Source organism: Tetrao urogallus (assembly GCF_951394365.1).
Source record: "Tetrao urogallus genome assembly, chromosome: Z".
In the NCBI taxonomy this organism is placed as follows: domain Eukaryota; kingdom Metazoa; phylum Chordata; class Aves; order Galliformes; family Phasianidae; genus Tetrao; species Tetrao urogallus.
Window position 1 is genome coordinate 47,660,267 of NC_136816.1, and position 72,089 is coordinate 47,732,355.

At 41.6% G+C, this 72,089-nt stretch overlaps 2 protein-coding genes across 2 annotated transcripts; one reads left to right on the forward strand and one right to left on the reverse strand.

The window, feature by feature from the left end:
* Positions 1-9,781: 9,781 nt before the first annotated feature.
* Positions 9,782-25,116, forward strand: AK3 (adenylate kinase 3; the record flags this gene model as incomplete). The annotated part of the gene is made up of 6 exons (XM_079548826.1): positions 9,782-9,929; positions 13,334-13,453; positions 16,130-16,302; positions 19,005-19,123; positions 20,405-20,524; positions 25,092-25,116. The coding sequence occupies 6 exons, from the start codon at positions 9,782-9,784 to the stop codon at positions 25,114-25,116; spliced, it is 705 nt and encodes a 234-aa protein (XP_079404952.1).
* CDC37L1 (cell division cycle 37 like 1, HSP90 cochaperone) lies at positions 24,607-33,642 on the reverse strand (the record flags this gene model as incomplete). The annotated part of the gene is made up of 7 exons (XM_079548825.1): positions 24,607-24,708; positions 25,772-25,927; positions 26,507-26,629; positions 26,933-27,048; positions 31,162-31,252; positions 31,965-32,246; positions 33,547-33,642. The coding sequence occupies 7 exons, from the start codon at positions 33,640-33,642 to the stop codon at positions 24,607-24,609; spliced, it is 966 nt and encodes a 321-aa protein (XP_079404951.1).
* Positions 33,643-72,089: the final 38,447 nt, after the last annotated feature.

Sequence of the window (72,089 nt, forward strand, 5' to 3'; positions counted from 1 at the left end):
TTACAGCATGGGTAACGGTTAATTGCTGGGATACATTTATTTCTTCCTTATGTAGGAAGAAGTTCCTTGTGTTACGCAAAAAACTGAAAGCACAGAAAAGTGATCTCATATCCTGTGCTGGAGGGAGCCCACAATACTGTAGTGTTTTCCACAGATATATTCTGCTTTGTGTTTCCTCATGTGCAGAAACTCATGTTAGCTCTTATCCCTGGTTAATACAGTTTGTGCTTTGCTATGGACAAAGTCAGACTGTTAGCAGGGAGCAGCTGACAGCTTCCAGGAGCAGTGGGTGAGTGCTGCACAGGCAGGCAGTGCCTTCACTGACCAAAGCACAGAACAGGTGCTGGGTCCATTGACAGCAGTTTGTCAGACCCGGGATCCAACTAGCAGATCCAGTTATGAAGAGTAGTGGATGGGGATAAAGATAAACCTGTATCCTAGGTCTGAGGGGCCCATCCAGGAGGTGGGACAGGCCTGGTATCCCGTCAGGAAGTGCATCTGGAGGTATCTAAACCTACAGTGTAGCTGAGGCAAGGAACAAAAGCCCTCAGGACCTGTGCTTAACAGGAGCTGAGTGAGTGGGAGGCTGCTGGTGGAGATGCTGAGGACCATTAGTGACTGTTGATGTATGTATGATCCCAGCAGTGATCTCTCTATCTTCAGTGAGAAACGTTGGCTGTAGGAAGCAATGCTGTTTCTGATTTTCTTGTGTGTTCTCAATGTAGACCTTCCCCTAGAGCAAAATATTGACATATTTGTGTACTCAATAGATGTGTTCCAGTTTTGTCTGTGCCTTAAGCACCTTCTGGGAGTACACAGCAGCTCAAAAAATATACTTAGAAAGATAGCAAAAGTGGAGTTTAAATTTAGTATTACTACCTGGATATTCGGATGAATTAAAGATGAAATAGCCCCTGATCTAAACTGAAGCAGCATTGTGGGTGCAGAATCCTTGTTATCTAGAGAAAAATGAAATCTTGTTTTTTTCTGGATGTCCTTTCAATGATGGACCACATGCCATGAATACATATGGCTCCAAACAGAAAAGATCTGAATGTTTTTCATGCAAACCAATAACACTTCAATTTCTTTTGAATAAGTTGTTTTCCAGAGACAGAGCATTTATTTAGATATATTTTTTGCCACGATAGGAACGCTTTGCAAGAACTACGACGTCCTCTTATTAGCTGCTTGGTAGCTCAGCTTTTTTTATCGGTGCAACTAAGGTTCATTTGTTATTTAGATAAACTGATCTACAAGCTACTTGTAATGATCTATCACAATTTGACTACTTACAGTCCTCAGAAAAAGAAATTTGGTTTTACTGGTAGCTATTCTGTTTTTGGCTGGGATAGAATAGCTCATGTGTTGCTGTATTTTGGATTTGTGACCAAAACATTGTTGATGATGCAGCGATGTTCTGGATATTACTGAGCAGCACTTGCACAAAGAGTATTTTCTGTTATTTATACTCCCTCAAACACTGTCGAGGCTGGGGATACATGACAGGTTAGGAGGCGACACAGCCAGGGCAGCTGATCCCAGTTGACTGAAGGGGTGTTTCATACTGTGTAACATACTCAGCAATAAAAACTGTGGAGGAGAAAGGAGGGACTTTCAGAGTTGTGGCTTTTGTCTTTCCGAATAACTGTTAGTTGTGATGAAGTCCTGCATTCCAGGAATGTGTCTGAATATCTACCTGCCAGTGGGAATTGGTGAATTAATTCCTTGTTTTGCTTTGCTTAATGTGTGGCTTTAACTTTATCAATTTGTCTTTATCTCAAGCCACATATTTTCTCACTTTTGCCTTTCTGATTCTCTTTTTCATCTCACCAAGCAGAGGGAGTAAGCAAGTGAATTGTGTCGTGTTTAGCTGCCTACCTGGATTAACATGGAACAAAATGGAAATTGCATTGCAGTTATCGACCTGCAGTTTCATGTTGTGAAATGGACAATTTTATATGGCTAGACTTGGATTTCTACTGAATCATAGCTCCCAAATCATAGACTTGTTCCTGAATGAACACACTGTGATCATTTTAAAGGGAAGTCTTCTATATTTTAACATTCAGCTCTGTGTCGTATTCTACTTTTAAGCCTACAAATTTTTCTTTCTTTCTTTCTTTATTGTTTGTTTAATACATTTGCATTTATTTTTCATATTTTCATATTTACGGATGAAGTTGGAAAGGACCTCTAGGTCTATCTGGTCCAATCCCTGCTAAAGCAGGGACTGTACAGAGGGATGCCCAGGTCCATGCCCAGGTGGCTTCTGAAGATCTTCTGGAGGAGAACTCAGTCACCTGCACAGTAACGAAGTGCTTCTTGATGTTCCAATGGAGCCTCCTGTGTTTCAGTTTTTGCCCATTGGCTCTTGTACTGAGGCTGAGCACACTGAAAAGAGCCTGGCTACATACTTTTTGCAGGTATTTATGTACATTAATGAGATCCCCACTGAGCCTTCTCGAAGCTGAACAGTCAAGACTCACTCAACCTCTCCTTGGAGGAGGGATGTGTCAGTCCTCCTGTGGTGAAAATGCAGTCATTCTGACAGCTTTAAAGTCTCTAGTTAAAGCAAATTGGTCAAAGCTGGAGTGCTAGTTAAAAACAATAAACAGAAACCTGAAATGCATTTGTCATTTTGAAGAGGCTCATGGAAACAGTCAATTGCTTGTAGTGATAAAACTTCTCAGCTTTCCGAAGGTTCAAAATTGAACCATTCTGATATCATTAGGAAACTGCAATACTTGAGCATCATTTTGAAATTCTTTCTTTTTTCTTTTTAGTTCTCTTCAAATATTGCTGTCCAGGTCAAGAGATTTTAGAATCAACTTTCAATTATTTATGAAGATTAAATCTGTTTCAAATAAATCTGTACAATCTGAATGATAGCCTATTTTTTAATAATTATCATGTTTTTCAGATATTTTTTTCCTTAATGTGCCTTGAGGTGCTGGTGGTTTTACTATCTGGGGTGTATTTTCCCATACTTCATTCATCTGTATAAGCAGTGAAGAACCATCAATTCTATACAGAAACTGTTTGTTTTTTGTGGTAGTTATCACTTTGCATAAATAAGTCATAGCTTCTTTGAAAGGAAAAGGCTATCTCATACAAACCCTGCTGAAGGATTAACCTGCTGAAGGAGGTTAATAGTGATAAGGTTGATGGTTTGGAACAAAAAAGCTTCTAACACTACTTCAATCTTGAATAGATTTGAAAGACAAGAAAATAAGATAAAATAATAATAATAAATAGTAATAAATAATAGTAATAAAATAGTATATTTTATATACAGGTTTGTTGCAGGTACTCTCCTTTAAGTTCAGTCCTTTACAGTTTGATTGGTGTGACATATAAAGTTTAAGTCAGCTGTTCAACTGACTGGATAGTTGACTTTTGAAATTACTAGTAAATTGTGCTAGTTTTAAAGCATATTAAATGAATTTTTGAAAATTTTGAGAAATTTATGTAGGAATTTTTGTCAAATGTTTAAAATTACTATAATTTAAGGGAGGAATCCTGTAACTAACAGTTTTAGAGAGTTTTACAAAAAGAAAAAAAAAAGTATCTCAGTCCAAATTGCCTAAAGTAGTGTCATGTGTAGTGACCATTGCTGTGTCATCTGTGGAGGAATGCCTTAGTAATATAACCTCATGTACTAACAGAATAAACTCTTGGGAAGGAAAGAAATCCTGGTCAGTGGGAAATTCAGTATGATTTGCGAGAAACTTTTTTGTGCAAAGGAGGATGTACCAGTTTGTTTTCAGCTAGGATATGCTCAAGTTAAGTTATTTACCCAATATTTAATTTTAAAGTATAAGTCAAATTCACCAAAATGTAAGTTGATGATCTCAGAGAATCTGTGTAATTCCCGTTCTGAAGTACTAAATTGTCTTGGTTTTCCTCAAGTCTATAATAAGCTTATGAAACATTCCTTCTAAAAACTACTTAACTGTAGTTTTTAAAGAAATGGGAAAAATGCCATTCTTAGTAAATTCCCAATATCAAAAAGGTAAGAATTTGAGGCATGGCTTTGGCAGCGTCTGATGCACGGACTCAGATGTGAGTGATCCAAATCGTTTATTACAAGTTCTCACATCACTTACATACTTACATACTTACATACATACATACAAACATACAAGTTTTCTAGCTTTCCCATTCACCCCTACATCTTTCCCATCCACCTTTACATGTCAACAGAGCATTCTACAAAACACTCTTCAGCCGTTCACACAGGCACTTATCCAATCAGAGCCGTGAGATGTTCTTTCTTCTAGAGGTGTCCTTGGTTCTATGCTGTTTATCTTGCTCCACAGCTTCTGCTCTGAACAGTTTTTCTTGTATTCCCACAGGCTTTCATGAAGTTGGCAGTCATTAATTATTCATTATATTCTGTATTGTTACAAGTTGAAAACTTCCTCTGCCAAATAAGTTTTTATTGTGGTCTGAATTAGGGAGCCAGTTCCAATAGTGGAGGTTGAGCCAGCTAGGGAAACGGTTCTATCTAGAAAAGAAATAGCTTCAGTTGTTCAGACAGCCTTCTGTGCTGCAGAGCAGGATTGCTAAACAAAAAGGAACACAGGCCTCCCAGTGCTATTGACTTAATCTATTGTAATTTTGATTCCCTGCCTTCCAGTTGAAAAAGTAGGGTACCAAATAGAATTTTACCATGTGAATTCCTACATTGGAAGATGAATTTGGGTCCAATTCTAAAACTGATTGGGCAAACAAGTGAACATGAAATCTTATGGAGAATGCCTTATCTGAAAAATTTCAATTTAAGCTAAATGGAGGTACTTCATAGCTTCTGGGCAGGTTGAATAAATTGTTTCTGATATAGCCTGGGGAACAGCTGTAGAAGGTATGCTTCTTATATTCCTATTGGCAATCTTCGAAGAGAGCCACTGGTACATAGATAATTGGAATGTGTATTTCCTTGATTTGGATTATAATAAAGATCTATAAATAATTTCAAGATCTGAATCCCCCTCCCTCCTCCTCCCAAAACTAAACCAAATCAGCAATCAATGTGTGGAGGTGCTTGTTACAGAGTATCTTCATCACTTGGAAGAAAAGAAAAAGGTATAGAAAATATATGAAAATACTGTAAAATCTGCAAGATATGTCATTGTGGAGTTGAATTTTTCCACACTTTATCAAATAGTATACAATGTTAGCTGTTTTAAATAGACCGGAGAGCATATAGTGCACATGCAGCTCAGATATAACCACGTAGACTGGGGAACAAGGTGCTATAACATGGGTGCTTGCACTGCCAGAGTGAAAGAACTGCGCATCCAAGTGCAGCAGCAGTATCTTTAAACGTGGTTTCATTGACATCTAGTGACAGAAAGTGTTTCTGCATGTCATGTTCAAGCCTGTATTCAGACTGCAAGAAGGGTGGCCATTTTTCACACAAGTAGGCATTAAGTGAGAAATTAAGTTTAATGGTGTTTTGTCTGAATCTGCTAAAGATTCATATACAGAAAGAAGGTGATTAAGAGTCACCTGTGATAGTTTTGGTGAATGCAGTGTATGTTCAAGTGTTGGAAGACCCATGATTTGCTTAACCCTGATTGTTCTTGCTTATTCAGGCTAATATGGCATACAACAATCACATAATTTCATTCCTTTTCCATTTCTATATCCTTCATATTAAGTGAAATGTTAAAGGGATTGTATTTTATGTAGGTCATTCCAAAAGTAATGTTTCTATATGCCACTGTACATTGGGTGTGGTATGACTAAGTCTGGAAATGTACTTCATGGTCATTGAACTGGTACGAGGTCTGGCATTATCATACTTACAAAAGAAAGGTGTCTTTTTCCCTGGCCTGACAACGGAAGTTTGAACTTTCAACTTATTCAGTGCTGCAGTGTAGCAGTCTTGAGTTGATAGTTTTTCTGTGTACTACGAAAAGCAGATGGATTACACCTCTTGTATTGCAAAAGACAGTGCACATCATACTCGCTAAGAGCTGTGTCTTGAACTTTTTCTTCACTAAGGAATTTACATGTCACTACTCTGTGAACTGCTGTTTTAACTCTGGCTTGTAGTGATGACTCCACATCTGGTCACCAGTAATTATGTGATCCGGGGATCTGTCACCTTCAGCCTCTTATTGTTTCAATACATCCAGGAAAACTCGCAGGTAGTGTTCTTTTTTTCCCGTGTGAGCATTCATGGGACGCACTCAGCACAGACTTTCTGATATTCCAACGTTGTTGCCATCATTTCCAGTGCATTGAAGCCAATATTCAGCCCCATTTCCCTGGTTTTAATCTGCTGATTCACGTGGGTGAGCTGATCAAGATACTGTTCATTTAATGATGTAACAGCTGTGCATGGCTTGTCTTTAATGTTGCTGTTGCCTCTGCTGAAATGCACCACCCACCGCCTCACTGATCAGATCCAGTGTTCGATCTCCAGAAATATTCAGCAAGTGTTGATGAATATCAATGGTGCATTTTTTTTTTGGCACAGAAGAATTCAGTAACACACTTTTGCTTCATATGCACTTCCGTGTCAGACGTCATTCTGTAGGACTGCCCCACTGCTGCCATTTGTTATACAGCAACAAAATCTAACAGTATTGGTGGGAATGTTCAACCTTTGTTACCATTTCACCAACGTGTGCATCTGACATTGTGGGCCAACAAACTAAAATAGGATTCATTACTTTTGTTACAGCCCTTGTGTAACTTCTTCCTCACATAAGAAACCATTCTGATGTAAAATAGAAAGGTTAGGAAATGAGTTTTGTTACAGTACTAATGGAATTCTCTACCAAACTCAAAAGGACATGGATCTCCAAGGAGAAGATAAGACTAAAGTTCTTTTTACAGTATAAGTCTTAATAAGTCTCTTTAAAGAATTACTTATGTTTGAAAAGCCACTGAAAAGTCTGAAAGACTTCTTTTTGGAAAGAACATGAGGACTTGTTTAAAGCAAGATTCTGGTGCCCTTGTGATAGCTAAATGGTAAATTTCCTTAATCAGGACTTAAGGGCACAAGGGCATATAGTCTGGACATAAGTGTGTAAACTACATGTGTGAATAAAGCATCTGATCTGTAAGCAGGAAAAAAAGGTTAATTGAGAATACAATGTAGGCTGTATTAATTAAGCTTGGTTACTGTGTTAAGATATGAGTAGTTTAATCTGGATTAATATAAACAATTGCCATGTTTGAAATGTTAAAATTATGCAGAAAAAAATAACGTGCATGTTTTTTAACTAAAGGACTGTACCGAATTACCCATTATCTGTAATTATCTATACGCTGCTACAGATCCTCCCTATATTTATTCACTTTTGCATTTCTCAATATGCCACAAGTGCTGCATAAAACCATTAGGATGAGGGATGTACTCTGGCAAAGATAGCTGAGGAGAAGGGAACAAGAATTCATTTTACTATGAACACTTGGTAATGTAGTTACCTACGTGTTGTTTCGCAAAGATTATATGCTAGTGAGACTCTGTATGTGAAGTGCCTCTCAATCCACCTCCATCCACTCTTTCTTTGCTTACGCTTTCTGAAATCTAGACATTTTTAAGTGGTTTCTGATGGTGTGATTGTTTTAGCTGTCCACTGTGCCTTTTCTTTGAACTGTCCAGTAGCGCCTGCAGGGAAGATGATCTTCAGGCTCGTTCATTAACACATAGATAAGTTATTTCCATTTTTTATACATAGTGACTTTGGAAATAAGGTTTAGTGATCTCACTGACAAATCTAGTGTTCGTTGTCTCTTTATTTCATACAATAACTTCCCTTTCCCCAAAAATTTGTATTAGAAACACTCAAAACTTGTCTACCTTTCATAATTTTATGTGAAACGTTTAACTGCAAAAAATAGCATGGCTTCTAACATCTACATTACGAAATTGTGTTTCAGCTTGTGCATACAACTACTGCTTTGGCAGACTGAGATGTTTCCCAGGGAACTCTCATAAAGCTTTGAATGTTTCACACTTTCTGTCCTGCTGCATTTTAGAATAAAGAGAGATAATAACAGGTTTGGTTATGGGGCTTACTGCATGCTTATACTTCTAAGTGCTCAGCCAGTGTTTTCATACTTTAACATTAAGGCTATCATCTTGTTTACTAGACAGTTTTTTGGGCTTTGCTCATGCTGTTGCTGCATACCACATGCCCATCTGGAGGTTTTTCTGTTGCTATTTCAGAAGACTTCTTGCAACCACTGCAATTAAACAAGGTTGTAAAAAGGAAAGCTGGATTTTATTAAAGTGCATTTTGTCATTGGTTCTGTTTTCTGTGACATTGGTTTTCACTGCTGCTTTCCATGCTCATGGTGGTGGAGATCTAGTAATCAGCCTTTCCATAATCTTTATCAGGAAGGCTTATTCTTACTGCAGATGTGACAGTGAACATTCAACTATTGGTACAATGTTCTGTTTTAGTGAAAATGCTGCGTACTGCTGAGAATCACTGAATTGTATTGGTGGGAAGAAGCCTCTGGATGTCGTTGGAAGAACAGTGCTCAAATGAGGACCAACTGGCGGCAGAATACATTCAACTATCTTAAACAAAGCTCAGCCCCAGCTTTTTAAAAATGTGGCTACTTGCTATCATACTGTTGGAGCAGCCTTATGAAGACCAGCAAGAGCAGAGCTGCTGAATGAGGTTGGGTTAGCCAGGAGCTGAGGTGACCACAGCACAACCTTATGGCACCTGAGCAGAAGAGTGAGGTAGTGATAACAGCAGTATGTGTCAACAGTCCAGTGATCACTAGGTGACAGTCAGATAATTAGCCATGTTCAAGGCTAATCTGGGAAATTTAAACTGTGCAAGGTAAGGGTTGGGAAGAGGTACTCATATGGTCAGGACAGGGGCCAGGGGCTTGGTGAGGGAGAGCTGTGGTGGTCCTCCTGAAGCTTGGGCAGGCTGAGGGAGGTGCTGGAAGGGGAGCTAGGAGGGAGGGGAGGAGGGCTGATGCTCTCATAAGCTCTTGGTAAGTATGAATGTGGTGCGTTCGGGCAATAATAAGCATCAGTGCTTGTAATTCCTTAATGTGGTTGCTTTTTAGGGGTGGGAGTAGGAGGGAGAGGGAGAAGTTACTTTGACATTACTTTGGTCTGTTCAGCCTTGGGAAGAGAAGACTGAGAGGGGACCTGATCCAGGTCTATAAATATCTAAGGTGTGGGGGGCAGAATGGCGAGGCCAGGCTGTTCTCAGTGGTGAGTGGAGACAGGACAAGGGGAAACGGCTGGAAACTGCAGCATAGGAAGTTCCGCACAAACATGCGCAAGAACTTCTTTACAGTGAGGGTGACGGAGCACTGGAACAGGCTGCCCAGGGAGGTGGTGGAGTCTCCTTCTCTGGAGATGTTCAAGACCTGCCTGGATGCCTACCTGTGCGACCTGCTGTAGGGAACCTGCTTTGGCAGGGGGGTTGGACTTGATGATCTCTGGAGGTCCCTTCCAACCCCTACAATTCTGTGATTCTGTGACATAATGCTTAAGGGCTGTCTGATGCTTCTCGTTTTAATGCGGCTTGCTTGGGTATCAGTATTTTGGCGGTTATTTTGTGTACTGTAAAGATCATTCCCTTCTCTCCCCCGTGCTGACAGCTCCTTCACCGGGAGAGCTGTCACCGGCACTCCGCGGCCTCCCGCCACCCTCAGCCCAGCACCGGGACGAGGCACCGCCCGGGGGTAGGCGGCGCCGCTGCAGGCCGCTCTCCCTCTCGCTCCGGTCCGCCCCCCCCGGCCTAGGCCGCGGGACTTGCGCGCGGCAGCCGCGGCGACGAGCGGGATGGCGCCGCCGCCGCTGCTGCGCGCCGTCATCATGGGCCCGCCGGGCTCCGGCAAGGGCACGATCTCGGCGCGGATCATCAAGCACTTCGGCATGAAGCACCTCTCTAGCGGAGATATGCTGAGGGACAACATGCAGAAGAAGACAGGTGAGCGGCGGGGGGTGGCTCCGCCGCCAGTCCCGGGCCCTCCCAGAGCACGCGGGAAACGGAAAGCTCTGCACCAGTCTCCTTGCCGCTTACGTTTCCTGGAGCTCCACACGAGGCCTGTCCCAGGGGCTGTGAGGCCGCGGAGTTCCTCGTAGTTCCTCTGTCGGAAGTGTTTGTCCCGAAATGGGCAGACATGTGTGCAGTGGGGGTGTTCTGAAAAGCAAAGTTTTTCTGAAAGTTGTTCTGAAAAGCAAAGGCAAAGTTTTCAAGCTGTTTGCCTTAATCTGATTTACCGTGTTGTCCTGTCTTGATCTCTGGCTCTCTTCCAGTGCAACTCTTCTTTTTTTTTTTTTTTTTTTTTTAATTTTTTTACTGATGACAGGTCACCCTCTGGCTTGCAGATCTGCTTTTATTCATGGTGGGGCTGAAAATCTTGCAGGAACCACTTGTGGCTGCTTGTGGTAAAGTGAGGGTGTTGGTGCCTCACAAGTTGGAAGAACTTGTGAAGGACCACCTACCTTTGCAGCAGCAAAGCAGCAGCATGGTTACGTAACTGTTGGTATTGGTTTTGAAAATTTGTGAACATCCTTGAAAATGAAAAAATGATCTGTCATTATGAAATCAGCTGGTTTTGATTTCCACATATCTTCACACAAACCATGTTCGCTTTGTAAGAGTAATGGCCTTAGCTCGGTTGACTGACCTCACTGTGTTTGATATGTCCGAGTTAAACATTTGCTAGGAGCACCACCTCTGCATGCATATCTGAACACATCCAGAGTTTTGTGTGATTGTAGAGTCAGAATAAGTTCTCTCAGAGACTCACAAAACAAAAATTGTTACTGCTATGAACCTTCAGGTTAAGTAAGATCCAGTGAGAATGGAAGACTTCCCAAAAGAGAAAGAAAACACACTGTTTATGAAATAGATTACTTTTGTGCCCATTGAAAGTGTTGCACCTTGGAAGCAGGATCAAAGAATGTAAACAGAGTCAAGCTGAGGAGTGTATGAGAAGAATAAATACCCACTGATTGATTTGACAAGGGAGTTTTGGAGCAATGGAAAGAAAAGTGATTCAGCAAAAATGATCTCAGAAGTGTGGACAGATTAAAGGATCTGAAGGAGAGTGGAAACGTGCAAATTTGTTGTGAGAGATCAGTGAACGATGTAGGAGGTGTTGAAATTCACTCAGAGTTAGCTAGCAGAACTTAAAGGAATTGACTATGGAGTTTTCCATTCATGACTTATTGCACATGAAGCTCTGTTTTAATTTTATTAAAAGTAAGCTACTATTTGCAGAAACAGTCTCCGAATGTCTGAGGTGAATATTAAGGTAGTGAGAGTGGGTAGGATGCTGAAAGGGCTAAGCTGGAATGAGAGGCACTTCAAAGAGCCTGGACCAATGTAGCTGAGGGAAGGAGGAAAAGAGCTTTGGTAATAACGGAGTCTTGCAGTGCTTAGTTCTTTAGGAACTGTAAAGCTAAATTGGATAGTTAAAAATTTGGAAAATTAAATATAACCAGTTGCTGTATGGAACTATTTTTAGCACTTGCTGTCTTTTGAAAGCAATCTTTGTTGAAAAGTCCTTTTGAGCATGAGTGTCCTTAGCAGTTTGCAGTTATTGCCATGTTCTGCTATGTCAGAGAGTGGAGAGTTGGTGACAGTCTCTACAGTGCTTAGCAGCCTGCAGTCTGAATGTGGCTGAAGCTTGTTTGCTGTATGCAGTTAGGACAAGCCAATTTTCTGAAAAACTTTTAGCAGAAATACCATTTTTTTGCTTTGACAGGAAAGAAAATGGTGTTGCCTTTTAAAGCCAAGGACTGGTAGTCTCAGACCCAAGCTTAAACCAAATCAAACCAAACCAACAAAACTTCACTAACCCCTCTCCATCACAACTAACTGACTATTCAAGTCTTCGGTTAATAGTCATGACTTGGGTTGGATATTAGGAAAAATTTGTTCTCCGAAAGAGTGGTTAGGCGCAGTAACAGGCTGCCAAGGGAGATGGTTGAGGTCACTGGAGGTGGGATCTCCACGTGTGGTACAGAGGGGTGTGGTTTAGTGGGGAAATACTGGTGGTAGGGATTGGACAGGATGATCTTGGAGGTATTTTCCAACCTTGTTGATTCTATCATTCCATGATTATTTTTTCCTCCTGCAATAGTTGGCTCTAGAAGATGAGGGGCTTGCAGTTACAGGCTGTGTTTCCTCTTCCACAGTTCAAATAATAAGACATGTCTGCCTTATAACTTGCCATATGCTTCACCTGCCTGCGCCCAACAGCTCACCTGTCTTTACAAAGAATGTTGGTATTACCATTTTCCACCAGGTTTGCATTGCATGTACTCTTAGATCATTGTGGCTTGAGCAATATGGTGGCATGAATCTAACAGATTTGGGCATCAAGTGCATATTCAATTGTACACTGTACAGCTTTCAATACTGCATCAGGCGATGGGGCTGGCATTTTTTACTGCTTCCTGCTGGAAGTGGTCTTATTGTGTATCAGTAATGTCAGTCCATCCCATCCTCTTGTTTAGCTTACTAGATCTGAATTGTCCATTAATAAACACGTAAGCAAATCCACGATAAAACAAAACAAAACAACTTAGGTGCTATTTGAGGTGACTTATTAAATTAGCTATTTGCTTTATAAACTAAGGCCACAAAGACTTTGTGCTCAGAGTAGAGCTCAGGCAAATGGATTTCCTCCTGGCTGTTCCCATGACTTAGATGACCTGCAGCATGACAATGCATGTGATATCAGAGTGTGATATCTGGATCTGTGATGTGTAAAGGGCATCTTAGCAAGCTGGTGGGCTAAGCAACTGGTATTAAAGGGTAGTCAGCGTCACGGGAAAGTACTAGTGGATGTGCACTCCTAGAAATAGTTTACAACATCTATAAACATCTTGTAACTCTGGTAATCATAAAAACTTGTTCTGGCATGTGTGCCTCATTGTGTGCTGCTCTCTTAAATACTTGTGGAGTTTCCATTTATAGAGAAGTCATAGAATAATAACTAGACATTAAACTGAGAAAATCAATTCCTCAGCAGGAAATCTGAGGGCTGGCGTCATTACGGAGCTTGGATGCTTAATGTTTCCTTATTCTTGTTTTGAGGACTCGTCCTGGTTTTTGGAACTTATCTTTCAAATACTCAGCAGTAAAATTATTTTTGGGCTGTGGGGTTAGAAGTAAACTGAATGCCTCTGTTGCTATTTGTGGAGCCACAGTCCAAACAAATTAATCTGATACATTTGCAAAATCAGATCCCAATGTCTGGTTAATAACTTTACTGATCTGTGCCATCCTGATCAAAGCCAAGTGTTCACAGGGTTGTTGGCATTTTTTTAGTTGCTGGAGGTCACAGGTACTGGGACATGACTCCTCTTATTTCACAGAAGTTGGAATGCTTGCCAAGTCCTACATTGATCAAGGAAGGCTTATTCCAGATGACATCATGACACGGCTGATGCTGAATGAGCTAAAAGGTCTAGATCGATACAACTGGCTGCTGGATGGTAAGTTACCATATCGGATATTACTATGTAAGGAGAGGAAATACGCACTAGAAAGCTTGGTTTGTTTGATTCACTAGTGGATACCTAACCTTTGGCACCACCCTCGAGGCACGGTATTTTACAGTGTAGGTTGCCAGCTTCTGCTGAAACATTTGGCAGCTCCAGTTTCTTCAGCTGCAAAGTGCACAGGATGCATGCTGCTTTCAGAGTGTTAAAGGGACATTAATTTATGTTGAAAAGGCCCTTTTACTGAAAAATAACATTTCAAAACTGGTAATTCTATTAATTCTTATTTCCCCTCCAATAACAGAGGCTTCTTTTAAAATATGGATTGAGAAGTGTTTTTTTAAACAGTCCTTGGAGTGTGGAACACTTGAAGAAAGGGTTGAAGTAGTTATGTAAATAGAAAAGTAGGCAAGCATGTGAAACAGCAGTAAGTGCCATGTGTAATAAATCACTAACAAAACCAGTGCTCAGGAATAAATCATTGTTCTTAAAGACCTCCTTTAGACCAAATTGCATGTGGATTCTTCAGTGTAAGCTTATAGCTTCAGCATTCACACTTAGGAGAAAATATCTTTACCACACTATCATGGACTGATGGGTTCTTGCTACCCCAGCCCCTGGGAGTACAGTTGGTTGTGCATCACAAAGATAGGGTCTAGTGTGGATGTATGTGTTTTCACATTCTGACCACAGCTTGTCTCAGTAGATAAAACTGAAAAGTTTTTGATGTGGCTTTTTGTTTAGAGGGAGTGAAACATCCATACTGCTCTGTGTTAGTAATAAACAGAAGACCAGGGAAAATGTGGGCTCTCTCTGGAAGGAAACAGAAGACCTAATTACCTATGATATAAAGGCTGAGATACTCAGTTCTTTTGCTTTAGTCTTCAATGGCAAGTGCTCCAGCTACACTCCCTAATTCACAGAAGGTAAAAGCAAGGTCAGGGAGAAGAATAGTGGATATACTGTAGAAAATAGGTTTTTAGACCATCTAAGGAATCTGAGGGTGCATCGGTTCATGGGACCTGATGATATGTATTCAATGGTCTTGAGGGAACTGGTGAATGAAGCTGCTAATCCACAGTGCATCGTATCTGAGAAGTCATGGCAGTCTGGTTAAGTTCCCCCTGACTGGAAAAAGGGAAACTCCATCCTGTAGTGCTTTATTATACTTCTTCAGTGCCATGAACCTTCGATTTTTAATCTCAAAGGCGCTGTGAAGAGCTCCTCAACAACACATGCAGCATGCAAACTAAGCAGGAGTTGGAAACCATGGTGCAGTTAGAAAACTATGATGTAATTGCTGGCATGGAAATGTGATGGGATGAATCGCACAACTTGAACACTATAATTGAGGGCTACATGCTTTTCAGAAAAAACATGCAGGGAATAGTGGGGGAATTGCCCTTTATGTTATGAAATTGAGATTGTGCAGAGCTATTTCTGAGAAACAGCCATGATCAGGTTGAGAGCTTGTGGGTTAAAATTAGGGATTAGACCAATAAAGGACATCTTGTGCCTATGGGTTTAATAGGCTACCTGATCAAAGGGAGCCTGTTGATAAGGCTTTCTTGCTTCAACTACAAGAAGCATTGTGGTTGCAGGCTCTTATCCTCATGGGGTATTTGAATCACTGGAATGCCTGCTAGGAAAGCAACATGGAGGCCTGCAAGCAATCCAGAAAGCTCCTGTAGCCTGCTGGAAACAAGTTTCTGGTTCAGACATTAGGCTGTGTGACCAACCAGGGGAGAAGTGCTAATAGATCCACCAGTGGAAATGACATCATTAAAGAGGTTAAGACTGGAGGCAGCCTGGTATGTAGTCACTGGGCCTGGGTTGAGCTCATGATCTCGAGGAATATGGGCCTAGCAAGAAGCAAGGTCAGGATCCTGAACTTGAGAAGAGTGAACTTCCATCTGTTTGATTAACTATGAGATTCCCTGGGAAGCTGTCGTTAAGGACAAAGGAACAGAGTAGAGCTTGCGCATATTTAAGGAGAGCACAGAATCATAGTACAAGAGATCTCCATCTCCCAGCACACCCAGTCAAATGGGAGAGGCAGGAAACTAGCATGGCTGAGTGGAGAGTTACTGGTCAAACTGAGGGATAAGAATATACATAAGAAATGTACAGGTAATGGAAGTAGGGACAGAGTCTGGAAAGAATACAAGGATGCTGTCTGGACATGCAGAAATAGGATCAACAAAGTCAAGGCCTCAGTGTACTCACAGTCTCTGGTAGATATATTGTTTTTAATGCAAAGGGAGAAAATAAGAAAATAAGAGCAGTCCCGAGTGTTTGTAGATTGTTCTGTTCCTCTTAGAATGAGCTGCCTATGGCTTTTATTGTTCAAAATATGCATATTGTGGTGGGTTTTTTTTTTTGTGAGTAAATTGGTGCATAATACATATGAATATGGGGTATTTTTGCTTGTTTGTTACACTTCTGAGAAGATGCCTATATGAACTGAGGAAAAGGAAGCTGGAAGACATTCAACAATAGTGCCATGAAACTGAAAAATCTGCTGAAAAAATTATCAGAAAAATCTGATGTCTCTTTAGCCTTTACAGCATGATAATACACATTTTCTATCTGACCAGCAGTTTCTCTACTGTTGAAATCCAGCAAATTCTCATAACTCTGGATACTTATGGAGTTATTTCCTTCATAAAGGTTTCCCTAGAACAGTTGCTCAGGCACAAGCCCTGGATAAAGAGTGTCAAATAGACACTGTGATTGACCTAGACGTACCATTTGAAACCATAAAATGTCGTCTCACTGCACGTTGGATCCACCCTAGTAGTGGCAGAGTCTACAACCTTGAATTCAGTCCCCCCAAAGTGCAGGTAAGCAGTACACATATTGATACTGGTGCTAAATAAATGTTGCCCTGCATTTGGAATTGTAGTGAAATATTGATGTACATTATTGCAAAATAGAGTAGTTCAGAAGAAAAAGATTTGTTTTGTCTCTTTAGAGCACAGAAACTCTCTGCTAACACACTGCCTCTTGGAGAATGCCCAGGTAGAAGCTCAAGCTCATGGGCAATTTGCTTGCCCTCTGCAGAATGAAACACCATGATGCCAGCTCCTCATACTGTTTCATAAGCTCGTATTATTCACTGATCTGGAAGACCTGCACACCTTCATGTGAGCTGGGTGTCATCTTAGCCTGCTTTGCAGTTACTAACTGTGCAGTCTGAAATGTCGTTTCCCTTCCTCTAGAGGACTCATTCTTTGTATCCAGGGTGCGCATTAAGTAATGTACCAGTCACAGATATCCACTTGATACTTTTCCTGATTAATTACCATTTAATCAGGGTATTTTTAGAGGGGCAGTTGTTATATTGTTTAATTGCAAAATTAGATATAGGAACTTGGTAGTATGAGAAGCTTCTCAACAGAACAAAAAGCTTAAAGCTTGAGGTGTTGTAAAACAAGAACAGTAAGCTAATAATATAATGGATATACATCATTACCCTAAATTTTTTTTAGGTACTCAGTTCTGTATCATTCTTAACTCTAAATAACTTACCTGTTGCAGCATCCCATTTTATCTGGAAGTTCTATTAAGTTGCATCACAACTATAGCAGGCTTTGTATTTTTGAGGTTACAGTGTTGCAGGAAAAGAATCCAGTGAAATACCAGTGAAATTGCTTAAAGTGAGCAATTGCAAACATTAAGTATAGTTTAAAACTGGAATTTAAATTATGGTTACTTTTAATTGCAGAAGAACATAGACAAGCAGCAACAGAGCATTACCAGACATAGCAGAGTGGGTTCCAGCTATAAAAGCTCTACTATGCACTCCGCTCTACCAATCACGTAATTAGTGAAGGAAGTGTATCACAACATATTAAAGTAGTTTGTGGAATGACACTGAACGGGTCCAATGCAGTTGTCTGTGTTGTCTGGTAGCTCTGAAAAAATTTCAGCCACCTAATTGCTCATCTGTACAATCAATGAATGCACAGATGTTATAGTTATGAGATGTACCAGTGCTTGGCTATGTAGTTACTACACCAAAGCAGAAAAGATGCTTACCCATATCCTGAGCTCGCTTACAAAACTCCAGCAGAGTGGATCTCCAGAAGAGATCCTTCCCCGCTGGTAGCCAGCTCTTAAATGGGTCTAGGAGAGGTAGAGCCCGGCTCCGCCCCTTCCAGCAGCACAACTGAATTGCCTTCACCTGTGCTGCCATGGCTGACCCAGTGCTCGCCTCAGGTGATCAATCAGAGGTTCAGGCCGTGATTCAGCAGTTCCCATACACTCATGAAAACTAAAAGACTGTGGCTTGAGAGTTCATACAAAACTGCAGTCCTGATACTTAACAGGTGCAACTAAGGCACTATTATGGTTGCCTTCACAGATGTTAGATAGAAACCCCTGAATATTTTAAATTATTGTATAATATAAAGAAGGTAAGTTTGACCATGTAATCTCTAATATCTCTAATATCAGACATGTTCTGGAACAAGTTTTCTTCATGCCTTCATAAACAGGGCAGCTTATTCAACACTGACATTTATCATTGGTTCTTGAAACTGCCAAAAAACAAGCAGGAAGAAGGAACATTTCTGTTGTCTAATAGGCTTTGTACTTAAAAGATAACTAATATTTCCACTTCAGATGTCAGATTACACTTGCCTTTTGGAACAAATGAAAATAATTGACGGTTTAATTAGTATGTAAGAAGGAACAGAGAGTCCCCTATGTCTGTATGGTGTGTTACTCTGTAACTAAGTGCACAACTCAGTGCAGCTAAGGAGATGCATTTAAAGCTACTAGTTAATTCTTAACGAGGTTCCTGTATCTTCCACTGTGCCAGTGACTGATGATTTCCTTGGCTGTTGCTTGTTTCAAGACTTAAAAGCACACTAACCACTTCAAGCCCTTCGCGAAACTGGTCTGAAATGTGTACAAGAGTAGGAATTGTCACATAGTAAGCCCATGCCTCTGCTTACTGAACTGTAGAATTGTTTCTGTTGGCTTCCATGTTATATTTTGCTGTCATATTTATCTGTTGCTAAACATTAAGTCTTCTGCAGTGTGACTTAAAAAGGATCGTGAATTCCATTCTCCATTTTGCTGTCATCAAACTAAGGTCAAATTAGCTTCTTGCTTGCTTGCCCTTATGCATGAACATATTACCAACCACCTTCTTCTTCCTCTTAAATCCAAAACTCAGCATCACATGAGCTTCTGTGAAGAAAATTAACTCTGTCCCAGCCAAAACCATATCAGAAGGCTCTGTCTACATGTTTCAATATTCAGCAAACGTTCCAGAGACCTAATCAGTAAAGTAATGATAACCTCATGTTCTCTGTAAATACTCTGAAAGTATTTTTATAGTAATTGAATATCTTACTTGAAAGTCAACTTCTTATATTCCAGGTAAGATAGAGATGGCAGCTTTTATCTTTATAAGCAGAAACCTACACTTGGACTACCTGAAATCTGATCATAATTTAAATGAAAAAATACACAAACAGAAATATACATTAGTGTTTGCTGTTAACCAACGCATTTGGTTTTAAACTATGATTAGGGCATTGATGACATTACTGGAGAGCCCCTTGTTCAACGAGATGATGATAAGCCAGAGACGGTTACCAAGAGGCTGCAGGCTTACGATGCACAAACAAAACCTGTTCTAGAATACTATCGGTAAGTAGTAAAATAACTATGCTTCTTCCACATTAGCACAGCAAGGAAAAAATCCCTGTAGTTATAGAGTTCTTAAAACAGTCGGTGTGGTATGAGTAGCAGTGTATCTTTCACTACCTTTTTAAGAAACAAAAATAGTACAATCAGTAAGATTTTGACTGTTGCATGAAACTTTCTGATGATCCAGCTTAGCACAACAGCCTTTCATTGGAGCTGCTTTTAGCTTTACACATAATGCTAGGCATTATTCAGTGAATTATATTAGTGATCTGAGTGATGTAGGTCTGTTTAGTAGGGTAACAGAGACAGTGCCTTTCTTGGAAACCTTCACAGTATTTTTAATTTCTGCATGTGTAGAAGTCCTTGTAATACAGCAAGAGGTCAAGAAACTGATAAATAGAAAAGTTGTTAATGAGAATTTAGAGGTGTCTGTTCTAAGAATAGAATTGTTACATACGAAGCTAACAACACACATAGAACAACGAGCTGTTTGAGAATAATACCATTTGCACTGTGGAAGAGTAGAACTGTATGTAGTCTCTCTTTATGCTAAGCTGGTCTGCTCTGCTTTATTTAAATTGCTTTATCTATGTTAGTAATAAATAGGTTAATACTTGATCACTGTATAGAGATTTGTCGTCTTACCTCACCTACGGTAAACACACTAGACTTCTTTTAAGAACATCCTGAAGTAACTGTCCCTTCCTCTATCTCTTTGTATCTACCGCCCTTTATTATGCTCTAGGAAAACTACTTAATAGAAAACTAGGAGCTCTATCTTTTGGATTGGTTCAGTTTTAGAAAAATAGCTGTTTTCAATCTAGAATTTTTTTTTCCTGACTAGTATCTTTCTGAAGTTTACGAGCTTGTAAATAGGCCTAATGACACACTGCAGATAAGACTAGCTACCAGAGTTCCAAACATTCTGATTGTGCCTGGCTTGATTTTCGAGATCTGACTCTAAAATGCAGTCAGTTGGATGACTGCCATATAGGATGTGCTGTATGGCTTGACTGCTTCTTAAGTTTTACCTCTAATAAGTTTTATTAATTGTTCTGTAGACAACTACCAGCTTTTTGAACTGATGTGGCCAATAGTATACTGTCTGAAGAACACACTAATGCATGTAGACCTGCATTCCCAATGTTCTGGTTGCTCTTGGCATTAAATCGCATACACATCAGTACACTTTGGCCAGGGCAATCTTAAAGCGAGGCAGGGATCCTGGAAGGCTGAGGCAATTTGACTTCTATAACACTTTTTTCTTTTTTTTTTCCTCAGGGAAAAAGGGCTGTTGAAATCCTTCTCTGGAACAGAAACTAATAAAATCTGGCCACATATCTATGCTTTCCTCCAAACCAAGTTGCCGGATGTGAGCCAGAAAGACACTGCCACTCCCAGGTGAAATTAGGTCTAACTTCTGCTCACTGGTCATAGCACACACATGATTACACAAGATTCAGCAATCAATAATTACTCTTAAGCAGTGTACCAGACTGATCAATAATTAAAGCCTACTGTTGTCCCTAAATTACATTATGATAAAACTATGTCTTCTCTGGTTCTCTCGTCAACACTGTATTTGTTTTTAATTTTAAAATATGCCTGATTTTCATAATATAGTAATTGACTTTAACAAAAGCAGATACTCTTGTGTCTCTGTTAATCAGAAAATAATCGTGTTTGGTAATAATAGTGAAGGAGATACGTTTCAGAATATAGCATACAGAGGATTTTTGCTGATTTAATCATTCACTAACTGCAGTGTGAAGCAGTGACAAAAGGTATGGAAGGAAGTTTCTTGAATGCTTGACTTGTGGCCTCCCAGAAGCTGTGAGGGACTGTGGCTGCAGGAAGCACTTTCAACCCCAAACTGGCACAGGACAGTTTGGGTTGGAAGGGATCTTTTAGCAGTCATTTAGTTCAAGCTCTCTAACACGTAAGGACATGTTTCATTTTATCAGGCTGCTGAAAGCTCTGCTCATTCTGACTTTGAACACAGCTTCCTTGGCAACTTCTTTCAGTTGCTCAGCCTTTGTGGGGGAAAAAAATAAAAATTATATACAGTGGTAGCTTAATCAGATAAAATGATAACATTCCTTAGCTTTACTGGTTTTGCTGGGCTTAAGTTACCCTTGAGACTTAGTGGATGATTTGCCCTATTGCTGTGGTTCTATTTCTGCCTTTGGCTATATTATTGGCATGAAAAATTTTGAATGACTTACAAATTCATTTGGTAAAGCCTCTGCCTTTGAGCAGCTGTGCAAAGCTTCACTAGTAAAAAGAAAGCAGACACTGAGTAGTTAGTATAATTTGGTAAGCCTGTAGAGATACACTGGTCAAAATTGCCTATCTTCCCCTTTGTCTTTCAAAAAGCTGCTCTTCCCAAATGCCTGTGATAAGATTTCCCTTTGTCAAATTAGTTTCTTTAATGGAGCAAATTTTAATTTAGCAAGCACAGTTTTAATGACTTCATACTGCTAATTCATGTCTCTGACCAGCTCTTTTGTTAATTTATTCACTAAGTAACTGGATTCACAAACCTCTATATACTATGCTTTTAACAGTCCAGATAATGCAGATGTTGCTATTCTTCAGTGGATTTTTTTTTTTAATGTTCACCAGTCTGAGTTTCAAGAAGGATAAGCAAAACCTGAGGATGAAACAACTCTGTCTAAGCAATGTCTGAGGTAGCCGTCTTGTCTTGCTAATGCAGGTCTGTCTCCTTTTGCATTGACTCTTATTAACTGCAGAGCTGTCATACCTTGGTCTGCGTATTCATGTACAGCTTTACTATTGTCAATACTGAGCAAGTCTTGAAGAAGATGGGTGCTGTAGAGTTTGTAAAACCTTCTCATTACATTTCTGCTTATTTCTACAAAAAGAAACCATGCTTGCTTTCTTGCCCTCCATGTGGTTTGAGACCTTCCCCCCACAAGTCAAGAAATTTTAATTACACATAAAAAAATAACTTTCAGTGTATCACAGGTTGGTAAATAAATGTGGCTCTACTGCTAGTAGTAGCAATTACAAATCACTGTGCACTATACATTGTCCTTATAACACATGTATATAGCAAGAATTTAGTTAAGGAACAATCTGAAGCTGCTAGTTTCCCTTAATTATTAACTTAGGAGGCAGTGTTCACTTTTTCTACTCTGGAGCAACTGTCAAATTAATATGCTTTATATATAATTTCCATCTGTGACAGATCTCCTTTATCCTCAGTTTGTCAGCAAAGAAACTGGTAGGGAACAAACACTAGGTACAGGAAAAGGTACTGCCAGTTGAGCTGAAGTTCTCGTTTCTGCCACTGCAATTACACTAATAATGTAGTATATACTGTAAACTTAAGACTTGCTCTATTTTCAGCCCACAGCTGCAAACAAGTCTCAGAATAGCTTTAGCCTGAATCTGTCTGAATCAACTGTAAGTATACTGGCAAAGCTACTAGGAGTCTAGATACTTTCCCAACCTTACAATTAAATCAATATTGTTAAAGTATCTGGAAACCTATAGCACTGTTTGAAATGTAAGCTATTTTCATTGGCATATTTGAACTACAGTATAGATTTTTATATGTAGAACTGCTAAAGCAGTAGTAAAGCAGGATAGGATTCTTGACTGCAGAGGTTCTGTGGGACATCTTAAAACAGGGTTTAGATTTCTAGCTCCTAAAACAAACCATTTAATAAATTTTCACTTTAACTGCTTAAGCTGACCATTTTGTTAACTCACTTTAGTACCATATGAATTACATTTGAAACTCTGAAAGATGTTATCATGACATAGCTTTAAATATGAAGACTGCTCTGAAAGTAATGCCTACTACTTTATTATGTTGCACTCATTATGTTGGTGGTGGTATGACAATAGAAGTTGAACCTCCCCACCAGTATTCCATTACATTTTGTTGCTGTGTGACAAACGGCAGCAGAGGGGCAGTCTGACAGTCTGACAGAATGGCATCTGACATGGAAGTGCATATGAAGCAAAGGTGTGTCACTGAATTCCTCCACAAAAAAAAAAAAAAAAGAAAAAAAAAAGAAAAAAAATTTAAAAAAAAGAAAAAAGAAAGAAAAAAAGAAAAAAGAAAGAAAAAAAGAAAAAAAAGAAAAAAAAGAAAAAAAAGAAAAAAAAGAAAAAAAAGAAAAAAAGAAAAAAAGAAAAAAAGAAAAAAAGAAAAAAAGAAAAAAAGAAAAAAAGAAAAAAAAGAAAAAAAAGAAAAAAAAGAAAAAAAAGAAAAAAAGAAAAAAAGAAAAAAAGAAAAAAAGAAAAAAAGAAAAAAAGAAAAAAAGAAAAAAAGAAAAAAAGAAAAAAAAGAAAAAAAGAAAAAAAGAAAAAAAAAGAAAAAAAAAGAAAAAAAAAGAAAAAAAAGAAAAAAAAAGCTGCACCCACTGATATTCATCAACACTTGCTAAACATTTATGGAGCTCAAACAGTGAATGCAAATACAGCGAGGCAGTGAGAGGCACTTTTCAGCTATGGTAACTGTGAGTCACCTTTAATGGTACTGATTTTTAAAAGGACTACGTGCAGGCTAGTGAAAATACAAAGTAAATGGTGGAGACTGTGTTGAAAAAATAGTGTTCCAATAGCTATTTTGTGGCTAAGAATGTGTCCTTTCAAATAGCGTTATTATGCTCTTTCATCTATTGCAGTTTCCACAGAAGTGAATATGAGGCATTACTTTCGGAGCATCCTATATATTTTCCTAGCCCTTGTACATAAAGTTCCCCCTGTCCCTTCATCAAATACTTCTCTCCATGCAGAGCCTTGGCTTTAAAAAAATAGTTTAAGTTTTTTTAGAAAAATGAGAATCAGAACCTGAGGGCATACAGCTTGGCACTCATACATAGACAAGTGTTGATTATGTTTTAGGACAAAACCAAGTTTTAATGAAGCACAATGTGACATTTAAATCCCCTTTGTAGAGGTAGAAACCCAGTGTTTTAACCTAATCCATCCAGATATGAAATACTGATACCAGATACTGATTTATTGCTATTAGTGATAACCGAATTTGAGAGCTTATAATGTGAACAAGGTAGCGTAAATACAGTTGTGATCTCCAATTCAGAGTAAGACATCCACATCTGTGATAAGACAATAGCAGATTCTAACAAGAATCTACTGCTTCTTGTAAACATTGTATTTGTGCAGATTCTTTTATCATACTTTGATTTCTAACGTTATGAAAGGCAAGGTTAGTAGCAGAAAACACATCCAGTTTCACATTCAGCAATATGAGAACCCTGCTCTTCAAGGACAACCAAAAACCTAGCAGCACATTTTTCAAACAATATTACAAGTTTTTCTGAATTTCCCGCCCCCCCCGCTCAACCCACCCCCCAACAAAAAACAACAACAAATCTGACACCAAAAATAAAGTGCAGTACCCAGAAAAATAAGTGTCAAGAAAATAGCCATGTTCTTTCCTTTGTTAAGAAAAAAAAAGGTACTTGGCCTCAGTCTTAACAATGCTATACTGTGTCCATCATTTTGGATTCTTCTTCATCTCTTTGTATCACAGAGTTTAAACTGCAGACATTTGTATTTATGGAACCTTGTAGATCACCTGTGTTCTGCAACAGATGAAAAATCGACAGCTTAATTCTCCACAACCGCAGGGAGAAAGGAGAACTTCTAGCTTGAAGACAGACTCTTCATATTGCCTACCTTAAGATGAGACAAACATGCAATACTAATAAAATAAGCTTACAAAAATTCATTACCCAATATTACTGCACTGTGTTAAAGTGCCTTTTTTCTTTTTTTTAAATTTAAGTTAGCACAGATTGTGTTTGGTGTATTTCTAGCACTGTAGACTGTACATTAACTAGAATTTAACTATGGAGCTTGTCTGAAAAGTACTTTAATCAAATTAAAACTAAAGCTAAGTAGTTTCAACTATATCTCCTCTAATATCTGATTTTCGAAGATCTTTTCAGTTGCTTCTTCATTCCAGGATATGGCCATCACTAGTAGTCTAACAAAACATGTAAGCAACCTTAAGCTTTCTTCTGTGACAACAGGCGATCTTCAGGCTTCACTTTGCTGCAGGATCCTATGAATTGCATTGATTATTTTAACCTAAAAGCCTCTTCCCCTGCTTGTGGTAAGGTGTGAATACAATTCTATCATTGCATCAGCTTTATGATGCAGCATTTCTTTTTCAACAAAAATAGAAAGGTGCTGAACATTTGCTTTTCACCTTCTCCTGATGGAGAATCATAGGATCACCAAGATTGGAAAAGACCTCCAAGATCATCTAGTCCAACCATCCAGCTACCACCAACACTTCTCCACTTCTTCTAATGCCCAACCTGAACCTACCCTGGTGCAACTTGAGGCCATTGCCTCTAGTCCTGTAATTAGTTACGCAGAAGGAGAGGCTGACCTCCACCTAGCCACAACCTCCTTTCATGTAGTTGTAGAGAGCTATAAGGTCTCCCCTGATCCTCCTCCAGACAAGTTCTAACAGGTGAAAAGAGTATATATATGCCTTGCATATTGATAATACTGGAAGTTATATCCTGAGTGCTCTGTTCTAGGAATAATTCTCTTTAATTGCAGAAAGATACAACTTCTCAACATAGGAATTAATCCCAATTTGGTTAAGTTCATTTCTAGAAGTAATAAACTTACCTGTGACAAAGATGTCAGCTGTTCTACAAGACTAGGATTGATAGTGGGATTATATAGTAAGATAGCCTGAAAGCTATCTGATTGCGACCAGATTCTTACTCTTGTCTTGAATGCCTCAAGTTCACTTTTAAATGCCTCAAAATAGCCTTCTCCTGTCTGCAAAAAGAAAAAATGAAGTATCCTCATTTCAAACAGATTATTTTATGAATTGCAAACCTTTTGTTTATTGAAAAAGTAATGAATAGCCAAAAAAAAAAAAAATCATACCTAAATTTTCACTAAGACTAACTGTAGTACTTAAACACAAAAGCAAAGTCATTTATTCATCTAAAGATGTGTAAAAAGAAATCTCATTTTAGCCCTTCTTTTATTAACTTTAGAAAAACAGGTGCCTGTTCTAACATTCTGGCCAAGAGAAATGCACAAGTTGACTCAGTCTGCAGAACTTCTTAAAGGATTTGACTGAGCTCCTATTAATGTGGTATTAAGACCCATCAGACATGAATAACTGAATACAGTCAACAGCAAACCAGTTTGAGTCTTTCTACATTTCTTCTGCATTTTTAAGATAGGAATTACAGCAAAATATCTATGAAGAACTGCTAATAAAACATGTCCCCATACTACTAAGTGAATAAAATACTTAGCATCTTGCAGCTAGGAAAAAACCTACTTTAAAATACTGGTTCCTTGTAAAATGTCAAGAGTTTCTACTATCATTATACAGTCACTTACTTTGGCTTTTTGGAAAAATAGACGAAAACAGCCTCTTGGATCCACATTGCAATTTTTGGCAATTTCAATAATAAACTGCATTACTACTGCTTGGTGTGCTACTTGTTCCATCAGAGCTCTTTTCTGGGGAAAAAAAAAAGAAAAAAGGTTAAAAGTTACAATTTAAATATATTTCCTGTAACTATGTTTATACAGTTCACCATTAATTTATTTCATTATCTAAAGAGATAAGAACTGAGAGCCACACAAGCAAGGGGACTGTTACTTCACTGAAACTAGACCTAATGCAACAACATTTTATGTAGCTTTTTCCTCCAATTAGAGTAAGCAAGAGGGGAACACTTGAACAGCTAATGAAGTTGGACGACTTTTCCAAAGTGCAAGTGGGAAACTGTATACTTTCAAACAATTTAAAGATCTTCATACCTGTTCAGCTTCTAGATGAAAGCACCATAACATGAGATATTTAGACGTTTCTTCACTTACAAGATATGGGTGGTCAGACAGAAACCTTTGACTATCATCCCATCTTCTCATCATACCTAATTAGAGAAACATAGGTTGAGATACTTGAAACGGATACGTGATACAATGCAGCAAATCAAACAATCTTTTGAATTGGAAGGGACCCTAAAAGGTTATCAAGTCCAACTCCCCTGCAATGAATGGGGACATCTAAATCTAGATCAGGTTGCTCAGAGCCTGGCCAGCCTGGCCTTGAATGTCTCCAGGGATGAGTCTTCCACAGCATCTCTGGGCAACCTGTTCCACTGCTCACCACCCTATTTTAAAAAACTTCTTATGTCCAATCTAAATGTCCCCTCTTTTAGTTTGAAAGCATTTCCCCTTGTCCTATCACCACAAACCCTGCTACAGAGTCTGCCTCTTTCTTACATCTCCTTTTTAGATACTGAAAGGCTGCTAACAAATCACCTCCAAGCCTTTTCTTCTCCAGGCAGAACAGCTCCAGCTATCTCAACCTGTCCCCATATGGGAGGCATTCCATCCCTTGGATCATTTCTCTGGCCTTTTTCTGGGTGCGCTCCAACAGGTCTATGACTCTCCTGTACTGAGGGTTCCACATCTGCATGCAGTACTCCAGGTTAAGGTCTCACCAGAGCACAGGAGCAGAATCACTTCCCTCAACCTGCTGGGCACACTTCTTTTGGTGCAACTCAGAATACAGTTGGCTTTCTAGGATGTGAAGGCACATTACTGGCTCAACTCCAGCTTGGCCACTCACGCTCTACCCTTATATCCCACAACTCGTAGAGATTGTGAGCATTACCATGACACAGGTGCAGCACCTTGCATCTGGATTTGTTAAACCTCATGAGGTTCACCTGAGTCCATTGCTTGAGCCTGTCTAGGTCTCTCTGAATGACATGCCATCCCTTGAGCACACTGACTGCACCACACAGCTTGGTATCACCTGCAGACTTTCTGAGAGCGCCCTCAATCCCACTGTTGATGTAATTGATGAAGATGTTAAAGATCACCAGTCCCAATACTGACCCCTGAAGGACACCACTTGTTACTAGTCTCCCATCATTACATTAAGGTATTGACCACTACTCTGTGGTCATACCCACCAACATACCCACATACTGTGGGTATGATCTCACAATCAGTTACTTGACCACTGAACAATCCATCCATCATATCTTTCCAGTTTGGAGAAGGATGTTATGGGGAACGTTGTCAAAGGCCTTACTGAAGTCCACACAGATGACAGCAATGGCTCCACATCTATTGATGCAGCTACACCATCATAAAAAGTAATGAAGTTTATCAGGCATAACGTGCCCTTGGTGAAGCCATGCTGGCTGTCTCATATCACTTCCCTCTCTGCCACATGCCTTAGCATAGCTTCCAGAAGGACCTGTTCCATCATTTTTCCCAGCAATGAGCTGAGACTAACAGGTTGGTAGTTCTCTGGGTCATCTGTTCTACCTTTCTTAAAAATGAATACAACATACAGTTCTTTGCAGACACTGCAGTCTTCACCTAACGGCCATGACTTATCGAATATCATTGAGAGACAGGCTTGGTGACTGTCAGTAAATTCCCTCAGGACTTTGTGAAACATCTTACCAAGACCCATATAGTTACGGATGTTCACGTTTCTCAGTTGGTCATGAAATTGATCTTCATGTACAGTAGGAGGGGCATCACTCCCACAGTTGCCACCTACTGAACCATCCACACAAGAGCTATATGTAGAGCACACACTAGTGAAAACTTATTATTAAGCAAAGTTATTCAGTACATTAGCTTTCTCCTTGCCTGTTGTTACTAGCCTGCTTTTGTTGCTCACTAGGGAGTGCATGCCCTCCTGGACTTCCCTTTTCTGGTTGATGTACCTATAGAAACCTTTCTTACCCTTCTTTGCGTCCCTTGACAAGTCCAGTTCCAGTTGGGCCTTGGCCTTCCTGATTCCACCCGTACAAAGCCCAGCAGCATCCCTATACTCCCCCAAGGTTAGCTGTCCCTGCTTTCACTGCCTATGCATTTTCTTCTTGCTCTCCAGTTTGACCACCAGGTCTCAGTTCAGCCACACCTGTCTCTTGCCTTCCTTTCCTGACTTGCTACACCTGGGGATTGAGAGCTCTTGTGGCCTAAAGAAAGCTTCCTTAAACACCTGCCATGTCTGCTCTGCTCCCTTGTCCTTAAGGACAGATTCCTAGGGGGTTTTGTTGACTAACTCCCTGAAGAGTTAGAATTTGGCTTTTCTGAAATCAAGCTTGCAGTAAGTCTCAAGTAAGCTACTTGCATTTATACCCCTGTAGAGAATCACAGTTGCATCCCCAAGGATCATTAAGTCCAGCCCTTGGTTACAAGCAGGACTACTCAAAATTCAGACCTTATGTCTGAGAGTGCTACCCAAAGGCTTCTTGAACTCTGGCAGCTTGAGGCTCGGACCACTGCCTTGGGGAATCTGTTCCTGAACATGCTTTTGGTCAAAGAACCAATTCCCATCTTGAGCCTCCCCAGATGCAACTTCATGCTGTTGTCTGGGAACTGCTGAATCACGGCCTGAATCTCTGATTGATCACCGGAGGCAAGCAATGAGTCAGCCACAGAAAACAGGTGAAGGCAATTCTCATGTGCCACTGGAAGGGGTGGAGCCTTGCGCCACCTCTCCTAGACCTATTTAAGAGCTGATTACCAGTGGGGAAGGGTCTCTTCTGGAGATTGCTCTTCTTAGAGTCTTCTCAGCAAGCCCAGGACAAAAGTAAGCCTTCTGTTTATTCTTCTTTAGCGTGATAACCTGTTTAGACTAACTTTCTTGTATATTTCTTAATTATAACATCTATATATTCATTTATTATACAGCTGTTCTTCATATATCACTACCAGTCAAATAACTTGCTGCCAAGCAGTACCACACATAGAAGCTTATACTCATCTGTCAGCATATAACTCTGCTAAATATGACCTAAACTAATCTTAATTCTGATGAATAAATATCTAAGAGAAACCAATGATGGATATTTCTTTTGGCTTTCTCAGCAGCAGAGATGTTCTACATAAATTCTTTATTACATTAAAGGCAGAGCAGGATTCAGAAAAAGGGCTTACACTATATGGCTAGTGAAGTCTATGCTACCCCTTGGCAGCAGCAAGCACAGAATGAAGGAAGTAACATACTTTTTCCTAGGAACATAATTATTTTGAATTAAAACAGCATGACTTTGAATTAAAGAGGTAAAAAAACCCCCACATTCTGTAGGAAGACTATTTCTATAATTGCTTAATCTGAATTTAGACAAAGTAACTTTGCCTAACTCTTGACTAGGAAACACAATGAAGCCAGTTTGTTCTGCTGAAATTCATAGCAGAGAAGACATCTTCTGATTATGTCATCAGTACACTTAGTAGTCCAGATACGCATATGGCCACTGCTACTATTTACATACCCATGGCAGTATCATGCCTGAACTGGAGATCCCTAGAAGCCAATTTTGTGAAACTCAGCTCATACAACCAGGTATATTTTGCCAACTCAGTCCAATTCTTGATTGGTCTGAAATTTGACATATGGCTATACTACATAATTGTCTGTAAACAGCCTGCAAAAAAAAATGGGAAGTACTTAGCAGGACCACCACAGTTTCAGATTACAAAATGAGCTCTGCTTAGAGGTTCAACAATTACAATGGAACTAAAGTGACACCTAGTGGATAGATAAATACAATTTTAACAAACAAAACTGTGCACATACACACAGTATGTTTACAGATGTTTACCTTTAACAATCATTCCCTCTGACACTTAATAACCACCAGAAAGCCACTTCTTAGAAGGAGACAGCTTCAGACAATCCTAAGCTCACTTCTATACAGGACTTATGTATGTTTCCATGTATATCCCTAACTTCTCCAATGAACAGCAAAAAAAAAAAAAAAGTTACTTAGACTTTGGTTTTAAGACCTTAGGCTTAGTTTTTAGTTAATGGTCCTACTGATCACAGGTGTTAACAAGCAGTTTACACCTTATTTCACTTTGAAATGATTATGTGTCTGATAAAATAAAGCTAGACAGTCTGCTAGTCAGGTGTTCCATTTGTTAGCACCTGTTCTGTTCCTTAATGAGTAAACCTTCAAGAAGTTCGTAGAGATTTGAACCGGAAAAGTTGGAAAAAGTGCACTTACCAAAGTGTCTAATCTTTTGTTCATGTTTTTTCATAAATGACTCAGCTGCATCTTCATCTTCTGTTTCTTTTCTTTTCTGATTAATAAAACTCTGAGGAAGACAAAGACTGTAACTACTACAAATCTCCATACCTTTTTGCAATATACAGGACTATTACATGTCATCATGTTACCCTCTAAAGGAAGATTCTAATTTAAGAGTCACATCACATGCTTGAGAAGATTTTCTTTAAAACAAGCATATTGCCTAATAACAGACTTGGAAAGTTTCATCATAGTTCACTAGCCAAAAAAAAGTTCAGAGAAAAGTCAGTACTCAGGAAGGCACACAATGATTTTTGCACAAGAATAACGTACCCTGCAACCCTGATGCAGCTAAATCAGTGAAATTATGAGATATGCTAGGTGTTCTTATTTCAAATTAAGTTGTGAAAGCAAAGCAGATATTCTACTTGAAAAGAGTTTTTGCTAAATAACCTATATTGCAGTTGTCAGTATTAAAAGCAAACTGTTTTATATTTGAGAATCTTGCAGAGAAGCAGACTCTTGGTGTGAAGAAGCAATTGTTTGACCCAGTTTGGTAATATATGTACTTTATGACCACACAAGTTCTGATCTCCACTTCTGGTAAGGAAATGTCATTTAGATGTGTAGCATGAGTGCAGCTTACTCCCTTCCATGAGGCAAAATAAAAGTAAACAAGAAAACATTTAACACACCTTGTGATTTTGCACTAAAAACTAACAAGTGTGATGAAAAATGAGGGTAATATATGTTTTGATGCACAATGAAATAGGCCATACCTTATTAAATACCTCCTTACTAACAAGATCTGTGTTCCATAGGTCCTGTCTTTCCCCTTGGTTTAGTGCTTCTTCTTTTCTTCGCCACTCCTCCTCTCTCCATCTCAGCTCTGCAACTTCAGTCTTTGATTGAGCATGTTCTTGATCGTAGGATTCTGCATTATGCAGTGCTAAGCTACCAAGTTTTTGCTGGGCTTCTGCAAGATTCCATGTGCATTCTACAGAGTGCTTCACAAACTCTTTCTCTTTTTGGCAGGCTAATTCGATCTCTTGGCTATAGGTCTGTGAGGAAAATCAGACGTGCTCTTTATGGAGGGAAAACCAACAAGTTCACAAATTGTATAGGAGCAGACAGGCTTAAATGCTAAAGATAAGGCTGATCTGGAAGGCATCTCAGAAGCAGCATTCTATCTGCAAGAGTGATTAAGTGTGGCTTAGTACAGGTGGGATTTTAGGATGACATTTCTTCCTCAAGCTATATTAATTTTATAAGTGTATTAGCAAAATCTTGAATCAAGTACTGCTATCAGTAATATTTATACAATCTGAAGACTATTTCTGACACAGTTGAAAGGTTCTCCTGTGATCTCCCTCTGGCTGGAATGCTAGCAACAGATAACTAAGAGAACCCTTGGATAAATACTTTGAACACACACTTCTTAGAAGTATCAGTTTTGTGATGTAAGATAACAACAGTAAAGTGCCTGCATTCCAATGCGGAGTAGTTCAACAGATGGCCAACATCTTTCTTTGAACTGACAACTGAAAACAATGCAAGTTATGAAGTGGCAGAGGCCCAACGCAAGCATACTCTTTTTGATCAAATCTATCACACGCTGACTCGTACTAGGAGAGAACAACCTCTTCAGCACCAGCACTTACATTGCTTCCAGATGTGTGCTGGAAGTTTCTGCTCAGAAATCCAGGAGTGCTGGGAGTACACCCCCACTGTGCCTTCCCACCCCTCTCCACACATATTCATCCCTCAGCTCTCGGGGGCCACCTCATAAAGCCTGTGCTATGAAAATGTCTGACTCAGAGACAAGAAGGCCGACGCAAACTGAAAGCATACATGGGGGGAGTCTCTTCTGCTTCAAAGTTCTGTGCCAACTCTCTGGAGCATTTCCTTTCTCAGAGATGAAAACCTCACTGTTTGGAGGACTCGGTAACGGCTGCTACGTGTGATGTAGGCTGATGACACACGAACGCAAAGAACTCACGGCAATGAACTTATGGAGGCCGGCTTGCAGAAAAGCACACAGGCCACAAACCCGGCGTTCAGACACTGACGAGGGCATCGCTCCGGAGCGGCTCTCCCCGCGCCACTTACCAGACGTGAAACTGTTACCCGCGGGCAGCGCCGGCCGCCAGCCCCCACCCTCCACCGGCTCGCTCCGGCCCCAGGCGCTGCCGCCCGCCCCGCCCCACGGCGCGCCCCCCCCGCCTTCGCGGCCGCCTCCCCCCGACAGGCCAGAGCCGGGCGGGGCGGCGGGGCCGGCGGCGCTAAAGCGCCCCGCGACGGCCGGGGAATTGCGCCACCATGGGCTGCGGAGGTGCGCGACGCCGGCAGCTCGGTGCGTACCTGCAGGCGCTGTCGGGAGCCCGGAGACAGCTCCCGCTGCCCGTCCTCTTCCACCGCGGCGCTGCCGTCCCGGTACCGCGGGAGCCACAGCGCCATCCTGGCTGCGGGAACCGCCGATCGCCGCCCCCGGCCGTTCGGTAGCTCACCGGAAGCGAGGCCGCGCACCACTTCCGGCAATAGCTAGCGGGCGGCAGCGATACCGCCGCTGAGCGCCCGCCCCCGCGGTCAGTGGGCGGAGCTTTCCGCGAGGGGCGCCGCACCGCTCAGCACCGACGGGACGATCGACCGGCAGCGGCGCGCGGGAATGGCAGGAGGGTCGGCTGCCTGTTAGCCCGCGTAGTGCTGCGCGTCTGCTCTCGTGGCTCCCCGTTGTTGGGCGGGGGGGGGAAGAAAGGGAGAGCACCGGAACGCGGTCGCCGTGGCGATGCGGTCGGGCGGGCGTCTCGCCGAGCGCCGCCGTCAGAGGTGGTCTGCGAGCTCAGATCCGCGCGGTGAGGCCGGGTTACCGTGCCCGATCCGCAGCCCCGCGGTGCCCTCCGGTGAGAGCGCGGGGTGTCTGCAGGTCGCGTGCGAAACGCTACAGCAAAACTGTGTGGGTACGAGCGGGCGTTCCCTGAAAGCGCCGTGTGCGTATGTTCGCGGGTAGCTCCGAAAGTGATGCCTCCTTTGTTTCCACAGAAATTGGAGCCGATACAAAGGGCACGATAGCTCTATTTGATAGAGCACGTTCTGAGCTAATGTTTTTCACTGTTTTTCAACGTCGTCGCCACCATTACCTGCATTTTCACCAGCAATGAGTGAGAGCCTCCATGACTTGTAAAAATCTACACTGGTAGAGGTGGGTTATTGTTGCTGTCACCACTCCTGAGATGCACCACCACTGCCTCACTGTGCTCACATCCCCATAAGAGTCAGTGGGCATCTATGAATGTCTGTCAACGGGTGCCGTTTTCTTTTTCCACATGGAGAAATTCAGTGTCTGTCAATGGGTGCATTTTTTTTCCACATGGAGGAATTCAATGACATACCTTTGCTTCGTACACTCTTCCACATCATATGACACCATTCTGTCAGACTGCCCCTCTGCAGCCATCCGTTGCACAGCAACAAAATGTAAGGAATATTGGCAGGAGGGCTCACTTCTGCTGCCGTAACACCAACATCCACCTCTGACATCTTGGGCCAGCATAATAAAATAGGTTACATTACTTTTGTAGAAGCCCTTGTAGACATACAGACATATAGACTCTACTGACATGAGTGATGCATGTTCAGTTCTTGGAGCTTCTGGAAGATCTCAGTATTTTAAACAGCTTGGTTCTCACCTGGAATCTGGGAGGTAACAAAAAATAAGTTTGCACCTTGACAGTAAAGATCCAAGCTGGCCTTGAACACCTCCAGGGATGGGACATCCGCAGCCTCTCTGGAAGCCTGTACCAGTGCCTCACCACCCTTTTAAAAAATATCCCCCTAACATCCACTCTGAATCTCTTCTTCTCTTTTAGTTTAGCTGTTTCCCCTTGTCCTATCACTATACGAGTGTGTAAGATTTCGGTCTCTCTCCTCATTTATAGGCTCCTTTTAAGTATTGGAAGGCAAGGCCACAGTGAAGTATTCACTGAGCCTTCTTTTTTCCAGACTGAAGAGACCATCTCCCTCAGCCTGTTTGGTCGTCTTCATGGTACTCCTCTATTCCTGATTCAATAGCTTCATGTCCTTGTCCTGAGGGCTCAGTCCCTGGACACAGTACTGCAGGTAGAGCCTCAAGAGGATAGAACAGAGAGGGGCAATTACCTTCCTCGCTCTGCTGGCTGTCCCTTTTTTTGAAAACCTCCAGAGATGATGACTCCACCACTTCCTGGGCAGCCTGTTCCAAGGGGCTTCCACTCTCTCTGAGATGAAATTCTTCCTAATATCTAAACTGAACCTCCCTTGGTGTAACTTGAAGCCATTACCTCTTTTCCTGTCACTATCCATCTGGGAGAAGAGGCCTTAGTCCCACCCTAGCACAACCTCCTGTCAAGCAGTTGTGGAGAACAATAAGTTCTCCCCTGAGCCTTCTCTTCTCCAGACTAAATGATACCAGTTTATTCAGTTGCTCCTTGTAAGACTTGTGCTCCAAATCCCTCACCAACTTCATTGTCCTTCTCTGATGTGTTCCAGGGCCTCAGTGTCTGTCTGGTTAGAGAGGGGCCCAAAACTGAGCACAGTACTCAAAGTGTGGCCTCACCAGTGCTGGGCACAGAGGTACAATCATCTCCCTGCTCCTGCTGACTATAAGCCAGGATGCCATTGGTCTTCTTGGCCACCTTGGCACACTGCTGGTTCATGTTCAGCCAGCTGTCAACTAACATCTCCGTATTCTTTTCCTCTATACAAGTTTCCAGCCACTCTGTCCCAAGCCTGGGATGTTGTATGGGGTTATTGTGAATGAAGTGTGAGACATACGATTTTCCTGGTTTTCATTCCTGAGAATAATTGTTCACAAATGTATGTACTACCAGAAGTGCTGATGTGAATAAGGCGTGATTTTAAAGTGAGGGATGTTTTCGATAGTTCTTATGGAAGTCTAGTAAAGAGGCATGATCAAATTTTTGAGTCGAGTATCTGATTGCAGCTCTGTATCTTCCATTTGAAATTGTGCATGTAATGTGATTATGTCAAATGGAAATGGAGTTGGAAATTTACAAAAAGTGGATTTTATTCAGCAATCTTACCCCTACTCTCAAAATGTTTTAACAAAATGGAAAGTGCTGCACATTTTTCACTGTTCGTAGGGCTGTGTTTAGCCAGTGTATCAAAATGCATAAAATTATTTGCCATAACTTGAGTTGCTATACACTGTTCCTTGTGTACTACACCCTCTGCACTGGTTTCAGCCCAGACAATGCCAGTCACACACTAATATTTGGTTGCTGCTAAACCGTGAGTACATGCCTGGTGCTGGGCTGGCCCACTTGGCAGGGCAGAGCCACCATCATGATCTCCTTTTTATTAACCATTTCTGGGATGCCATCAATAGCTATACCAGATATGTCGACAAAGGTTAAGGAAAATCACGTTAATGTAACTTTTACTACTTCATACAAATCAAGATTGTTTTTTTTTTTTGGCATGGCCATTTCTTCAGTACCATTATATTAGTTAACAATAGTTCTAATAAAAATGGTTAGTTAAGCTATATCAGTAGCATCATTTCATTGGCTGCCATAGTGTAAAATTTGAAATTAGTGTCTTTACTCTCCAAATTTCTTCTGATGGATTTTCCTGTTTCTTTAATTTGTCTGGCTATAGTCTGGTGAGACAAATTGATTTTACAAAAGTCCATTATTTTTATCAGGACAAATTGTATATGCCATGCTTTCTATCCTTTGCATCAGTGCAAAACCGTCAGTGAATGGTTTTGATATTTTTTTTGTGTGCAGTCAGATTTGCTAACACATGACTAGCTTTTATAACAGAGTCTACACTGTTACTTTAAAAAAATAAAAAAAATTGTTGAAGTGACAGACTTTTTTCAGTTCCACTATTTGTCTTTACAAAACATTCCTTAAGATGCATCAAAATTGGCAGCATGTTTTTGTACATGATATATTTTCAAATTGTAATTTTTGAAAACTGACCCATTTTTCTTACAAGTTGAGTGTAGTACTATAATATTTATCTTGACAAAAAAAGTATTAATCTGCCTATTTTTTCACTGAACAGTCTTCCTTCATCCACCATTTTATTTTTTTTTATTCTGTTTTGAATGACATTAGGGAGGCACATTGGGCTGGGCCACATGTGGCTGTGGCCTATGGACAGTGAGTTGGACATACCTGGTCTAATATCTCAAGCCTTCTATTGGCTGTAATTCAGCTTTTTTTTTGTTTGTTTACAACTGATAGGTAATTTTTGTTTTGTGAGTGTTTCACCAAGGTACAGTTAAGTATTAGGCTTGTTCCTGGAACAGAATTGATTTAAACATTTATAGAATATTTTGTGATTTGAAGCTGTGATGGTAATGGTTATGACACATCATCTCTCATGTGCACAGTTCTTACATAGTCTCAGAAACAGCAACAGCTTATATGAGGACAATCAGTTCCAGGTAGTGATCAGCTCTGAGGAGATGCCAGTGAATTTTGCAGAGAGTAGAGCATTATGGTGTGAGAGGGATCTTGAAATTGTGGAGACCCCAGGGTGAGGAGAGAGGCTTCTGGAGCTGCCAGAACAGTGGGGTTCAGCCCTCTTAAGAGAGAGTGGCTGACAAGGTGTGAGCAGGGCCAGGACCAGCAGTCGCCACCCCCACACATACAAAGGCAGTCCCTAGAGAGCATGAGCAACTAGGACAGGCAAACACGGCATGGCATGACATGCAAAAACTGGCAGCAGTTTTTGCAGCACTTGGTGCGTGCTAACAGGGCTCTGTACCTTGCTTGCAGGTTCATATCCAGAGAAGCATTCCTGATCTCTGTTGTTACTGAGGTGGGTACTCTCCTGAGGACTAAAACCAGTGCCCCTACAGGAAAATCTTCAGAGGGGTTTTGCACTTGGGTTGAGGTAATCCCAGATATGTATACAAACTGGGAGAAGAAATCCTTGAGAGTAGTCCTGCTCAGAAGGATTTTGGGGTGCTGGTTGATGAAAAGCTTATCATGAGCCAACAGTGTGCACTTGTAGCCCAGGCAGCCAATGGTATTCTGGGTTCTGGCAGAAGACTGGTGGCCAGCAGGATGAGGAAGATGATTGTCCACCTCTGTTCTGCCCTCATGAGGCCCAGCTAGAGTATTTTGTCCAGATCTGGGACCCTCAGCTCTGGAAAGATGTGGAGCTTTTGGGGAGAGTCCAGAGGAGGGCCACGAAGATGATCCAAGGGCTAGAGCACCTCTCCTGTTAAGACAGGTTGAAGAAACTGGACTTGTTCAAGCTGGAAGAGAGAAGGCAGTGGGAAGACTAGTGGCCTTCCAGTATTTAAAGGGAGCTTATAAACATGAGGGAAATAAACTTTTTTACTTGGGTGAATAGTGATAGGAGAAGAGGAAATGGTTTTAAATTAAAGGAGGAGATTTAGTTTAGATGTCAGAGGGAAGATTTTTACTGAGAGAATGGTGAGGTGCTGGCACAGGCTGCCCAGTGAAGTTTCTGCGCAGATTAGATGGGTCTTTGGATGGTCTGATCTAGTACTTGACATAGCAATTGGTAACCCTGCCTGTGGCAGGGGATTGGAACTTGGTGGTACTTGAGGTTCCTTCCAACCCAAGCCATTCTGTGATTCTACGATTCTGTGATTCTATGATTCTACGATTCTATGTCAGATACATCCAGCCAGCCAGAATTGGTGAGAAAGGAGACCTTGGTTCAGGCAGTTGGTTGCACCCAGTGCTTTGAACCTTCTTCTTGTGTTAAGGTAAGTACTTGCCTGAGGTGTATGTAAGTGGATAATCTTTTGTGACAAGTGGCTGAGTTGAAGAAAGAAGTTAAAAGGCTGCACAGCATTAGAGGTGCAGAGAGAGAGAAAGATAGCATGTTTAATAATCATACACCAGTAGTGGATAATACTGAGAAGGAGGCACTTTAGTTCCTGATGATGCACAAAAGCAAGGCTCCACTTCAGTCCTCACCTTCCTGCTTTACTACCAAAAGCAGATATGAAGCTCTTGCATATATAGACACTCATGAACAAGGTCTGCAAGTAGAAATCATACTGGCTGCTTGCAGTGGACGAGTGGACAGTGAGGTGGGTTGAGAACTGGCTGACTGGCAGAGCGCAGAGGGTCGTCGTTGGTGGTACAGAGTCTGGCTGGAGACCTGTAACCAGTGGTGTCCCCCAGGGGTCTGTGCTGGGTCCAGTCTTGTTCAACATCTTCATCAATGACCTCGATGAGGGGACAGTGGCCACCCTCACTAAGTTTGCTGATGATATGAAGTTGGGAGGATTGGCTGACATGCCTGAAGGCTGTGCTGCCATTCAGTGAGACCTGGACAGGCTGGAGAGCTGGGCAGTAAGAAACTGGATGAGGTTCAACAAAAGCAAGTGTAGAGTCTTGCATCTGGGGAGGAATAATTGCATGCACCAGTACAGGCTGGGGGATGAGCTGCTGGACAGGAGCTCTGCAGAGATGGACCTGGGTGTCCTGGTGGACGACAGGTTGGCCATGAGCCAGCACTGTGCCCTTGTGGCCAAGAGGGCCAATGGCATCCTGGGGTGCATTAAAAAGAGCATGGCCAGCAGGTCGAGGGAGGTGATCCTCCCCCTTTACTCTGCCCTGGTAAGGCCTCATCTGGAGTACTGCATCCAGTTCTGGGCTCCCCAGTACAAAAAAGACAGAGATCTCTTGGAAAGACTCCAGCAGAGGGCCACAAAGATGGTGAAGGGCCTGGAGCATCTCTCCTATGAAGAAAGGCTGAGTGAACTGGGTCTATTTAGCCGTGAGAAAAGATGACTGAGAGGGGATCTAATCCAGGTTTATAAATATCTGAGGTGTGGGGGCCATAGTGGTGAGGTCAGTCTCTTTTCAGTGGTACGTGGAGACAGGACAAGGGGAAATGGACACAAGCTGCAGCACAGGAAGTTCCACACGAATGTGCGCAAGAACTTCTTTACAGTGAGGGTGACAGAGCACTGGAACAGGCTGCCCAGGGAGGTGGTGGAGTCTCCTTCTCTGGAGATGTTCAAGTCTCGCCTGACACCAACCTGTGTGACCTGGTTAAGGGAACCTGCTTTGGCAGGGGGGTTGGTCTCAATGATCTCTAGAGGTCCCTTCCAACCCCTACAGTTCTGTGATTCTGTGATTCTGTGATAAAAAGAAATGCCAAGTGCTTATAGTGAGTGTCTCCCCATTAAAAGGCAGTTTTTTTTATGGCAACTGGACTTTCTATAAGGATTACAACCTGTTACAGACAGATGAGATCCGCCTGTCTAGAAGAGGCAGAGCTGCCTTAGGCAGCAGGCTGGCTAACTTAGGACGGTTGGTTTTAAATTGAAGGACTTCAAATGTGGTGTCTAAAATGGCAACACTCATGCCATTGCAAGTGACTGGGGAATAAGCCAGACCAACCAGAACAGTGACAAATGCTCCTTAGCTGTTTCCCATGACATGAAGCCAACCATCTTAAGGGTATGTAAATCTATGGACAATTGTCATGCATCCTTCTAGGGAAACCTATATCCTATGCACCTTTTCTTTTTTAAAATACCTGTATACCAAGGCATGCAGTGTAGGGAATAAACAGGAAGAGCTGAAGATCAGTGTTCAGTCACAGGGCCATGATCTTACTGAGATTACGGAGTCCTTGCTTGCATGACTGGAACATTGTCATGGATGTGTGTATACTTTTTAGGAAAGAAAGGCCATGAAAGGTGAGGTGGTAGAGTTGCTCTTCTGAAAAAACAACAGGAATGTATCCATCTTTACCTATGGATAAATAATGAATGAGTGAAGAGGTAAGAATTTAGAGGCAGGCTAATATATGAGACACCACTGTAGGTGTTTACTAACTCTAGTATTAGCTGGGAAAGCAACACTGCTAGGCACAGACAGTCCAAGAGGTTCCTGCAGTACATTGAAGATAACTTTCTGGACATAGAAGAGCCAATGAGGAGAGGTGCACTGCTGGACACTGTTTTTACAAACCAGGAAGGACTAGGTGGGGATGTGAAAGCTGGGAGCAGACTTGGATGCAGCAACCAGAAGATAGTGGAGTTCGGGATCTTGTGTAGAAGGAACAAGACAATAAGTAGGATTGAAAGCCTGTACATCAGGAGAGCCAACTTTTTCCTCTTCAAGGACCTACATGGAGCTATTCTATGGGCTAGAGCAGTGGAAGGTAAAGGGATCCAAGAAAGTTGGTTGGCACTTAAGCACCACTTCCTCTAAGCTTAAGAGTGGTGCATCTCTAAGGGCAAGAAAACAGGCAAAGGTGGCAGGAGACACACAAGGATGACCAAAGAGCTCCTGGAAAAATTCAATGGAAGAGGAAAGTCTATGGAACATAGAAAACGGATCTGGCTATTTGAGAAGAATAAAGGAATGCTGTCAGGGCACTGAAGGGTGCAGCAAAGAATTGTAAGGCCCACTTGGAATTAAATCTGATAAGAAAGATCAAGGACAACAAGAAGGGCTTATTTAAGTATATTGATATCAAAAAGAAGATTGGGGAAAATGTGGGGCTTGTGCTGAATGAGGTGGGTACCCTGGTAACTGAGGACGCTGAGGAAGCTGGAGTTATTGAGTCCATTCTTTGCTTCAGGCTTTACTGCTAAGACTAGCCTTTGGGAATCCCAGACCCTGGAGATAGGAGAAAGAGTGGAGAAAAGAAGATGTCTGCTTGGTCAAGAAGGATCTGGTCTGAGACCATGTAGGCAAGGAGGATGTACACAGATCCATGGGCTCTGATGGGATGCAGCGATGAGTGCTGAGGGAGCTGGCAGCAGTAATTGCCAGACAGCTCTCTGTCATCTTTGAAACATCATGGAGAGAACAGGAGAGATGTCTGAAGGTTGGACTAACAAAATTAGTGGTAAAATTCTCATTTATTTCAAGGTGGTCAGAATTTCCATCCATACTGTGATTAACAGTTTCTTTGAACAAGTAACAATTTGCTGTAGCTGAATAGGCAAGGAGTAAATACAGGAAAAAGCATTTATTTTTGTTTATGTTTATTTCATAGATGAAATCTTATTTCACTGCTTTTCTAACGTACTTGGACAATCTTTACATAATGCATAGTAACATTCAGGAAGACTTTCTCATACATTCTCATTTGTCTGTAGTCCCTGTAGGAGATAACCAGTACTTTAAGAAGATTACAGATAGGGCTTTTACTTTTTCATTTTGGAATGTGTTCTGTAGAATTGGCAAGGAATTCAAACGTCTTCCAAAGATACATTTCCTAATTGCACTTGTACTTCTGTTGTTTAACAGTTTGAAGAATTATATTATGATACTACAGATGTGAGATTTTTTTCTATTTTTCCCATTCTGAAGTTGATTCAGATACTGATTAATGTGTAATTTCATATTTAAATGTATAGTGTGTTCCTGTGAATGCTAGGTTGTTAAATCAATTGGTGTTATAGTTAATTTATTTCACACTGTTCTCCTGAAGATAATGTGCAATAGATTCTGATGTGGGAATTGAAATGCTTGAAAGTAAGTACAGTTTGTATATTAAAAATACTTGAGTAGATCTCTATACAAAAGTCTAAGCAAGGTAAAAAAAAAAAAAGTCTAATCTGTTTTAATCCAGTGACTGTTCATTACTCCATGCAAGGTTTGTTAAAACCATGCTCTCATGTGTCTAGTTACATAGTATGCTTAGCTGTCCCCTGTCATAGCAGACTACACATTAGTAAGAAAATTTGTTCAGTAATAGTTCTGAAAGGGAGGAGACTGTTTTAGAACTGTTTTTCTCACTGTTGACAGGTGACAGGACAAGAAGAAATGGCCTCAAGTTGCAGCAGAGGAGGTTTAGTTTAGATATCGGGAAAAACTTTACAGAAAGAATGTTAAGCACTGGAACAGGTTCCCTATGGAGGTGTTTTGAGTCACCGTCCCTGAATGTGTTTAAAAACTGGATGTGGTGCTCAGTGACATGATTTAGCGTGGGTTGTTAGAATTAGGGTAGTATGGTTGGGATGCAGTTGGGCTTGATGATCTTGAAGGTCTTTTCCAACCTGAGCAATTCTATGATATTATGAAAAAAGACTAAAATATTGTTATGGTTTTATGATTTTTGATTATTGGTATTCCACATCATAGCATCATGTAGTGCACTGGGAGTTAAAGAGTTAATACTCCAGTTCCAGGTACCTATCCCAGAAGAGAAGAAGGACTACATCCCCCAGGGACTGTTTGCTGTTCTGTTACCATTTCCACTCAGTGGGAGAAGATAAAAGTAATTGACATCTCTTGACCTGCCCCTTTTGATCTTGGCTCTCTAGATTGTATCGCCTCAGCATTAGAGAGAGGCCTTTGTTTTTTTGGACACTGTTGTTTAATTTGATTTATTAGCTTCCGTTCTAATTACATTTTATTATATTGTATTATTATGAGTTATCTTGCATTCTGATATCTTATTTAGTAAATTAGTTTGTTTCTCCTAAGACCATTGCTGCTGTTTTGTTTTAAGGCCCATCTCTCTACCCTTTCCCCCTTTTTTCCTTTTTCCCTTTTTCTGGGGTGCAGGTCCATGGGTCCCTTTGCCCCACTAGTCACAGAACTGGGCCAAACCAGCCCGTAAACTGTTGACAAAGATTTAATAGTCTTTTTAGCATAGTCTTGCCCAATGAAACACTTCTCCTTTATTTGGCGTAGTACCAAAGCTTTTCATGACTCAACATCAAAGGTGATGAAACATGATACAACTCAACATGGTATGACTCAAAGACATTTTCCCTTTTGTTAATGTTGATTTCTTGTCTCTGCAAAAATACACTTTTTAGAGAGTTTTTGTTGGTGTTTTTTTGTTTTGTTTTGTACTGTGGGCATGTATTTTCATAGAATCAGAAAATCAGAGAATGGCCAGGGTTGAAAACGACCACAGTGATCATGTTGTTTCAACTCTCCTGCTATTTGCAGGGTCGCCAACCACCAGACCAGGCTGCCCAGAGCCACATCCAGCCTGTCCCTAAATGCCTCCATAGATGGGGCATCCACAACCCCCTTGGGCAACCTGTTGCAGTGCATCACCACCCTCTGTGCGAAAAACTTCCTCCTAATATCTAAACTAAATCTCCTCTGTCTCAGTTTAAGACCATTCCCTCTTGTCCTATCACAATCCAACCTCATAAACAGCCAATCCCCTTCCTGTTTATAAGCTCCCTTCAAGTTCTGGAAGGCTGCAATGAGAAGCCTTCTCTTCTCCAAGCTAAACAAGCCCAGTTCCCTCAACCTTTCTTCATAGGAGAGGTGCTTCAGCCCTCTGATCATTTGCGTGGCCCTGCTCTGGACCCATTCCAAAAGCTCCACGACCTTGCTTTCTTTACTGGGGTCCCCAGGCCTGGATGCAGTACTCCAGATGGGGCCTCACAAGAGCTAAGTACAGGGGGACAGTCACCTCCCTCTCCCTGCTGGCCACCCCTTTTTTAATGCAGCCCAGGATATAGTTGGCCTTTCGGGCTGCAAGCATGCACTGCTGGCTCATGTCCAGCTTCTCATTTACCAGGACCCCCAAGCTCTTCTCCACAGGGCTGCTCTCAAGGAGATCTTTCACCAGTCTGTATAAATACCTGGGATTGTCCCGACCCAAGTGCAGCACCCTGCACTTGGCTTTGTTGAACCTCATTAGGTTCTCATGGTCCCACTTCACCAGCCTGTCCAAGTCCCTCTGGATGGCTTCCCTTCCCTCCAATGTATTGACTGTGCTGCTCAGCTTGGTTTCATCTGCAAACTTGCTGAGGGTGCACTTTATTCCATCGTCTCTGTCATTGATGAAGATGTTGAAGAGCACTGGTACCAAGACTGATCCCTGAGGGACAGCGCTTGTGACCAGCCTCCACTCTGACGTAGAACAATTGGTCTTAACTCTTTGTCTGTGACCAGCCAACCAATTCATAATGCACCAAACAGTCCATTCTTCAAATCCACACCTCTCCAATTTAGAGAGGGATGTGGTGAGGGACGATATCAAAGGCCTTGCAGAAGTCCAGGTAGATAACATTCACTGCCCTTCCCCCATCCACCGAAGCTGTCACTCCATCATAGAAGGCCACCAGATTGGTCAGGCACAATCTGCCCTTGGTGAAGCCATGCTGGCTGTCTCAAATCACCTCTTTACCTTGTATGTGCCTTAACATAGCTTCCAGGAGGATTTGCTCCATGATCTTCCCAGGAACAGAGGTGAGGTTCACCAGCCTGTAGTTCCCTGAGTCTTCCTTTCTCCCTTTCTTAAAAATGGGAGTAACTTTTCCCTTTTTCCAGTCACTGGGAACTTCACCAGACAGCCATGATTTTTCAAATATGATGGGAAGCAGCTCAGCAACCACATCAGCCATCTCTTTCAGAATCCTAGGATGGATATCATCCAGCCTCATGGGCTTACACATGTTCAATTTCATGAGGAGAACACAGTCTTGTTCCATTGTTACAGTGGGACAGAAACCACTCCCCAAAGTTTTCTTCTTTCAACTTTCTAAATTAACAAAATATTCAGCAAAATTAAATACATTTCTCAGTAGAGGAATGTATCCTGCTTTCAGGTGACATAGCACACTGACAATTTGGGTGTTGCTGAGTGATGGGAATGTGTCCCTTGCTGCTCTGTGGGGAAGAGCTGCTGAAAGTAATTGAGGGGAAGGGGTGGGCTCTGCCTTGTGAGCTGTGCTGAGCTGATATGTCCCATGGGCTGTGGGTTGGACATGCCTGGCATAATCTGTCTCAGCTTTTGAGATTCTCTTTGTTTTAAATAAGTAACCTGCATCTAAGACCTGCAGTCATCTCCATCCTCAAGATATTCTGGGGCACTTGTAACAGTTGGAAAGTTAATGACAACATCAAACTCCTGGACAGTTCTACTAAGTCAGATCTTTCAAAACTAATTAATACATACATGGTTTCTCAGTATTTTCAAGGTGTTGGAGACAAAATGAATAAAACATTTGCAAGAGAAGCAGTTGTTCTTGTGGCAAAGTAGACAAAATAATCTGATGTTGCTTGTCCCTTTTTTTTTTTTTGTATGTAAGTACAGAAATTAGTTATTTGGGCTTGCTATTTTTTTGTGTTCTGATTAAGTAGTTTTGCTTGGCATGGCCATCAAAAGTGCAAGCAGAAAGGTTCCCTGACACAAAGAGAGACACAGCAGACTAAAAGAGGACTAATGTCTGAAGTAATCCAAACACTGAATAATTTCAGATCGTACTAACATATGAATCATTCTTGTACCTCTTTTCATAGGCTTGCTAATGTCTCATCTGTTACCTATTACTGATAGTATCTTTTATGAACAAGACGGACAGAATTCTGTCAAAGACATCCATGTTTTACCTAGTTTTTATTGCACAGCTGATTCTTCATGAAAATTCTGTCTGAAAAAGTGTGGCTTTTTTTTTTTTTTTGACAGCAGATGACCTTGTGTCTTATGAAGAAAATATACTGAATTTTCTTTTTCCAAAGAACAAGATGACTCCTGCATACCCTGGTGAACAGTGAATTACAGATGTAAAAATCTCCTGATTTCCTATGTGTTGCCTGCTAGTGATATCTATCATGTGCCTAAATTAGGAAGGAATTCAGCTACTTACTTGAAATTTTGTTGGGACTGGAGTTTGACCTTCAAGCTTCTTGAGTAGATGGAGATGCTCATCTGTTCTTTTGAATATGACAATTCATAAGGGAATGCATGGTTATATGCTGTCGTAACAACTACATCTGTAAGTCATAGTAAGAATAATATGCAGAATAGAAGCCCTAGTATCAGTATTTCATGGTTGGTTATGTACCTTTGTTTCAGAGCATTTGAAAAGACCAGGTGATTGTAAAATTTTCAAGCAAGTATTTGAGGATGACAGCTGTCCATTTTCATCTTTTCATACACAGTCCTTATGTTCTCGCTCATCTCTTTCATTTTCATATCTTTATAAATTCTTCTAGTGTCTGTTCTTGCTAGGGCTCATGGTTTCCCAAATCAGCAACTGCAGTCTAATAATAACTGTATTTACATCTGTCTCACTGCATTATTATGCAAAAAAAGCAATGAAACTGACTTGGATTTTTTTTAATCCAAGTCATCTGCATTTTAGAATAGATCTGGACAGAGATGAGTGTCCTTTCTGCAGACTCAATTTTGCATTCATTTATATTATATTATGATATATATATATCATTATTTCAAATGAAAAACTGCTTTTTGTTGCTTTTTTGTTACTGTTTTTTCATATACTGCAAATTAAAAAGTACAAGGTGTAAGATAAAGTAACTGTTAGACATTTTTGCCTAATACAAAAATTATTTAAATGCATTTAAAATGGAAATCTAGAAATGTATGTTCTAGTTGATCAGATGCTACATTGTAAGATTTTTTTTTAATTTGATCCTTAAAAGCCATCTGAAGGGAAAGAAGATCAGGGTGTAATGGTAAAGGAAAGGTGATTTAGAACCTCAGACTATCTTGGATCCAGCCAGAGAAATGACAGCATCAGCTGATTATTATGGCTGGCTCTGGGCCAGTCTGATGCTGCCTCCAAATCACCTGCTCCTCTAACAATATGTTATTAACTTCTTTCCCTTCAGATGCAGAGCTCATTTCTCTGCTTCTCATTGAATCTGGTTTGAACATATTCAGGGATGGGGCATCTGTAGTTTCTCTAGGCAGCCTGTTCCAGTTCTTCACGGGCACACACGTGTTGGAAGGTTGAAATGTTATATTGGCAATCACAGCCTTTTACTTTTGAAGTGGCACAAGTGCATATAACAACTAATACAGGCTGGTTTTGATTTGACTGACAGTGTGTGGCAGGGGCAAGAGGCAGAGATAAGACCGTACTGTACCCTCCCTTCTACAGCATTCTGCTATCGCCTACATAATTTGTGCTCTAGCTTTGTGAAATCAACTTATCAAAAATGACACTAAAAATTACACAATAATGTTGAAAGTTTACAGTCTTATAGGGCTGCATTGCTAGCTGTCTGCATCTTTATGTGATCCATGGGCTATGAGTTGGAATGTATGTTCTACCACTTTTAGCCGGGTATTGCTACTTGTCTGTCTTCAACAGAACTTTATTTTGTGAACAGTTCATTTGAACTGAAATAAATAAATAAATAAATAATAAAAAAAATCCTGCATATATTTTTAAAAGGATTTATTTGAGATAGGTGGTAATATCAACAGTGGCATTAGCCCAGCTCTAAGCAGCAAGTTGTAGATGCCTCTTTTCACACAGAACTTAGAAGAATATGTTCTCGATCTCACACTTAATTTCCCATTGTGGTAAAGTAATGGTGAGATTATTTCACTGAATGATTTGACTTGTCTGCCTAAAAACAAAGAAATAATAGGAAGGTGCACTTCTTAACAGACAAGAACTTGACTGAATGAAAAGTATTTTCTTCACAGATGATCATCAATTCACTTGTTTTCCCATTCGTAGTCTCTTTTTTCCCTTTTTATGCAGAAGTATTTACATAGCATGATGCAAACATTTGTTTTTGTAAAATCACCTCCTCTAAGAATAGTTTTCTCTGCTTTTTGGGTTTAATTTCATAATTACATCTCTCAAAAAAAAAGTTTAAGGACAAAATGTGCAGAAAGAAATATATAGAGATTTTAGGATATAAAGTAGCATACTATGAAGTAGAAATTCTGCTATGAAGGAAACAATCAGAACTGTTACTGCAAAGTACATGTTCTTTCTTCCTTGGACAAATACATCCTTGGCTCATAATTTCTGTTGACTTGATATGTATTCCTTTGGAGGGAGAGGTCTTATTTCCCTACTGCAAGCACTGAAAGCTAGATCAGTAGTTTTGATAGCCATTTGCTACTTTCATTGCTTTAAATGCTCAGAGGCATGCACCCTCAAGTTACTGGTAGGGTTACCTAGTGCCAGATATGGGCTGGAGACTTCATCAAGTCTCATTGTTTAACATACTTGGCAGTACAATGGCAAAAGTTGTGAAAATAAAGTGCACATCAGTGAGATTACGAGATTGTTTTTGTTACTAAATATTGTGTGAATATTTCAGCAAGGACATGGAATACTGACATGATCAGGTCATTAGATGGATAAATAGGGAGCCTTTACTATATCAACATGAAAAGCTGATACACAGACAGAGGGAGCAGTGATTGGTCAACTGGGAAGAAAACAAAAATATTTCCTGAGCCTGCAAGAATAGCATCAGAAAACCCAAATCTCTAAAATGAGCAAGAGGTGAGAAGGGCAATCTGATGGCATTCTGTAAGCACGTTCTGAGACAAGAAGAGGAAGGATCCAAGCAAAAACAAAGACCAAAGTCCTGAATTTCAGAAGAGTAGTTTTTTTCTCTTCAGCAATCTGCTTGGGATAAAAAAGAAGGAAAAAAGGAAATGGAAAAGGAAAAGGAAAAGGAAAAGGAAAAGGAAAAGGAAAAGAGAAATGACAAATGACAAATTAAAAAGGAAAAGGAAAAGGAAAAGGAAAAGGAAAAGGAAAAGGAAAAGGAAAAGGAAAAGAGAAATGACAAATGAAAAAGGAAAAGGAAAAGGAAAAGAGAAATGACAAATGAAAAAGGAAAAGGAAAAGGAAAAGGAAAAGAGAAAAGAAAAAGAAAAAGAAAAAGAAAAAGAAAAAGAAAAAGAAAAAGAAAAAGAAAAAGAAAAAGAAAAGGAAAAGGAAAAGGAAAAGGAAAAGGAAAAGGAAAAGAAAAAGAAAAAGAAAAAGAAAAAGAAAAAGAAAAAGAAAAAGAAAAAGAAAAAGGAATGTGGCTTTGGAGAGAATGGGTGTCCATGAGAGCTGGTTGACACTCAGGGATCATGCTTACGAAGATTAAGGAGGGCCTATTTCAAGAAAAAGGAAATCAAAGACATTAGAAATCCTCTGTAAGTGACTAATGAGTTCCTGACTGTACTCAAACATAAAAAAGAAGCATGTAAGGGGTGGAAGCTGGGGCAAATGACTTGGGAGAGGTGTAGAATTTTTTCCAGTTTTGCAGGGATATCATTAGGAAAGTCAAGGCTCACTTGGAGTTGGCTCTTCCAAGATTTTTGGATGTAAAAGTTAACAAGAAAGGACTCTACAAGTACATAAATAGCAGAAAAAAGACTGCAAAAAATGTGGGCCTTGCAAAGTGGAGCAAGGCACTGGTGACAAAGACCATGGAAATGGTTGAGATACTCAATACCTTCTTTGCCTCAGTTTTCACCAGCAAAACTAACTTTCAGAAATTCCCGGGACCCAGAAACCAAAGGGAAAGATGGAAACAAAGAGTCCATGGAGAAAGACCAGATTAGAAAAAACATAAACAAACTGGAAATATCTAAGTTCATGGGGGTTGAGAGATTGTCCCTGCAAGTACCAAGGGAGCTGACTGGTGTCTTGCAAGTCCACTGTCAATTATCTTTGAAAAGTCATGGTAACTGGGAGAAGTTCCTGAAAAGTGGAAGAGAACAATTTTCTCTCCTATTACCAAGAAAAAGAAGAAAAATCCATGGAGCTGTGAAATAATAAGCTTCACCACAATCCCTAAGAGTGTGACAGAGCAACATTGGATAGCAAATACATAAAGGATAAGATGTTCAGGAGTAGTGAGCATGGATTTATGAACTTAGCAGGTGAGTGAAGAATAACGCATATTGTTTTCCTTGACTTTAGTAAGGGTTTTGACACAATCTCTTGTAATATCCTCATAGAATAGCTGATAAAGCACAGGCTTGTGTACAGTGAAGTGAATTGAAAGAGGCTGAACAGCTTGGCACAAATTTCAATTGAAGGCAGGTCACTAGTGGTGTAGCCCAGGGATCATCACCAAGTCTAATATTATTTAACATCTTCATCAGTGCCATAAGTGCAACCTCAGCAAGTACAGAGAAAACACACATTAGTTTCATGAGACAGTTGTATCTCTATTCAGACAACTTTGACAGTCTGGAGAATTCATCCAAGAAAACTTTCATGAAGGTCAACAAGGAGAAATAGAAATAATAATTTCAGGCACCAGTACATATTGCCAGCCAACTGTCTGGAGAACAGCACTGCAAAGAAGGATATTATGGTCCTGTTGAAAAAGTGACATGTGACCTGAGCTAGCAATGCAAACGCACTGGTACTCAGAGAAAAGACATAGAGCAAACAAACAAACAAACAAACAAAGAACTATCTGAAAACAAGAAAATGTCATTTTACTGTGATGTTGATTTAACAGGTTGCCAAATGAGACTGGGGAGTCTCCATCCAAGAAGATATTCTGCATTCAACATCCTGCTCTAGGTGATCCTACTTTAGCAGGGAGAATGTGCATTAGGTGATCTGAAGAAGTGCCTTCTAACAAAATGATTCTGCGATTCTGAGATGTTAATGTTGTCTCTATCTTACAGGAAGAGGCAGAGAAAATTGAGCAGACCTCTTCTCAGAGATGCCTACTGAGAAGGCAAAATAACCCCATGTCATTAAGTTCCAATTAGTTAAACATTTTTACTGTAATGATAGTCAGCCCTAAGACACTATGAAATCTTTGTACTTGAAAATATTCACAACTCAACCACTCATGGCCTTAAGAAACTTAATTTCATCTGCTTTGAGTGAGGGTTGGACTAGACCACCTCCAGATGTTTAAGCTGAATTACTTTATGATTCTTATGAAAGCCTGGATTTTAAAAAATGTTACCTGTCACAGGTTAAAATAAAATATTTGTGGAAACATTTAAAATACATATGGCTTAAGTGTAACTTTTAAATACAGGACTGGTAAAAGACATGGATGCTGGAGTGGGGTTGTGAAAAGTAGGAACAGAACATGGGCAAATCCAGTTGCTACTGCTTTAGCCTTGAAGTACTGAGATGCACTATCTGTTCTCTGCCTAAACTGGGCAAATAATCAACAAACAGTGTTCTAATCATTGTTTCTGCTTCAAAGAATTCAGAAGTAATATCCTACTGGCTAGTATCCTGCTGGCTAAATTAAATGCAAAGATTTATCTATGAAACCTACAAAATACTTTCCATTCATTTTAGCTTCTAACAGAAGTCTTGGATGGATAAAAGTAGAATCATGGGAACTATCACTGACTATCACTGCAACATCATTAGGTTTCTCAGTTTGCTAGCCTGCCAGTAAGAAGTCCCGGAGATTTCAGGGGTAGGAAGAAGGAATATCTCAAAAACATAGAAGTTAATAATTCCATACAAATAATAGCAATGTGCAGGTTGGTTTATGTCCAGAAGAAAAGTCAGCGGTAAAATTTATTACATTTTTCTACTACTGAAATGTGTATTTGAATTTCTGCCTTAGTAATATCTCTTTCATTTCCTGAATGTAAACTGGTTTATCTGATTTCCATGAGATATCAATGAGCTCAACAGGACAATTTCATACTGAACAAAAAAGCACTTCTATTTTCAAATGTGTTGCTATTAAATTTCAGCATGGTGCTTATCTAGTAGTGCAAGATAGACAAAAATATTCCAGTCGATACTGACAGAAAATCTTTTTTATTTATTTTTATTTTTTATTTTTTAAATCGCATACATCAATTTTAGGATATACACGTCTAACTAGAAATCGTGACTTGCTCTTATTTCCTGATTTGTACTCAGCAGAACCCATGCTTAGCCTGGAAAGCTACTGTGTATTTTCACCACAAATTTTACTGAAGTGACCTCCAGTGCTTGGTGAATGAGCTGTTGATTTTAAAAAGATTGTATGCATTTTGTAGCTTTTATCTCTTTTCCCTGATGTCTTAAACTGTGTTCTGCTTCTTCATGTTGGTGATGCAGATGCAGATCTTTGATTCCTTTTCTGTTTTCATTTTGGCAGAGAAATTTATTATTGTATAATTACTTAAACAAAATCAGGTAGATGCCATTTGCAACCCACTGCAAAGAAGACTAAGCACTAAACAGGGACTGGTTCGATAGTAATTGATCACAGAATAGCAGAATTTGAAATTCTGGACATGGAGAAAAAAAATGGAAGAATGTTATGCTGTGTGGAGTCTGATAAAATAAAAGAATGTAAAGAAATCAGAACGGGCTCACATATCACATCATCACAGAATTACAGAATCACCGAATTGTAGGGGTTGGAAGGGACCTCTAGAGATCACTGAGTCCAATCCTTATGCTAAAGCAGGCTCCCTACAGTGGGTTGTGCAGGTAGACATCTGGATAGGTATTGAATATCTCCAGAGAAGGAAACTCCACAACCTGTTCAGGCAGCTTGTTCCAGTGCTCTGTCACCCTTAGTGTAAAGAAGTTCCTCTTCATGTATGTACAGAACTTCCTGTGCTCCAGTTTTTTCCCACTGCCCCTTGTCTCATCACTGCACTCTACTGAAAAAAAAGAGCCTGGCCCCCTCCTTTTGACACCTGCACTTTAGATGCTTATAAACTGTTGTGAGATCTCCTCTCAGCCTTCTCTTCTCCAGGCTGAACAGTCTTGGGTTTCTCAGCCTTTTCTCACACGGAAGATGCTTCAGGCCCTTTATCATCTTTGTTACCTTCTGCTGGACTCTTTCTAGGAGATCCTTTTTTCTTTTTTTTTTTTTTGAGCTGGGAGTCCAGAGCTGGAGACAGATTCTTTCTCCTTCCATGTTATCTCAGTTTTATAACCTCTCATCCAGGGCTCAGTCCTGGAAGAGGGACTTAGTTTTTGGTTGTTCCATGGCTTCCACAGAACTCAGAGAAGGATAAAGTATTTCAGAAAAGCACTTGATAGCATGGCAAATGGAAAACTAAAATCTTGAATTTCTGACTCTGGGGCGGTTATTCAAGTATACCGTCTAAGTATCTCAGTCAAGTGACAATTTATGGGAATCATATTCAAAATGTGTTACTCAAGGAAAAGTATTTTACTTCCTGTGATTGCTTTGTTCAAATGGGAAGGATAGAATTGTGGCTCTGTGCAATATTATCTAATAAATAACCTCTTAGATAATCAATAAAGAAAGCACACAAAGCACTTTTTGATGGGAGAACTAACTGGTTAATACAGTCTGGATCAAAGGATGCAGTGGTAAATGAAGGAAGCATGAATTCATTAAGCAGAAGTTTGTAAAAAGTAGACATAAACCATTATCATCAAGACAGGAGGCAATGAAATGCCAACAAATCAAGTCATCATTGTCTGCTCAAATTTCACATACAACAACAAAGAGGTGAGTAATTCACATTCACAGCTGATGTGGAAGAGGGAGAGAGTGAGCTATAAAAGGACAGTTGCAACAAAATGTGTTTAATGAGAAACAAAAATCCATTTGTGGATAAGGAAAAGAATTTATTTGCTTGAAATTATGAGAAAAGCAGTTTTTAGATAAAATCCACTTTAAAATTGTGCTTGTATTTTTCTTTAGTAAAAGACATCACACTCAAAAAATTGCACAATTGAATAAATAACCAAATAAAACAATTTTTACTACTTCTCTTCATTTGCTTTTGTAATTTATGGATTAATGTTAATTTATTCCCAATGTCTATAGAACTGTGAAGTTAGTTTGAATATGAAACTGAATGGTTACTTCGTATTTTGTGGACTTCTCTGTATGACAGCCAATTGTTGTTCTTCAGTGTTTTTAGGCCATTTCCTCAGTGTGCAAGAGCTCTCCATCCCCAAGTGTCGCAGGTCAGGAAAGGAAGGCAAGGGACCAACATGGGTGAACTGGGACCTACTGGTGAAACTGGAGAGCAAGAAGAAAATGTCCATTCCAGTGCCTGACCACCCTTTCTGAAAAGTAATACTTCCTCATGTCCAGCCTGAATCTCCCCTGCTGTAGCTTGAAACCATTCCCTCTGGTCCTATCACTAATGACACGAGAGAAGAGGCCGACCCCCAGCTCACTACAACCTCCCTTCAGGAAGTCATAGAGAGCAATGAGGTCTCCCCTGAGCCTCCTCTTCTCCAGGCTGAACATTCCCAGCTCCTTCAACCTCTCCTCAGATGGCCTGTGTTCCAGACACCTCACCAGCTTTGTTGCCCTCCTTTGAACACGTTCCAGGGCCTCAATATCTTTCTTGCAGTGAGGGGCCCAAAACTGGACACAGTACTCGAGGTGCGGCCTCACTAGTGCTGAATATAGGGGAACAATCACCTCTCTGCTCCTGCTTGCAACGCTGTTTCTGATGCAAGCCAGGATGCCATTGGCCTTCTTGGCCACCTGGGCACACTGTTGGCTCATATTCAGCCGAGCATCAATCAATACCCCCAGGTCCATTTCCTCTACGCAGTCCTCCAGCCACACCGCCCCAAGCCTGTAGCGTCGCCTGGGGTTGTTGTAGCCGAAGTGCAGGACCCGGCATTTGGCCTTGTTGAAACTCATCCCATTGGCTTCAGCCCAGCTCTCCAGCCTGTCCAAGTCCCTCTGTACGGCCTCGCTACCCCCAGGCAGATCCACACTTCCAGCCAATTTGGTGTCATCTGCGAATTTACTGAGGGTGCACTCGATGCCCTCATCGAGGTCATCAATAAAGATATTGAAGAGGACAGGCCCCAGCACCGACCCCTGCGCAACACCACTCACGACCGGTCGCCATCTGGATTTGACTCCATTCACCACCACTCTCTGTGCCCGGCCCTCCAGCCAGCTCCTTACCCAGCCAAGAGTGTACCCATCCAAGCCTCGGGCTGCCGGCTTCTGCAGGAGAATGCTGTGGGAGACAGTGTCAAAGGCTTTGCTGAAGTCTAGGTAGACCACATCAACAGCCTTTCCCTCATCCACCAGATGGGTCACTAGATCATAGAAGGAGATCAGGTTGGTCAAGCAGGACCTGCCCTTCACGAACCCATGCTGGCTAGGCCTGATCCCCCACTCATCCCGCACATGCCGCATGATCTCCCTCAAGACAATCTGCTCCATAACCTTCCCTGGCACCAAGGTCAGGCTAACAGGCCTGTAGTTCCCCGGATCCTCCTTACGACCTTTCTTGTAAATGGGAGTCACGTTGGCAAGCCTCCAGTCTTCTGGGACCTCACCAGTCAACAAGGAGTGCTGACAGATGATGGAAAGCGGCTCGGCTATCACCTCCGCCAGTTCCCTCAGCACTCTCGGGTGGATCTCATCTGGCCCCATCGACCTGTGACAGTCCAGTTGGAGCAGTAGGTCTCTGACTGTTTCTTTCAGAATCACAGGGGGGTTAGTATGCTCCCCGGCCGAAATTACCAGGTCAGAGAGAGGAGTGTCCTGAGGATAACTGGTCTGACTTTTAAAGACAGACGTAAAGAAGGCATTCAGAACCTCCGCTTTTTCCTTATCCTCAGTGGTCACATTCCCAGCCTCATCCAGCAAAGAGTGGATATTCTCCTTGTCCTCCTCTTACTGTTAATGTATTTATAAAAGAGTTTCTTATTCCTTTTCACCCCAGGGCTAGGTTAAATTCAAGCTGGGCTTTTGCCTTTCTGATTTCACCTCTACACATCCTAATGACTTCCTTATATTCATTCCGAGTGGCCTGTCCCTCTTTCCACAGGTGGTAGATTCTCTTTTTCTCCCGGAGCCTCAAGAATAGCTCCCTATTCATCCACACCGATCTTCTTCCCCGCTGGCTCATTTTGCAGCTCAAGGGGACTGCCTGCTCCTGTGCCCTTAAGACTTCCTTCTTGAAGAGCAACCAGCTCTCTTGGACCCCTTTACTCGCTAAGACTGAATGCCAGGGGACTTCTCCTATTAGTTCCTTGAACAGTTCAAAGTCCGCCCTCCTGAAGTCCAAGGTAGCAGTTTTACTATTCCCCCTCCAGGCTCCACCATGAATTACGAAGTCTATCATTTCATGGTCACTCTGTCCAAGACAGCCTCCAACCTCCACATCCCCCACCAAACCTTCCCTGTTTGTGAACAGCAGGTCTAGTGGGGCAGTTCCTCTCGTGGGCTCTCTGACCAGCTGTATCAGGATGTTGTCCTCTACACATTCCAGAAACCTCCTAGACTGCTTCCTCTGTGCTGTGCTGTACTCCCAGCATATGTCAGGGAAGTTAAAGTCCCCCATGAGGACAAGGGCAGGCGACTGTGCAGCTCGTGCCAGCTGCTTATAGAATACCTCGTCTGTCTCTTCATCCTGATTTGGAGGTCTATAACAGACGCCCACCAGGATGCCTGTCTTGTCAGCCCTTCCTCTGATCTTTACCCATAGGGATTCAACGTTATCGTCCCCACTCATAATCTCAGTAGCGTAGAAGCATTCCCTGACGTAGAGAGCCACACCACCACCCCGCCTTCCTTGCCTATCTTTCCTGAAGAGTTTGTAGCCATCCATTGCAGCGCTCCAATCGTGGGAGCAATCCCACCACGTTTCCGTTATGGCAACTAGGTCATAGTTTGCCTGCTGCACAATGGCTTCCAACTCTTCTTGTTTGTTGCCCATGCTGCGTGCATTAGTGTAGACGCACCTCAGCTGAGCCCCTCGCCTCTCACCTAATCCCAATACCACTTCCCCAGGCTGCTCTCTAGCAGGCCTGGCTTTATCCCCTTCCCCCTTCCTATCTAGTTTAAAGCTCTCTCTACAAGTCCTGCCAGCTCCTGGGCAAGTGTCCGTCTCCCTTTTGGAGACAGGCAATTCCCATCAGCAGACCCCAGGCCAGGTGCCGAGTAGACCGCCCCATGATCAAAGAATCCAAAATTTTTGTGCTTGCACCAGCCTCTCAGCCATGCATTTATAAGATGGCTTTTCCTGGTCATCTCAGTGCTTGTCCTTGCCACCAAGGGAATACTGGCAAACACTACTTGTATGCCCACTCCATCAACTGACTTCCCCAGTCTCCTAAAATCATTTTTTATATTCCTCAGGCTTCTAACAGGGATCTCATCACTGCCGGCCTGAACTATCAACAGAGGGTAATAATCAGAGGGGAGGATAAGGCTGGGGAGTTTTCTAGAAATATCCCTGTCCCGGGCCGCAGGAAGGCAGCACACCTCCCTACGGGCAGGGTCAGGCCGACATATTGGTCCCTCTGTTCCTCTCAGAAGAGAGTCACCTACAACTACCACTCTCCTTTCTTTCTTGTAGGAGGCAGTCTTTAAACGCGGAGCTGACCGTCTCACCTTAGGCAAGCTTGGGGGCAGTGCTCCCACGTTATCATCAGTCACCACTCCCTCTGGTTTCAGGGTTTCATACCTATTACAGAGAGGCACCAGGGGAACCGAGGTAGGTTGGGAAATTGGGGGTTGCCTGTGACGCCGGGATGAGACCAGCTGCCATTCCTCAACTTCTCTCAAGCTGTCTCTCCCTGCTTGACTACAATGAGAGAGAGGGTCCATTGTTCCCTCAGTCTGGGTAGTGCAATCTCTGCGCCTTTCTGGCAAAGAGTCACTCCACCAGTCAATCTCTCGCTCGCACTCTCTGATGGACTGCAGTCTACCTATCTCCTCCCTAAGCTCCACCAACAGATCGAGCTGCTCACACCGCACACAAGTGGCATCCTTCCCATCCTCCCCTGGCAGCAGCAGGCTGAGGCACTCCCGGCAGCCAGAGACCTGAACTGCCACATTATTAAGCAGACCCTCTGTCTGGGTTGCCACAGTCTTTGCATGGAAAGCATGTTTCCTGGTGAGGACCATGACTGAAGAGGTGGTGTCAGGGCCTGTCAACAGGAGAGCCAGTCACCTGAGAAAAAGACAGGAGCACCCACCCATGCTGACACAAGACACAGCTCTGTTGTGTGGGCGGTCCCTGGTCTCTTTTTATGCACACAACAAATGGGTCAAGGTCAAGCTCCAGAGATAAAGAGCAGGCAGTGTCAGCTCCGCCCCTGGTGAGTCAGGAGCCCGCCCACAAGCTGCCAGCTGCTAGCCCAGGCACAGCCAAGCCTTTGACATGGTACACCATAACATCTTTCTCTCCAAATTGGAAAAATACAAATTTGATGGGTGGACTGTTTGATAGATGAAGAACTGGCTGCAGGATCAAATCAACAAAGTAGTGGCCAATGGCTTCAGGTCTGGATGGAGGTCAGTGACAAGTAGTGTCCTGCATGAGGCAGTGCTGAGACTGATATTCTTTAATATCTTGATCAATGACATCAATAGTACAGTCGAGTGCACCCTCAGAGAATCTGTGGACTAGGCTGTGTGGTGAGATCAACACACAGAATTACAGCATCACAGAATTGCAGAATATCAGGGATTGGAAAGACCGTCTAGTCCAATTCCCCTGCCAGAACAGGAACACCTAGATTAGATCACACAGGAACATGTCAAGGCTGGTTTTGAATGCCTCCAGAGGAGGAGACCCTACAGCCTCTCTGGGCATCTGATTCAGTGTTCTGTTACCCTCACCTTGAAGAATTTTTTTTCCTTATTTATGTGGAACCTCCTACGTTCCAGCTTGATCCATAGCCCCTAGACTTATCATTGGATGTTGCTGAGAAGAGCCTGGCTCCATCCTCCTGGCACTCACCCTTTACATATTTATAAACATTAATGAGGTCACCCCTCAGTCTCCTCCAAGCTAAAGTGATGCAGTTCCCTCAGCCTTTCCTTGTAAGGGAGATGTTCCATTCCCTTAATCATCTTTGTGGCTTTGTGCTGGACTTTCTCAAGCAGTTCCCTGTCCTTCTTGAATTAAGGGGCCCAGAGCTGGACAGTATGTTCCAAACGTGATCTCACCAGGGCAGAGTAGAGAGGGAGGAGAACCTCTCTCAGTCTACTAACTACACGCCCTCTAATACACTCCAGGATGCCATTGGCCTTTTTGGCCACAAGGGCACAGTGCTGGCTCATGGTCATCCTGCTGTCCATCAGGACCCTTAGGTCTCATTCCCCTGCACTGCTCTCCAACAGGTCAGTCCCCCTCCTGAACTGGTACCTGGCATTGTTCTTGCCCAGATGTAAGACTCTACACTTGCCCTTGCTATAGTTCATTAAATTTCTCCCTGCCCAGCTCTCAACTCAAGGGACTGGATGCCATCCAGAGGGACCTAGACAGTCTTGAGTAGAGGGCTGAGGAGGATATAATGGTTTTATGAGTTTTGTCTATCGGTATTCCACATCATAACGTCATGTAGTGCACTGAGAGTTAAAGGGTTAATGCTCCAGGTCTGGGTACCTGTCCCAGAAGAGAAGAACTATTACATTCCCCAGAAGACTGTTCTGTTACCATTTCTGCTCAGGGGGAACAGATATAAGGCCTTGGTAGGTCACCTGATGTGCTCTTTTCCCTTTTATGGCTCTCCTCCCTGTTGCTCATACTGAGTGCACACACTGCCTCAGCATTAGTGTAAGGTCTTTCAGGTTTTGGATGCTCTTTCATTATATTTGATTTATTAACTTTGATTCTAATTATACTGCATTATAGTCTGTTATCTTGCATTCTGATACCATATTTAGTAAATTAGTTTGTTTCTCCTCAGATCACTGTCATTGTTTTAATTATTTTGGGTCCCCTGTTTCCCTTTTCCAGAGTCCCAGATTCACAAATCCCTCCACCCTGCTAGTCACAGAACTAGGCCAAACCAGCCCATAAACCATTGACAGAGATCCACAGGAAGTTCAACAAAGCCAAATGCAAGGTCTTGCGCCTAGATTGAGGCAACTTCCACTAACAGTACAAACTGGGGGATGAAAGTATTGAGCCCTGCCAAAATTACCTGGGGGTACTGGTGAATGGCACGCTGAACATGAGCTAGCAATGGGCGCCCTTCTGGATGAAAGCCAACTATATCCTGGGCTGCATTAAAAGAAGCATGGCCAGCAGGTGAAGGGAGGTGATCCTGCCCCTGTACTCTTTGCTGATGAGGCCTCACCTGGAGTACTGCATCCAGGAGTGGAGTTGTCAGTGCAGAAGAGACATGGACCTGTTGGAGCAAGTCCAGTGGAGTGCCACAAAGATGATCCAAGGGATGGAACACCTCCCCTATGAGAACAGGCTTAGAGAGCTGGGGCTGTTCAGCCTGGAGAAGAGAAGGCTCTGAGGTGGCCTTTCAGTATGTAAAGGGGAGCTACAGGAAAGAAAGGAACAGACTCTTTAGTAGGATCTGTGGTGACAGGACAAGGACAAATGGTTTCAAACTAAAAGAGTGCACAGTATCTTGGTACAGATACTGAGGAAGCTAATGAGAAAACGATATAAGGAAAAAGTCTTTTACAGTGAGGGTGGTGAGGCACTGGAACAGGCTGCCCAGAGATTTGTTTATGCTCTGTCCTTGGAGACTTTCAAGGCCAGGCTGAATCCTGCTTTGAGGAACCTGGTCTAGCTGTATCTGTATCTCTGTTCATTGCAGGGGAGTTGGACTACATTACCTTCAGACGTTTCTTTCAACTCTGAGGATTTTGTGTTTTTTGATTCTTTGAATTATGTCATTTTTGCCATCTGAAATGAACAATTCCTGTTCACAGATTGTATGGAAGAGGAAGGGAGGGACTACCAGTGAATTGAACAATAGCTCTTCTTTGAGTGTGAAATGAATATCTCAAGTTTTAATGTAATGGATTTGTACACCTTCCTTGAATATGAAATAAATAACTCCATCTTGGATTTGCCATCACTGAAATAAAAGTCAGGGACAGATAGAAATAGCTTTCTATATGTCTCTATTAAACAGTAGCCTTTCTGGAAAACAGAAAACAAAACATACACATTGTAGGGAAAGTCACTGTCTTCTTATACCAGCTATTATTATTTTAGCTTGGAAGTGAGACAGATAGGCCAGCTGAAGTACACCTACACTGTTGGTGACAAACTGTCAGATGGCATGCCACAATCAGAGAGGCTGTGTGGTAGCAAAATGTTTCAGTCATGAGGTGCTGAGCACAATGAAGCAAATCTGAAATGCTTCCACACCAATGCATGCAGCATAACATACAGACAAGAAGAGCTGAAAGCTTTAGCTTAGTCGCAGAGCTATGACATCATTGGTGTGAGTGAAACCTGATGTGTAGAATCCTGTAACTGGTATGTTGTGTTGAATAGCTGAACAGGCTTTTCAGAAGAGACAGGCTGAGCAGGAGAGGCAGGGAGTAGCACTGTATGTAATGGGGCAGGTGGACTGTATACACAATACAGTTGAGAAACCCTAGGTAAGGATTAAGGGAGAAGCAAATAAAGGGGCTATCACAATGGGAGTCTATCACTGACCACTGCCCAGGATGATGACAGCAACGATTTATCCTTTAAGAAACTAAGGAAGACATTTAGATCAAATGCTCTTGTCCTTATGTAGACTTCAACTTGCCAGACATGAATAGGGAACACCATATAACTGATACAAGCAGGTCCAGAAGATTCCTAAAAAACCGTAAGAACAACTTCTTGGTATAGATATGAGGGAGCCAATGAGAAAAGGTGACCTCCTAGTCCTGTTGCTTGTGAACAGAAAGTGAGTGAAGTGGCGATTGGTGGACATTATGGCCATGGTGACCATAAAGTAATTTAATTTAATATCTTTGGTAATAGGAGGAAAATTGCTAGCAAAGCCTCAACTCTGATTATGGGAAGAGCAGATTTTAGGCTGTTCAGAACAGTTAGTAAGGTCCCCTGAGAAACTGTTTTTGAATGTATTGGTGTCCATCAGTGCTGATCACTTTTTAGGTATCACCTCTTGAGAGCACAGGATCATGCAGTTTCAAAATGTGGGAAGTCACCAGGTGAAGCTGAAGGCCAGCTTGACCGAGCAGAGATCTTGAGTTTAGGTGGAAAAAAAAAAGTTGTATGGCCACTGAAAGCAAGGTCAGGTGACATAGGAAGACTATAGGAATGCTGTTCACCTTTGTACAGAGAAAATTCATGTGGCCAGCACTCAGTAGAACCTGTCCAATACTGGTGGGGGAAATAATAAGGACTTTTAAAAATATGTTAAAAATAAAAGAAGGACCAGAGTGAACATCAGATCATTACTTGATGAGAATGGTCTTCTTACAAAGTGGGATATAAAAAAGCAGAGAATTTTAATGCCTTTTTTGTCTCTGTCTTCAACATTGATGATGAATGCTGGCATTTCAGGTGCACTGAGTTGGGTGGGGGTGACTGAGGTAACTATCAATTCGCAGCCAGTCCTGAACTTGTGCAAGATTTTCTGCTCTACCTGGATGCATAAAGTCCATAGGACCTGATAGGATTCATTCCAGGGTACTCAGAGAGCTGGATGATATTACTGCAAGATCTCTCTCAATTATTTTTCAGTAGTCTTGGTATCTGGAGAGGTCTCAGTTGACTGGAAGCTGGCAAACATTGTTCCATTTGTTCCAAGAAAGGCAAGAAAGAAGGCCCTATTAATGACAGAACTGTCAGTCTAACTTTACTGCCTGGTAAAATTATGGAGCAAATTCTGCTAGGAGTTACTGAAAAACACTTAAAAGATGTTGAGGTCATTGGTCACAGCCAACACGGGTGCATGAGAGAAAGGTCCTGCTTATCTAACTTAATTTCCTTTTATGACAAGGTCATTCATTTAGTTGATCAAGGGAACCCAGTTGTTGTCTTTTTGGATTTCAGGAAAGTTTTGATAATATTTCTCAGAATATTCTGGTGGACAACATGTCCAACATACAGCTAGACAAAAATGTTATGTGATGGGTGAGCTAGGATTATAATGAATGGGGTTATGTCAGGCTGTTAGCCAGTCACTAATGGAGCTCCCCAGAGCTTCATTTTAGGGACAGTTCTCTTTAATGTTTTCATAAATGACTTGATGCTTTGAGCAAGTTTGCTGACGATACTAAGTTGGAAGGAGTTGTTGTCTTCATTAAGGTTGGAGAATTTTTGAAGGTGGATCTAGGCAAATTAGAGAGCTGGATAACCACCAACTACGTAAAGTTTAGCAAGAGCAAGTGCAGGATTCTACTTTGGGAAGGAGCAGCCCTGACTGTTATTGTGATTTAACCAGGTGGGTGGGTAAGCACCACACAGTTGTTCACTCACTCCCTCCTTTCCCAGTGAGGTGGGGAAGAGAATCAGGAAAAAAACAGTATAACTTGTGGGTTGAGATAAATACACTTACTAAGATAGAGAAAGGGAAAGGATAATAGTTATGTCTACATATATATATATGAACGTATACAACAAGTGATGCACAAGCAATTGCTCACCACCTCCTGACTGATGCACTCCCATCTCCTTCAAAACTCCTTCTGCATGATGTCGTTTATGGTATGGAATATCTCTTCGGCCAGTTTATGTCAGCTGTCCTAAATTTTCTTTTGCCCCTGTCCCCTTCAGGCTACTTATTTTCGCCTGACATTTTCTTTAAGTCTTATATTCTCAGTGGATCTTTCATTAACTCTTCTTTATTCCCAGCTCCTCTTCCATCAATCCTCAAAACTCTTAATTTAGTGCTCACTTCCTTGTACAGATGCATCTTTCTCATCTTCTTTCTTCCAGTATTCTGTTTCCCCACGTGTAATTTATTGAAGGATCTCCCTCACCCTGCTGTCTTGGTTTTTTCTCTCTCTCCTTTGACACTCCTTTCTCCTCCCATCTTCTCTTTTCCTCAAAGCAAGAGTCAGACAGGGCAAATACAGGCATTCCACTCCAGCAGTCCTGCCCTCTTACACATACTACAGTGTCTATACCTTTGTATAAACACAAGACAGACATTTTCTAGACAACTCAAAGCATAGGTAGTATTACTGCCATAGCCTCTGTGTGGTCTGAACATATATGCTGCCCGAGACTTTAATTGTCATGAGAATCAATATAAACAATGAAAACAGGCAAGATCAGAGGTAAGACCAGCAGTAGGCCCATTTTTTTTCTGAGGATGCAGCAGCAACCCTCACAGCACAACCCAGAGCACCTCAAATTGCAGTTAAGTCCTGTGTTTAGCACCTGAATCCCTCACCTGCTTTCCTGCCTGCTTTGCCTAAACACACAGTTGAGAAAAAAATAAATAATTTCCCTCTTACCAGATTTCATTGTGTGAAAAAAATCAATGGTTTTGAATGCCAGTAACAGAAAACAATTCAACAAAGCTGTAGTGGAAATTCTAGGTGACTGCTTGAAACGTTGATTGAACAGCTGGTAGGAAAGCAGGGACAACCCAGGGGAGCTCAAGTGCATGTAAATGCACCTGAGTGACTGGAATGGATTGAGTCTGGAGTCCTCTCCTTCCCAGACCTCATTTGAAGGTTGTCAGTGAAGGCAAAGATGTATTATTTGGAGATCTCTGCCTATCTGAGGACTTTACAGACCTTCTGAAGATAAGTAGCATCTTTTCCTTATTTCTGTGCCCACTGCTGTTGCGTCACAGCAGATCCTCACTCTCTGTGGCCTGGGATTTTGCTTCTCTCCTCATGTTACAAAAGCAAATCTGAGAAGTCTTAAACTAGCATACATATGCAGGATACAGGATAATAAACAGATATTGGTCCCTTATGAGTAATACATCCAATTCTTCTCTGATACTAGCATTGTCTTGCAGTCTAGCAATAGAGGGTATGCAAAGGAGAGCAACAGAAGAAGTTTGCTGAGGATTAGAAATTGATTTGTGGAAACGCAGAAGAATTTATTTACTGAAACCTTAGAAAGACAGTTTCTGAATAAAATTAACAGAGGTAAAATATGTACATGTAGCAGCAGTGCTGATGTTATTTTCTTTTTTTCTTTTCTTTCTTTTTTTTTTTTTTTTTTCTTTTTTTAATAAAAAGCATCACTCTTAATACAAAAAAGCTCTACCATTTAGAAAAAAAAAAGAAAAACATTCTAGTTATTCCTCCAGATTTTCCCTTATGCACTAATGGAAATCTGTTCTCAATGTGTATAAAAGTGGCATGAAAATTATACCTGCTAATGCTGAAGACAGATTTCACTAAGTCAACAAAGACAGCCCAGTCTAGTCTAGCCATCATTTTTACTGATTTCCAATAGTCTCCATATTAAATGTGAAAGCCAGGTCCTTGCCAGATGGTAAATGATCATTCTTGATCAAGGGACTACTCCTGTGAAGTTCATAAGCACTTCCTGAAATGAGTCCTCTGAGTCTTGCCGTTATTTCACTATATAAAAATTCAGTTTTCCTGTGTTTCAATGCTGGGGAGAAGTCTCAAGGAGTAGCAATAGAAAAAAAAGCTTTGCATAATGGAAAAAATACTCTATTTTGTCATGCCTATGTAAACGTTTGAATATAGGTGCTTATGGTTGTGGATAGAAATACTCATTCCCAGTATGTTTAGTATATTGAGGAAAATAAAACTGTCCTTTAAATATTGCATCTATCTGAGGTAAAACATGGTTAGTCTATGCCTACCGTAATTAGATCTATCTGCAGAATAGTCAATAAATATGAATGCCCTTCTCTAGTTTAGTATGAAAACCAAAATACGTTTCTGACTGCTGTATCCCTGTCTAGCGTAGCTTTTCCTCGTCTTTGAAAACCACCTTTCTGAAAACAGAGGTGAAAATCGGCAACCTCCCCAGATGCAAAATACAAGTTATCAAAAATCCATACCAACCACTGACTTGCTTGACCTGCAATGTACAGCCAGGTGAAACTAGAAAAATTCTGCTATTTGAAATTCAGAATGATGATATCCTCTTCCTCATCACAGTCAAAATGAAAGCATAGTAAAACTCCCCTTTGTGTTGAAGTGGCAGCAAGGCAATAGTGGTTAGCTTCTGTAGCAGTTCTTTAGGCTGTGTGCTTGCTACAGGACCAGACTGCATTTAGGGCTTGTTTATGGGACCTGTCTCAGTCAAAACTTGTATTTTTATTTGTTTATACATATGTCCATAAAACAGCCTTGAGCAGGACCTCTGAAGACGGAAGGAAAAGAGAGCTCAGGAGAGTGGTTTTTTAGCAGAGCTAATTTACTTCCTTGGAAAATGAACTACGTATCAAGTGACTACAGTTGAGATAAAAAGCTGGAGGGTTATGGAAAATAACTGGTATGCTGGCACCTTAGAGAAAGTAAAAGTGCTGAGAGGTCACATTGAGGGGCTCGGCTTTTTATAGGTATGTTTCTCATTCAACTGAATGTAAGCTGGAAAAATAATAGTTAGTGATGATAGGGCAGTTCAGAAGACCTACAAATTTAATGAGTCGCAGTAGCAAATATGGATATATACTCCTTTTCTCTTTTTTTTTTTTTTCTCTGTGTCCTCCAGTGTGTCATGCAGTTGGCCTATCAAATTTCAGTGTTGGTCACTTAGAACTGAGTTATTTAGGTCTGAAATCCCTTCCAGTATGTGCAGGATGACTAGCCTTCCAGAAATGATTCATGGGAACTGGGTTGCTGTGTGTATTCTCTTTGATCATGCTTACAATCTTTTTGCTCCAGACTTGCGATTACACCAGTTCAGAGCCTCCACTCGTAACATTCCATTCTTTTGCTATGTTTTTACAATGCACTGCACTTCTTTCTTCCTTCAAGCGAGAGCAATGTGTTCCCCCTTTATCAAATTTATTTGAGAGGAGGGATTTGTACTGATTACAGAGCTCTCTTATTCCCCTCTAATAAACAAGAAGAGAGAACTGGCTTCAACAGACATGAAGAAGGCTGAGGTACTCAGCAAGTTCTTTGCCTCAGTCTTTACTGGCAGTCAGGCTTCCCTTTCATGTCTCTCAAGGCGGGAGTTGAGAGAGTGAAATGCCTCACTGTAAGAGAAAAAACAAGTCTGGGACCACGTTATGGGTCTACAAATGTGTCTTAACTGACATGCATCCCAGGGTACTGAAGGAACTGGCTGCTGTTGTTGCCAAGCCACTCTCCACCATGTCTGGAAAGTTATGGCTGCCAGACAAAGTTCCTGTTGAGTGGCAAAGCAATTTTTAAGAAAGGGAGAAAGAAAGACTTGGGAAATTACAAGCCAGTGAACATCATGTCTGTGACGGGGAAAATTTTCTGGAAAAGGTGTTGAAGCACATGAAAGATGGGAAGGTGATTTGAGGAAGCCAGCATGGCTTCACCAAGGGCTGACTGTATCAGACCATTCTGATGGCTTTCTATGTTGGAGTGGCAGAACTGGTGGTCCAAGGAATGGCAACAGGTATCATCTATCTGGACTTGTTGAAGGCTTCTGATGTAGTCCCATACCCCATCCTTATCTATAAGTTGGAGAAATATGCCTCTGAAGGCTCAATATTAGGTGGATTTAGAATTATTTGGATGGTTGACTGGCAGCTGTGACCCTGAAAGAAGGAAGAGAATAGGTTAGATAAATTACTGGCTGAGAGCGTAATGTTAGTAAGGTTTTGGTTATCATGGTTTTGAGCAGGCCTTTGAGAGACTGGGTATATGGGTGCCAGATGGAATGTCACTGAGCAGCTGGGGCAAAAGTGTTCTAGGGAGCAAGCTCAGAGCTTTTGCTGATTACCAGAGCTTTAAACTAGATTTCATGGAGGAAGAAGATGGACTCCCTTGTGACAGAGAAGGACCTGGGAATGCTGTAGTTGTAGGAAACTCTCAACTGTCCAATAGGATTTTGTGAGGACTTCTCAGAGGAAACAGCATTGCCAATAGCCCCGCTAAAATTCTGCATTCCTCTAGAGATACCTCCACCCTCTAGTTTCCTAAAGTGCTTATATGTCAGTGCATGCAGCATGGGAAATAAACAGGAGTGTCATGGTTTTATGATTTTTGGTTATCAGTATTCCACATCATAACATCATGTAATACACTGGGGGTTTGACTGCTGATGCTCAAGTTCTGGATGCCTGTCTGGAAGAGAAGAAGAACTACATTTGCCCAGGGGGCTTTGTCGTCAGCGAGGAGATATAACTCCTGGCAAGGTCACCTGATGTTCTCTTCTTCGCCTGCTCTTCTTCACCTGCACTTCTTCATCTGCTCTTCTCCTTCTGCTTTTCTTCATTGGCTCAACTGGACTGCACTTCTCATCTCAGCATTGTGGTGAGGCCTATTCATCTTTCAGACACACTCTCTCTCATTATATTTTGCTGATACTATATTTAGTAAATTAGTTTGTTTTACTTCAGATCATTGCCGCTTTTTTTCAATTATTTTCAGGTCACCTATTTCCTTTTTCTGGAGGTGCAGATCCACGGATCCCTCCGCCCTGCTAGTCACGGAACCGGGCCAAACCAGCCTGTAAACCTTTGACACAGGAGGAATTAGAAATCTGTATGTGGTCACAGAGCCATGATCTCACTGTGATTATAGAGACATGGTAGGACAACTCACATGTCTGGAATGCTGTCATGGATGGCAATGTCCTCTTTAGGAAGGACAGGATGGTGAGGCAAGGTGATGGATTTGCTCTTTATGTGAGAGAGAAAACAGAATGTATTGAGCTCCACCTGGAGGTGAATGGTGGAGAGCTTGTAGTTAAGAATTAAGAGGAGGACTAATGTAGGTGACACTATTGTGGGTGTGCACTACAACTCACCTGAAGAGAAGGGTGAAGTTGATGAGTCTTCTACAAAAAGGGAGAGGCTGGTTGGGGATGTGAAGATGAAGGAAGCAGCTTGGGATGCAGTAATTATGAGATGATGGAGTTCAACATCTTGTGTGGAAGAAGCAAAGCAATGAGTGCCTTTGCTACCCTTGTCTTCAGGAGAGACAACTTTGATCTCTTCAAAGATCTACTTGGAGGGCTAGAGCATTAGAATGTAAGGGAGCCCACTAGAGCTGGTTGACACTTAAACTCCACTTCTTTCAAGCTCTAGATCAATGCATCCCTAAGAGTAAAAAATCAGGGAAGGGTGGTAGGAGGCCTGTGAGGATGAGTAAGAAACTCATGGATTAAACAAAAGAAAAGACGGTGGTCCATGAAATATGGAAAAAGGGCCTGTGCAATTGGGGAGAGTATAGTAACGTTGTCCAGGGCCTGTAGGGATGCAGTGAGAAAGGTTAAGGTCCTCTTGGAATTAAACCTTGCAAAAGAGGTAAATTTTTGAGGGGGGAGGGGGGACCGAGGGGTGTTTTTTTGGGGGGGGAATTGGAGGGGCTTTTGGGGGGGGGTGTTTTTTTTGAGGGGGGATATATTTTGGAGGGGACTGTTTTTTTTTGAGGGGGTGTTTTTGTTTTTTAACTATGCCAGCAGTAAAAGGAAGACTAGGGAAAATGTTGGTCCCCTGCTAAATGAAGTTGGCTGCCCTAGTGACCAGGATACTGAGAAGGTAGAGATTCTGAATGCCGTCTTACTTGAGTCTTAAATGCTAAGACTAGCCCTTAGGAATCCTAGACTCTGGAGGTGAGAGAGCGAGAGTCGGGGGAAATGAAGACTTCTTAAGGAAGGTCTGGTCAGAGAACATGTAGCTAAAATCAGTACACAAAAATCTGGACTCTGACGGGATACACCCATATGTGCTGAGGGAGCTGGCAGAGGTGATTGCTGAGCTGCTCTCTATCATTTTTGAAATGTCTTGGTGAATGGGAAATGTGTCTGAAGACTGGAGGATAGCCAAAGTCACTCTAGTCTTCTAAAAGAGCAGGGAGGATGCAGAAAACTACAGGCCAGTCAGCCTTACCTCAGACTCTGGAGAGGTTATAAAACAACTTGTTCTGGATACACTTTTCAAGCAATTGGAAGAGAAGAAAGTTGTCAGGAGTAGTCAACATGGATTTGCCAAAGAGAAATCAGGCTTGACCAATCTAGTAGCCTTCTATAATATCATCACTGGCTGAATAGAAGAGGGGGAGAGCAGTGGATGTTAACTTTAGCAAGGTGTTTGATACCATCTCACACAACATCCTTGTTATGAAAATTGAAGTGATGGATAGGTGAGTGTGTGAGGTGTACTGAGAACTGGCTGACTGGCAGAGCTCAGAGAGCTGTCAGCATTGCAGAGTCTGGTTAGAGGCCTGTAATTAACAGTGTTTTCTAACGGTCAGTGCTGAGTCTGGTCTTGTTCAACATCTTCATCAGTGAATTGAATGAAAGGATAAAGTCCACTCCCAGCAAGTTTGCTGGTTATACAAAGCTGGGAGGAGAGATTGATGCATCAAAAGACTGTGCTATTATTCAACAAGACCTGGACAGCCTTGGAAGTTAGGCAGGGAAGAACCTGATGAGGTTCAACAAGAACAAGTGTACAGTCCAGCACCTGGGGAGGAATAACTGCATGCATCAGCACAGGTTAGGGAATGATGTGCTGCAGAAAACCTGTGCAGAGAAGGACCTGGGTGCTTTTGTGGATAACAGGTTGGCCATGAGCCAGCAGGGTGCCCTTGTGGCCAAGAAGGCCAATGGTATCCTGGGGTGCATTATAAAGACAGTGACCAGCAAGTTAAGGGAGACGATCTTCCCTCTCCACTCTACTATGCTGAGGCCACATAAAGAATATGGTGTCCATATTCTGGGTTCCCAGTTCAAAAAGAGGGGGATCTCCTAGAAGGAGTCCTGTGGAAAGCCACAAAGGAGATTAAGGACCTGGAACATCTCCCATATGAGGTAAGACTAAGTAACTTGGGTCTGTTGAGCCTGAGGAAAATAGAAGGGGGGACCTGATTAATGTCTATAAATATCTTAAGGGTGGTGGAGGCAAATGGATGAGGCCTGGTTCTTCTTGGTAGCCATGTGGAAATAGAGCAAGGAGTAATGGCCTAAAACTTGAACATTAGAGGTTGCGTACGAACATATAGGAGAACTTCTTTGTGGTAAGAGTGGCAGAGCTTTGGTACAGGTTGTCCAGAGTGGTTGTGGAGTCTCCTTCTCTGGAAATATTTTAGATCTATCTGGACTCCTACCTGTGTGACCTATTATAGGGTACCCACTTTAGCAGAGGGCTTGGACTTGATCTCTTGAGGCCCCTTCCAAACCCTGCAATTTTGTGATTCTGTTGTAGCTAGAGGACTGGGGCCACCTGATCTATGTCAAGGTGAAGGCTGGTCAGAAGTGTCCCTCAGAGATCTGTCTTGTGACTGGTCCTCTTGAACATGTTTATTGATTACATAGACAATGGGATTGAGTGTAGCCTCATCAAGTTTGCTGTTGCTGATAACACCAAGCTGAGTGGTGCAGCTGATATAACAGAAGGAAGGGATACTATCTAGAGGGACCTGGACAGACTTGAGAAATGGTCCACATGAACCAAAGGAAATTTAATAAGG